At 41.6% G+C, this 71,509-nt stretch overlaps 2 protein-coding genes, 1 non-coding gene and 1 pseudogene across 4 annotated transcripts; 2 read left to right on the top strand and 2 right to left on the bottom strand.

Annotated features, from left to right (window-relative positions):
• The first annotated feature begins 4,248 nt into the window (after positions 1–4,248).
• On the top strand, positions 4,249–16,344 carry EIF4G2 (eukaryotic translation initiation factor 4 gamma 2). Its single transcript, XM_068556100.1, has 22 exons — positions 4,249–4,786; positions 5,336–5,462; positions 5,800–5,865; positions 6,519–6,659; positions 7,220–7,322; positions 8,039–8,170; positions 8,260–8,326; positions 8,409–8,560; positions 9,293–9,403; positions 9,587–9,670; positions 9,760–9,858; positions 10,132–10,273; positions 10,363–10,523; positions 10,901–11,014; positions 11,620–11,745; positions 12,229–12,333; positions 12,422–12,637; positions 12,725–12,983; positions 13,315–13,519; positions 13,673–13,884; positions 13,972–14,093; positions 15,516–16,344. The coding sequence occupies exons 1-22, from the start codon at positions 4,249–4,251 to the stop codon at positions 15,579–15,581; spliced, it is 3,348 nt and encodes a 1,115-aa protein (XP_068412201.1). The 3' UTR covers positions 15,582–16,344.
• Positions 11,067–11,209, top strand: LOC137772748 (small nucleolar RNA SNORD97). Its single transcript, XR_011075552.1, has one exon. It is a non-coding gene; the product is annotated as a small nucleolar RNA SNORD97 (small nucleolar RNA).
• Positions 16,345–38,853: 22,509 nt separating the features above from the next.
• Positions 38,854–63,842, bottom strand: CTR9 (CTR9 homolog, Paf1/RNA polymerase II complex component). Of its 2 annotated transcripts, XM_068555273.1 has the most exons (25): positions 63,487–63,840; positions 61,838–61,936; positions 59,902–60,141; positions 59,271–59,388; positions 58,707–58,796; positions 57,192–57,340; positions 55,999–56,106; positions 53,229–53,336; positions 52,885–53,121; positions 52,568–52,657; positions 52,325–52,453; positions 52,031–52,214; positions 50,327–50,415; positions 49,630–49,815; positions 49,458–49,545; positions 49,167–49,315; positions 47,002–47,118; positions 46,714–46,859; positions 45,743–45,814; positions 44,697–44,832; positions 44,401–44,547; positions 43,617–43,774; positions 42,462–42,558; positions 42,123–42,235; positions 38,854–39,947 (listed from the first exon to the last, which is right to left on the bottom strand). In XM_068555273.1, exons 1-25 carry the CDS (start codon positions 63,529–63,531, stop codon positions 39,500–39,502), a joined length of 3,543 nt encoding a protein of 1,180 aa, XP_068411374.1. In that variant the 5' UTR covers positions 63,532–63,840; the 3' UTR covers positions 38,854–39,499. The 2 variants fall into 2 exon arrangements, with proteins under 2 accessions (XP_068411374.1, XP_068411373.1); XM_068555272.1 differs by having other exon boundaries at positions 52,325–52,657; positions 63,487–63,842.
• A 6,145-nt stretch (positions 63,843–69,987) lies between these two features.
• On the bottom strand, positions 69,988–70,311 carry LOC137772024 (large ribosomal subunit protein eL42-like; annotated as a pseudogene).
• Positions 70,312–71,509: the final 1,198 nt, after the last annotated feature.

The raw sequence follows: 71,509 nt of genomic DNA, 5'->3' as shown, positions 1-71,509 counted from the left end.
TGAATTTTTGGAGGCAGCAATACCAGCCTAACTGGCACTGTGAGAGACCTCTGGGTGTCTGGGAGTGGTGAAAAACAAGGCCAATAGAAGAGGTAGGGTAGGGCCAGCAGATGAAGGGTCTGAAAGCCAGGCAAAGGCATATGAAGTGGGATCCCTGGGTTCTAATGCCTGTTTCCCTACTTGGGCAAAGTCTTTTACTGTTTCCAGAGTCCAGTTTTCTTTTCCTAGGTTTTTTTTCAGCTGTAAATGTTATCATTTCTATAATACCCTGAACTGCTACAGTGTTTCTCAAAACTTGACTGCACATTAGAGTTACTTGGAGAGCTTTAAAAGCTGTTGATGCTGGATCCGACTCTGAGAGATTCGGATTTACCTGGTCTTGGATGCAGCCAAGACATGGAGAGTTTTAAAAGGTTCCCCCAGGTGATTCTACTGTGCAGCTGAGGTTGAGATCAAACTGATGTAGAAAATAGTGAAGCACTAAGATTCTTTTAAGCATGGTAGTAATATGCTGGGGGAAAAAAGTGTTTTAAGGAAGACTAATATGAGTATACAGCATAGAGGGAAAAGACTACACGAGAACAACCAGAATTTTTCAATAATTCAGGAGGAACAATTACTAAGGCCTACATTAGCATGCAAGCAATGACACTGTAGGAAAGCAGATGTATGTAGGAAGAAGATGATTTAGAGGGAAGTAGCACTGGGACTCAATAATAAATTGAATGTTATACCTGATCAAAGGGAAAGAGAAAATGTAGAGTCAAGTTTCTAGTATAGAAGAATAGTGGAATCCTTGGCAAAACTAAAATAGTTGTGAAGCAGTTGGATAATCAATATTATTGACAATAAAGTAACTGACATTAAGTAATTACTACATCAGGGACTATGCTATGGGCTTTACATATATTATCTCATTTAATCTTTACCACAACTCTGTAAATACAGTTATTCCCATTTTATAGATTCAGAAACTAAGAAGAGAGAGCAGTTAAACTTGCCCAAAGTCACACAGTAAGTGGTAGAGAAGATATTTGAACTAGCTGGTCTGCTCCTTTTCCTTGTAACAGGAAGATGATCAGTTAATGCTGAGTCTGTTGAATTTGAATAAATAACAAAAAAAAGAAAAATGGCTATAGAGGCCACACAGGAACATAAATGAGTGAATCAAGTCAGATTTCACTATGGTGGAATGAAGAGAAAACATCTAGATGAGGCAGTCACTACTCAGCTATACTTGAATGTTGCCCTTTTGGAATTTCAGGCCCAGTATTGCCACATTTTAAGATTTTTCATGAAAAGATGGAAATCTAGATTTGTATGTAAAATCTCCTAAAATTTCAATGTCAACTAATTCAAATGTTTAAAACTACTGTATGGCCTAGACTTAATATGGCTGCAAGTTTGCATCTCTGATAAATAGGCTGTTAGAAACTCAGAATTGAAGATAGTAAGAGATCTGGGCTGGAGATGTATGACTGGGGAATCCTTAAGCACAGAGAAGATAATAACCAGCATTTGACATTAATTAAAATAATGCAAATATCTATAAGTTAACAAGTCAGTCAGTACTCTTAAGAGCTTCGCAATCCTTAGAAAACTGACATAAAATGTAAGTGTTAAAATGAGCAGATTGAAGTGGGTGTATTTAAAATTCAATTTTCTATAAACTAAAAGCTGAATTCCAGACGACTTGAATTTTCATACATCCATGATGTGATGGAAATATTTCAAAATGTGAATATCTGTGCCGCCCACTGATTGAAAGGTAATTGAAAGATTGTGTTTTATCCGTATTTCTACTTTATTGCTCTTAGCCCAGTTTCTCACATACACTCATACCTGCAAAGTCCATAGCAGAGGAGTTCACAATTAGCAAAAATTAAATAAAACCTCTTTTATTTTTAGTTATTGAGCTTCAAGTTCCTCAATTAAAAGACCATCCAGGTTTTAGGATTCAGTAAATACTCTTTGAAGTCTAACCTAGAATAGTTTTTGAATACTATTCTTTCTATCAGATTAATGTATTATCAATCATGAAGAATGTAAGCCAGTTATGTAAAAATATCACATATATATGAAAGCTTTTTTGCAAACTGTAATGTCCTACAGAAATTATTTTAAAATATTATCCTGGTGTTATTTTTGAAGCTAAAAGTGTCCTGAAATTACAAAGTTGAACTGCTTGTATTTGAAACACAATTTTTACCTTTCCTAAAAATAGGTTCCTTTTTAAAAAAAATTTTTTTTACATGTAACTAACTCCAAAGGTGAGAATATCTTTTCCAGTTGTTAAAGTTCAAGTGAAATTGACTTGATAGCAATAATTCTGGAACAATATAATAATGAGGGGGAATGATCAGCCTAATATACGGCAAAGAGCTAAAGATGCTGGAATTGTGTTAGAAACCTTCAGGGCCCACCACACCCTTCCACAATCAGGTGTAAATGTCCTAGGAAAAACTGGCACCTCGGTTGAAAATCGTATTGAGGACTAGGTACTTTCAACCCCAAAACTGTTGACATGTCAGACAGGTTTGAATCCTTGGAAATCCTGCCCTTTGTTGGACACTTTCTTTAAACGTCATCCACGTTAAAACACACACACACACACACACACACACACACAGTTTCTTCCTTTAGATTACACATTATATCAAGAACTATATTCAAGATGAAGATGGAGACATTTCTGTTGTTTATATGGAAGTATGACTCCATTTTTGTATAGCTAAAATGTCGCATACGATGGAACACTTCATTTTACTGCAACTCCCTTAAAATATTAGCCGAGAAGTATAAATAGTTCAACCTGAGGGCTTTGAAAAGCCTAATCCTATTTGTTAGGATGGACCTTCTGTAAAATGGAAATATACGGCTGTCAGTCTTCAATGTGCTTAAAAAACAAACAAATCAGGAGCTGGCAATTAAAATCCTCCAGACTCCCGCCCTCCGCAAACACTTATTCCAAAGAATTCTTGTATATTCTAGGTCTTCCTCCGTGACCGCTGGCAGGACATAACTTCGGGGAAAGCTGCTTCTCTAGTGAGGTACAAAGACAATAAACCCCTTCCTTTCATCCCTTTCTCATTCACTCAGCAGGGGGTGGAATAAATAGGGAACTGAATGAAGCTCTTTTAACGCTTGGAGATGCATCGTCTTTTCTCAACTACTCTCCCGGCTCCCCGACCTAAAGGCTGCCGAAGCCGAGCACCTGGAGACCAACGATTCCCGGCGCAGCGCCGCGGGGGCGCCAGGCCTTAGCCCTACAGGCCCGTCCGAGGGAGGCCCAGCCTGCGAGGGGCAATCTCGGCTCCTCGAGGGCGCTAGGAAAAGCAGAGCTCGCACACGCCAAGGACAGGGTCGGGTGGAAGGGCGAGCTTCCTTCCCACATTCCCGGTGAGAAAACGAGGTAGAGGGGCTGGGGCCTGTATATCTCGAGCATGGGATACGGACTCCAGGAACAAAGAGACAGGAGGAAGACAAGGCAGCCACACCAACGCATACTCAGAGGGCTCTAGGACTTTACGCAAATGGGCCGCAACCCGACGGTGCTCAGTTCCCCTTACGCCACTGGCTTGCCCTCAGAGCCTTCGCGAATATGGCTTTGCGCACTGCGGAGGGGCTGCGCCGCAACCGAGCTTGGCCCTGTGGCTCCTCCCCGCCGCCCTGCGCTGATTGGCGGCAGACAGCAGCCGGGCCGCTGATTGGGTGGCAAAGGAGCCATTCGGGGCGGCTCTGGTGGGTTCGGCTGCTCTAGAGTGATAAGTTCGGCTTCAGACACGCCTCAGCGCCAGCAGCGAGTTGGAGCTCTATGGAGGTGGCGGCGAGTACCGGGTGGTGGCTGCAGCAGCGACTCTTTTGAGCTGAGAGTTTCAAGCCAGTCCCGACTCCTTCCTCCCCCTTCCCTCCCCCTTTTTTGTTTTCCGTTCCCCTCCCCCTCCCTTCCCCGTCCCCGACGACCGGATCCTGAGGAGGCAGCTGCAGTGGCAGCTGCTGAGTTCTCGGTGAAGGTGAGTGGAGCCACTGCCGCCGCCGCCGCCGCCGCCGCCGCCGAGTGAAGCGCTCTAAAATGGCCGCCGCCCCTGCCCGCTTCTTCTCGAGCGGTACAAAATGGCGGCCGCAGGCGGAGCCGGGCGGGGCGACCCCTTTCTAGCGTTTCCTTCGCGCTTCGGGCACCTGAAAATTCTTCCCCTTTGTTCTCCCTTCCCGTTGCTGACGGAGTAGAAGGAACGTGGCGGCCCCCGGATGTCTTTGTGGCTGTCGGCGGCCGTCCCCCGCGGAGCCGGAGCCCGGGCGCGGGTGTGCTCCGATGGGGAGAGCGTGGCGGGGCGGTGCGAGCCGGGGGGAGGGACGCGGACCGGCGGGGAGGGCCCGGCCGTTGGCGCGGGACCAGCCGAGGCGGAGGAGTCCCGGAGCCCAGCCTCCCGGCGGGGAGGTGTATGGGACCAGGGGCCGGCGGGGAGCGGCCGGGCTGCCCTTGGTGGAGGAGCGAAGGGCCTGCCGGGCGAGCCCCGTCTGCGACGGGAGAGGGGAGGGAAGCGAGGGTTTTTGAGCTTTTGTCGGGGGGGGGGGGGTAGGGAGCAGCGAGGCGGCTGTCAGTCCCTTGGGGATTTATGGGTGGGAGGGGGCCGCTGGAGGCGGCGGGTGGGAAGGAGGCCGCCTTCCTGCCTGAGAACAAAGAGCCGGGAGCCGGGCCGCGGGGGCGGCCTCCACTCCTCCCCGAGGCTTTCCCGCGGCGGCTTCGCGAGAGGCTGTCGGAAGCACTTCCCTAACTCGGGCTTGGGTGGGAGGACTCCACTGCTCTTTTGTTCCCAGGAAAGGAAAAAATGGGGCGGAGGTTCCTGCTGCCATGTTGTGGCCCCGGTCTTCCGATGGGCCCTGTGCACCCAGTTAAGAGTGAACAGTGGGGAAAGCTGTCTTTAGTTACCCTTTATTCAGTAGTTCGTTGTTGAGGCAGTAAAAACTTACAACTGTTTTCCCAGGACGTGTCCGTCTTGTTAAGAGTTAGATTGTCTATTACTGATCTCAGTGCTCAGTTGTAAAGGAGGTAGAATGTGGCTTTCTTAAGGATTCGTTCTTAGCAATTGAGAGGTTCTTACATTTCTATGTAGGCACTTCCTTGCGTCCTTGAACACGAGAATTTCCAGGTGGTAAACAAAATTTTATTGTCCATTTGTGTTTCGAGTATATTCTATTTTAGTCTTATGAGATCTGCGCTGCAGTGTAAGGTCAATCAACTGCAGTGTCAGGCTCTGAAATAAATTGTAATTGAAGCAAGTTTACAGATTTGTATGATAGCGGTGTCTAATTTTGGTACTCTTTCTCATTCTAGGTTTTTCATTTCTCCCATCCCCTTCCCTCCCCACCCCATCCATTAATATTATTCTTTTGAAGATTCTTCGTTGTCAAGCCGCCAAAGTGGAGAGTGCGATTGCAGAAGGGGGTGCTTCTCGTTTCAGGTATGTGTAGATTTATTTTGGCAATTATTGTGACAAGACTAATCACAAAACCAAGGAATAACCACACCAAGTAATTCTGATTTAATTGTGCTGCAGGTTTAATTTATAATGTGCCGAGTACATTTTTTTAAAGCCCTAAAATTGTCATTGTTTTCTATTTGCTATCTGAAGAATAAATGTAATTAATTACTTGGGTTTCCATTGGGCCTAAGTTCAGTCTTCATCTGTGGTGTACTTACTGAAATGCAGAATAATTAAAGAGATCCTTTATCTATTTTGAGTGAAATATACTTGGGGTATACTTTTTTTTTTTTAAAAAAGTTTTTCTGTTAAATAGTGCTTCTTCGGGCGGAGGAGGAAGTAGGGGTGCACCTCAGCACTATCCCAAGACTGCTGGCAACAGGTATAGTAAACGTGTGAAAAGAATGACTTCTGTAAATAATAGATTTAGGTTAATGGTCTTTCTAGTGCATTACAGCATAGTTAATAAGGCATCAGGAATCCTATCTTAATGGGTATGATTTCTGTTACATATCCTAAATTTAGAATATCAGTTCGTAATTTTTTAGCCAAACCATCTAATACGAGTTGACGTTCTCAACTGCTATTTTATCCTGTTACACTTTGGATTGTTTTCACTGATGTCGTTTCTGAAGCCAGCCATTATTGTCCGTACTAAATTGTGGTAGTAAATCTGTATGCGTATAACATGGTCATGAGACATTAGAAGATGTTGGTTCTTGTGTGGCTCCTGGACCAGCAACACTGGCATCACCTGGGAGCTTAGAAATGCAGATTATCGGGCCTTACCCCAGACCCACTAAAGCAGAAACTGGGATGGGCCTAGGAATCTTTTAACAAGCCCTTCAGGTGATTCTGATGTACAATATTGTTTGAGAACCACTGATTGTGAGTTGCTTAGTTGTAAGGGAAGTTGAGAAAAAACTAAACTGTTTTTTCTGTTTAGAAGGATTTCTGATCTGTATGACATTTGATATGTGACTGGATGCTATGTTTCAAGTTGTCTTAATCTTTATTTTCTTAATTTTTTACTAGCGAGTTCCTGGGGAAAACCCCAGGGCAAAACGCTCAGAAATGGATTCCTGCACGAAGCACTAGACGAGATGACAACTCCGCAGCAAACAACTCCGCAAATGAAAAAGAACGACATGATGCAATCTTCAGGAAAGTAAGAGGGTAAGTTTATCGGGGCTGTTTTGTCCTTTAAATAAAAGGAGAGAAGAAATGGATTAACTGTGTTTCTTTTGTGTGTATGCTATATTACTTAGAAGGCAATGTTCATGCCCTAAGTGTATTTTAATGAATGCCAGCGTTGACAGTTTTAAGCTGAAAATTGGCACATCAGTGTTTTGGGGCTCAGAGTTAGTTGCTTTCAGTCATTGGGTTAAAATGCACAAGCTCATTGTGCTGACATTTCCTGTGCCTGCTGTGTACCCAGTGATGCACAGAACATAACGGTTTTAGCTCCTGGATGTAGCCTTGATATTAAGGAGGCTCTTGATCTAGGTTTTGAGGATGTGAGTTTCTTGTCCAACAGCTGGGGACCCCCCAATTAGGTAGATATATTTTAAATAACAGGTTTATTTCAATTTTGGTTAGATGGGTTAAGAAGAATACGTCTTGATATTAAAGGGGAAAGTGATGGGGGAAAAAATGAACATAATTTAAAGGTGATTTTTCAACTAAATAATTCTTTGTGTGTTGGCTGATACCTAGTCTGAATCCTCTTTTCCTAGCATACTAAATAAGCTTACTCCTGAGAAGTTTGACAAGCTATGCCTTGAGCTCCTCAATGTGGGTGTAGAGTCTAAACTCATCCTTAAAGGGGTCATACTGCTGGTAAGTTAAATGTTGGCTTAACCGAAAGGGAGAGGAAAAGATTTAACCCAGGTTGGGGTGTGTGTGTGTGTGTGTGTGGTGTTGTTGTTTTTTACATTTGCATTATTGCTTAAAACTGAGGTGTGAGTTACACATTAGATGTATGTATCTCTGAACACTGGTGGTTTTTTTTTTTTTTTTTAGAAAATCACTAACTTCTAATGGTATCAGACTTAAGAGGTCATTTTAAATTGTATGTGTTGTGTTGCACGGTTAATTGGGCTATTAGGCTATTAAGGGGGTTTTTGCTTTGTTTTTCCTTATGTGAAGAACGCCATATTTTGGTTTTGGAAATGAATTTTATGATAGTTGATGTGATTCCAGCATCTGTTTATAGTTTTTCCAAGATAATTTCAACTCCTGAGGGGGGAGGGTTTTGCTAGTATGAGATCTGTGTAATTAGACTTCTTTGGTACACTGCAATAGCTAACAAAATTTAAGTGCTTATATTTTTCCAGGTTGTGTGCTAAAGCACCTTACATGCCTCACCTGATTTAGTGTACACAATAAGCCTTACAAAAGAGATGTTCTTATTCCCAGGTTACGGATGAGGCATAGAGAATTCGTCAGAAATTTGTGAGATTCAAGATCCTTAAGACTACAAGGAAGTATTAAGTTATAAAGAAAGGTTTTTTCAAAAGTTGTCATATTTAGTTTTAAAAAGTCATTTATTTTAGATTGTGGACAAAGCCCTAGAAGAGCCAAAGTATAGCTCACTGTATGCTCAGCTATGTCTGCGATTGGCAGAAGATGCACCAAACTTTGATGGCCCAGCAGCAGAGGGTCAGCCAGGACAGAAGCAAAGCACAGTAAGTGGTAGTGTTTGCTTGCTTATTTAAAGTTGATTTGAAAGGTTTCATTAGCAAGCTCTGACAAAAGTGTCTTTTGTTTCCAATAGACATTCAGACGCCTCCTAATTTCCAAATTACAAGATGAATTTGAAAACCGAACCAGAAATGTTGATGGTGAGAAGTTTTTTGGTACTATGTAGTACTGTATATGTTCAACTTAATTCTGAATGTTGATTTTATTCTTAACTTATTTCAGTCTATGATAAGCGTGAAAATCCCCTCCTCCCCGAGGAGGAGGAACAGAGAGCCATTGCCAAGATCAAGATGTTGGGGAACATCAAATTCATTGGAGAACTTGGAAAGCTTGATCTTATTCATGAATCTATCCTTCATAAGTGCATCAAAACAGTAAGTATGAGTGAGAATGTAAGCTTACGTTAGTCACTGGGTACATCATTATTTGGGGGAAATGGGTCAATTATAATTGTATAACTTTGCCATGTGAGAGTGTTGGTAGGCTAGTTAAATATTTTAGATTGCCAGCAAAATTGTTATTTAAATGTTGTAAATATGGAAATAGCAGCATGTTTTGCAAGGTAGGGGTAGAACTGATTGTCTACCTATGTGTAAGTTGCTCAGTTTGGAGGGATGTCTTCAACAGAAACCAGATAAAGAGTTCTATACTAGACACTGTAGGAACTGGTAGGAGCTATGAGTCAATGCAGACTTAAGGGGAAGTGCTACATCTAAACCAAGAAGGATTTATTTTTATTTTTAAAATTATTTATTTATTTTTGGCTGTGTCGGGTCTTTGTTGCTCTGTGCGGGCTTTCTCTAGTTGCGGTGAGCAGGGGCTACTCTTCATTGAGGTGCGCAGGCTTTTCATCGCAGTGGCTTCTCTTGTTGCAGAGTACAGGCTCTAGGCACTTGGGCTTCAGTAGTTGTGGCTTTTGGGCTCTAGAGCGCAGGCTCAGTAGTTGTGGCGCACGGGCCTAGTTGCTCCGCGGCATGTGGGATCTTCCCAGACCAGGGCTCGAACCCGTGTCCCCTGCATTGGCAGGCGGATTCTTAACCACTGCGCCACCAAGGAAGCCCCCCAAGAAGGATTTATAAACATGTGACATTTATTTCTTTTGGCAGCTTTTGGAAAAAAAGAAGAGAGTCCAACTCAAAGATATGGGAGAGGATTTGGAGTGCCTCTGTCAGATAATGAGGACAGTGGGACCTAGGTTAGACCATGAACGAGCCAAGGTATGTGTGTTGCTGACAGAAACAGTGTAAGCTTGTCTTGATTTTTATTCAAATCAAACAACCTATTTTTGTGATATAGAGGATTGCTGTTAGTCATTAACCTCGATAATACTTAGAAGCGTTAAATAGTATACATTTGCCTTTAGCGTTTTCTTCTGAAAGTGTATTTTTTTTTTCTTTCAGTCCTTAATGGATCAGTACTTTGCCCGAATGTGCTCCTTGATGTTAAGTAAGGAATTGCCAGCGAGGATTCGTTTCCTGCTGCAGGTAAAACTGGTTTCTTTAGGTGTGTTGGTATGCTGTCTTTCTGTTTAGGGATATTAAAATAATACTTATTAAAACTTTTTATATTAAAGGATACCGTAGAGTTGAGAGAACACCATTGGGTTCCTCGCAAGGCTTTTCTTGACAATGGACCAAAGACGATCAATCAAATCCGTCAAGATGCAGTAAAAGTAAGTTTTTGCTTTGTTTTTAATCAAGTGGGTTTTAAGTTTATAATAGCACAAAGACCTTCTTAAACTTTCTGAGACTGTCTCATCTTACCAGTAGAGCTTAATGTTTATGCTGTCTTGTATGCCCTTTTGAGAGAAGTTGTTTATAGAAATTATATAAATAGCACTCTTAATAGTCCAGGGAAGTATTTCTAGTTTTCCCAATATGAGAAGTTCAGTTTTATGTAAAACAGTGTTCAGAAATAAGTGTTTATTCACTTTATATTTCTGAAGGATCTAGGAGTGTTTATTCCTGCTCCTATGGCTCAAGGGATGAGAAGTGATTTCTTTCTGGAGGGACCGTTCATGCCACCCAGGATGAAAATGGATCGGGACCCACTTGGAGGACTTGCTGATATGTTTGGACAAATGCCAGGTGATTTTGAACAAAATAGTGGTTTGGTTACATTAAAAACTGAGTTTAACACTTTAATAGTAAAGAGTTCTTCATGTCTGCATTTTAAGGTAGCGGAATTGGTACTGGTCCGGGAGTTATCCAGGATAGATTTTCACCCACCATGGGGCGTCATCGTTCAAATCAACTCTTCAATGGCCATGGGGGACACATCATGCCTCCCACACAGTCGCAGTTTGGGGAGATGGGAGGCAAGTTTATGAAAAGCCAGGTAAGAAAACATTTAAGGATGTTTAGGCAACAGGTATTAAATCGTGGAATGTATATGAATAGATTTGCTTTTTTAAAAGGACAGATATTTCAGGTTTAGAAAACCTAAAAATGTGTTTTTCTAAACCAAATTTATATGTGTGACAGTTATTTCAAAGTGGGTAAAATGCTTATCCTTAAGATTAGTAAAGTATTAGTAAAGTCACATCGCTTCATGTAAGTTAGGTTAGATATTTATTCTTCCTATTTCACCTTTTACTTTCTCTGGGCAAATTCAGTTAAGCTTTCCTATGGCTTGGCCTCATCCCTTTGGTACTTGATTACCATAATTTGTGGACCCCTTTTTATCTAGACTTTCTTTCTCTCTTTCTGAAATAGGGGCTAAGCCAGCTCTACCATAACCAGAGTCAGGGACTCTTATCCCAGCTGCAAGGACAGTCGAAGGATATGCCACCTCGGTTTTCTAAGAAAGGACAGCTTAATGCAGATGAGGTACATTTGCCTATGTTACTTATATACCATAGTTTGTCAATTCAGAAATCTATTGCCCGATGATTATAAAAAGACGCGTTATTAAGAGGACTTAATGCTGGAATTCTTTACCTTCTTTCTCTCTTTTCTTTACTGCTTTTTCTTTCTTTGGATGTCCAGCGTCCTATGAGTGAAGATTATGAGATATGAGGGCAAATCTCTTAAAAGTCTTCAGTTAGAGCAAGGAAAATGGTTGATGAGATTTTTATTGTGACTTCCTTGCAAATAGAAGAATGACTTAGAATAAAGTAAAATGTTTTCTAAACTCTAATTAAATCTTCTGGTTTTTAATATTTTAGTGATGCTAATCCTTGGAGAATTCTGGTATAAGACTTATAACAGTATTTTATTTTTGTGCTCATCAGATCTTTAGTTTTCTTGCCAGAAATTAAACCTAATAACGTGGAGTAACCTGTTTAGCTATTTAAGATACTTAAGTTTCTGCCATAGATTCTGTCATGCTTGTGTATGCTGAATTAACTTTAGGATGTTGGAGTGTTGTATTTAATATGTTAGCTAACTGCTTGTTAACTTGGGTATCTGTTCTGATTTGTTTGCAATTCTAGATTAGCCTGAGGCCTGCTCAGTCTTTCCTAATGAATAAAAATCAAGTGCCAAAGCTTCAGCCCCAGATAACTATGATTCCTCCTAGTGCACAACCACCACGCACTCAAACACCACCTCTGGGACAGGTATGGACTGTATGTAGCATGACAGTGTTTGCTGTCATTCCAGTATTTTCTGAAGATGTCTGAAGGCTGCTTTTTTAAATGATTCTTTTTAATTAATTAATTATTTATTTATTTATTTTTGGCCGTGTTGTGTCTTCGTTTCTGTGTGAGGGCTTTCTCTAGTTGCGGCGAGCGGGGGCCACTCTTCATCGCGGTGCACGGGCCTCTCACTGTCACAGCCTCTCTTGTCGCGGAGCACAAGCTCTAGACGCGCAGGTTCAGTAGTTGTGGCTCACGGGCCCAGTTGCTCCGCGGCACGTGGGATCCTCCCAGACCAGGGCTCGAACCCGTGTCCCCTGCATTGGCAGGCAGATTCTCAACCACTGCACCACCAGGGAAGCCCTGAAGGCTGCTTTTTAATGTCTTCTCTCTAACTTCATAAGCTCCTTTTTAATAATAAAAAAAATATTAAACATTCATATCTACCATTTTGCTGTTTTTTAGACACCTCAGCTTGGTCTCAAAACTAATCCACCACTTATTCAGGAAAAGCCTGCCAAGACCAGTAAAAAGCCACCGCCATCAAAGGAAGAACTGCTTAAATTAACCGTAAGTCTCAAATAATCCCATAGTCTGGTTCATGGAGTGTATTTGAGATAGGAAAACTCTAAAGATATTTGGACTTTGTTCTTTTCAGGAAACTGTTGTAACCGAATATCTGAATAGTGGAAATGCAAATGAAGCTGTCAATGGTGTAAGAGAGATGAGGGCTCCTAAACACTTTCTCCCCGAGATGTTAAGCAAAGTAATCATCCTGTCACTAGACAGAAGTGATGAAGATAAAGAAAAAGCAAGTTCTTTGATCAGTTTACTCAAACAGGAAGGGATAGCCACAAGTGACAACTTCATGCAGGTAGAATACTTTCCGGATTCCATAAGAACTCTTGCCTTTCAAATTTGGAAACTAATAAAATTGACTGTGTTATATATTCCTTCTAAGGCTTTCCTGAATGTATTGGACCAGTGCCCCAAACTGGAGGTTGACATCCCCTTGGTGAAATCATATTTAGCACAGTTTGCAGCTCGTGCTATCATTTCGGAGCTGGTGAGCATTTCAGAACTAGCTCAACCACTGGAAAGTGGCACCCATTTTCCTCTCTTCTTACTTTGTCTTCAGCAATTAGCTAAATTACAAGATCGAGAATGGTTAACAGAGCTTTTCCAACAAAGCAAGGTCAATATGCAGAAAATGCTCCCAGGTAAGAGAATGCTGGGGATTTTTTTGTTTATTTTTAATTCTAAATCTGGGCATTCCTTAGTACCTTGAGTGAATTTATATAGGTCAGTGTGATTATCCTGTCCAGATAACAATAAGCATTCCCACAGACAGACTTCATCTTTATAAAAAGAAGAGGTTATTATGATTTAACTGTTCTCATTTGGTCCAAATACTGAGTTTCCTTTGCTAGGTTAGTTCCTTATTATTTTACACGAATCTTGTGCATTTGGAAGATCATTTGTAGAGCAGTTTTCTAGACCAACATAGGTAAAATGAACTACCTGATGATGGGAATGGCTTTGTCTCTTCAGAAATTGATCAGAATAAGGACCGCATGTTGGAGATCTTGGAAGGAAAGGGACTGAGTTTCTTATTCCCACTCCTCAAATTGGAGAAGGAACTGTTAAAGCAAATAAAGTTGGATCCATCTCCTCAAACCATATATAAGTGGATTAAAGATAACATCTCTCCCAAACTTCATGTAGATAAAGGATTTGTGAACATCTTAATGACGAGGTAAGATAACAGAGTTGTGGTTTTCTACATGTAGTAGAGAGTTAACCTGTGTTTTGTTTCCTAGAAAATCTACAAGGCAAGGGACTAAGAATTGTCTGTTTCTTGAGCTAGAAAATTCACTTTGAGGTTCTAACAAGACCTCTTTCTGTGCAGCTTCTTACAGTACATTTCTAGTGAAGTAAACCCACCCAGTGATGAAACAGATTCTTCCTCTGCTCCTTCCAAAGAACAGTTAGAGCAGGAAAAACAACTGCTTCTTTCCTTCAAGCCAGTAATGCAGAAATTCCTTCATGATCACGTTGATCTACAAGTCAGTGCCCTCTATGCTCTTCAGGTGCACTGCTACAATAGCAACTTCCCGAAAGGTGAGAGGACCAACATCAGAAGAATGATGAGTGAGGGGCAATTCTTAAACAGCACACTAAATAATGGGGTTACATTTTGTCTTTTAGGCATGTTACTCCGCTTTTTTGTTCACTTCTATGACATGGAGATTATTGAAGAAGAAGCTTTCTTGGCTTGGAAAGAAGATATAACCCAAGAGTTTCCAGGGAAAGGCAAGGCTTTGTTCCAGGTAAATCTTGAGAGAAATTCGGTGTGCTTTTTCCAGTTTACTTGGTATTGCTTTATAATGAGCCTTTTAAAGTTATAATGAGCCTTTTAAATACAAGCAAAATCACCCTGGTAATTTGTACATACATGTCATTCTTCACTATTAAAAGCTGTGGTAAAGTAGGCAGTTAGCAAAATGAAGTAAAGCTATGAAATAAAAGGCTTCAATCCTAGTAGTGTCTAAGCTGTTAGGTTAGAGGTGGCTAAAACATTTTTTAGAAGTAAAGCTACTTACAAAGATAGGGTGATTGTACACGATTGGATTGAGACATTTTTTTTAAATGTCAGTAAAGAGATTGTTTCTGATTTCTCATACCATGATTTTTTATCTTATTTAGTGGGAGTAGAATTCTAGCCATGGGGAAGAATTTGTATGTCAGGGGATTCCACAGCGTACGTTAATCACCTGGAAAGTAATTTAAAAGGAAGTTCCAGGTCTGATCCTAGACATTTTCATTTAGTAGGCCTGTGTGTGTTATACAACCCAGGTGATTCTCATACTACTTTTCCAGGGGCCAGGCTTTGAGAAATGATGGTCTATAGTATCTTTATTCCTAAGGTTCAGGAACTAGCTTCATGAGGATTACCCTCACAGCATTTTTCCGTAGTCTTGTCCTTGGGGAATCTGATCCTACAGTTCCGGTGTGGGGCTGGAGATCTACTTTTTCAGAATCTTCTTTGTTGTCCTGTGTGCCTTTCCACGCCGCCCCGGCCACATTGCTAATGTATTTAAGTTTGGGAGGAGCCACTGTCCCATATTAAAACAGTCCTGAAGGGTAATGGGAGTGGTGTCAAAGAATGACACCCAAGTTGATGGTTCCTAAACAGCTTGTAATCCCAAATCCAAATAATAAGCCATTTTTTAAAAATATCTTTATTGGAGTATAATTGCTTTACAGTGTTGTGTTAGTTTCTGCTGTATAACAAAGTGAATCAGCTATATGTATACGTATATCCCCATATCCCCTCCCTCTTGTGTCTCCCTCCCACCCTCCCTATCCCACCCCTCCAGGTGGTCACAAAGCACCAAGCTGATCTCCCTGTGCTATGCGGCTGCTTCCCACTCACTAGCTATCTATTTTACGTTTGGTAGTGTATATATGTCAGTGCTACTCTCTCACTTCATCCCAGCTTACCCTTCCCCCTCCCCGTGTCCTCAAGTCCATTCTCTACGTCTGCGTCTTTATTCCTGTCCTTAAGCCATTCTTTAAAATAACTTACAGCTAATACATAAATGTGGGTTCTGAAGACTGTTGGCAATTACAAAATGTGTGGTACTATCTAAAACTTTTGTCCTTAGGTAGGTTGTTTGATCTGGAATAAAAAATTCTGCTATTCTGTCTTCTGTAAGTACTACTTATTTCGTTAAATTACAAATTTACAGGTGAATCAGTGGCTAACCTGGCTAGAAACTGCTGAAGAAGAAGAATCAGAGGAAGAAGCTGACTAAAAGAACCAGCCAAAGCCTTAAATTGTGCAAAACATACTGTTGCTATGATGTAACTGCATTTGACCTAACCACTGCGAAAATTCATTCCGCTGTAATGTTTTCACAATATTTAAAGCAGAAGCGCGTCAGTTAGGATTTCCTTCTGCATAAGGTTTTTTTGTAGTGTAATGTCTTAATCATAGTCTACCATCAAATATTTTAGGAGTATCTTTAATGTTTAGATAGTATATTAGCAGCATGCAATAATTACATCATAAGTTCTCAAGCAGAGGCAGTCTATTGCAAGGACCTTCTTTGCTGCCAGTTATCATAGGCTGTTTTAAGTTAGAAAACTGAATAGCAACACTGAATACTGTAGAAATGCACTTTGCTCAGTAATACTTGAGTTGTTGCAATATTTGATTATCCATTTGGTTGTTACAGAAAAATTCTTAACTGTAATTGATGGTTGTTGCCGTAATAGTATATTGCCTGTATTTCTACCTCTAGTAATGGGCTTTATGTGCTAGATTTTAATATCCTTGAGCCTGGGCAAGTGCACAAGTCTTTTTAAAAGAAACATGGTTTACTTGCACAAAACTGATCAGTTTTGAGAGATCGTAAATGCCCTTGAAGTGGTCTTTGTGGGTGTGAAACAAATGGTGAGAATTTGAATTGGTCCCTCTTATTATAGTATTGAAATTAAGTCTACTTAATTTATCAAGTCATGTTCATGCCCTGATTTTATATACTTGTATCTATCAATAAACATTGTGATACTTGATACAGTTGTGTGACTTTAAGTAGCACCTACAAATTTATGAAGAATTGATAGGTTTTGTTTTGAGATAGGTCTGTCTTAGGAACTTTTAATTCATAATCAGAAATTCACAATTTTCTGATTAGACAGAAAATTCAAGGTGGTTATTCCTCTTTAGGTCATGTTACTGGAAGTAACCAATATACAATACCTGTAATCAGGGGCAGTGCTGAGAATTACAAGTCTTATGAATTCAGAGGGACGTTGCTAATGCATAACAACAAACTTCGTGACATTTATCTTTTCGTCACCATACTGAACTATGTGGTGAACTGAGAGATTTATCACCCTCATGGTCAAAACAACTGTAACAATCCTATCATCATTCTCAGTAATTGTAATTGTTCCTGTTTCAAGGAAGGTTCCCCCTTGAAACCCCAGAGTAGCCCAGTAAAACTGGCTCCTTAATCCAACTGAAGCCCTGCATGGAGGTTTAAAATATATTTTCAGAAACCACTTAATAAGCATTTGCTCAAATCCCCAACCCCTTGTTATGTGACAATCCTAGGCAGGCTTTGGCTTGGGGTAGGGGCTCTTGAAAGTGTTGCTGGAGTCCTGGTTGCTTGTCTTAGCTTCTAAGAGCAACCTGTACTTGGTTTGGGGGGAGCCTCTAGGCAGACAGTAATACACCATACTGCTAAATCTGATAGAATCTTTGTCTTCAGTGTTGCACCTGCTTATTCTCTGAGAGGGGTGGTGGGTAAAACCAGTATTAATTTGTGTCCTCTTGGCGTCAGAAGCTAGCTCTCCCTGTGCCCTAGCAGACCTCTTCATTGAAGTTCTAACAGATTCAGAGCTTTTGGTGGATATTGTAAATACCATGAAATTAAAGCTAAAAGTGGAGACTTGTGTAAATTAAATTGACTTCAGATGATAGAATATCAAGAAGCTGACTTTACTAGGCTGTAGAAATAAACGGCACTCCTGGCGCTCTGCCCAACCCTCCCCAAGGGGGAAACTGATTTTTAACCCAGCAAATGTAGCCTCTTTTGTTAGAGAGGTGGGCCTTGGCTTCAGTTTACAGCCAGAATTCTCGCAATTCAGCTAGAGAATTGGGCCAAAGGATGTCCCAGAGTTCGACGTGGTGTGGGGCGGCTTGTCAGAAGTCAGACCTGTGTCCCCCCAACCAGTGCTTCAAGAACAACTCAGATGCCCCTTAAAGAGCAACATCTCCCCACTCGCATCTTGTTCAAAAAACACTGAACAGGGTGTTTTACAACCTACCATACTATGGAAAGACAATATTTGGATGTACTGGGCATGTGCCTTGCATGAAGGACATAATGCTTTTAGTATCAGCACACTAAGTCTACAGTGTCGTATCTTAAAGATAAGATTCCACATCTTCGGGCTTCCTTGGTGGCGCAGTGGTTGAGAATCTGCCTGCTAATGGAGGGGACACAGGTTCAAGCCCTGGTCTGGGAAGATCCCACATGCCACGGAGCAACTAAACCTGTGTGCCACAACTGAGCCTTGCGCGTCTGAAGCCTGTGCTCCGCAACAAGAGAGGCTATGATAGAGGCCCGCGCACCGCAATGAAGAGTGGCCCCTGCTTGCCGCAACTAGAGAAAGCCCTCGCACAGAAACGAAGACCCAACACAGCCAAAAATAATTAATTAAAAAAAAAAATTCCACATCTTCCCCCAAAATTGGCTTTCCTTTAAATAGAGCAAAACAGGTTGCCTTCATTTTGCCAACTCTTCCCCACCCCCCCCAAACAGGCTGCACTTTACTCCTACACCAAAACTTAAGATCAGTAACTCCAGTGCTGCCTGTTACCCAGTAGGTTTTGATCATCTTCCAGGCAGCATTTGACAGTAAATCACTCCTTGAGACTTCACTTCTTTTCAGGACACCTCAGTTTTCCTTCTTCCTCACTCTGCCTTCTTAAGTCTCTAATGGCAAATGCTTGATGTCAAACCAAATGTCCAGTTATCAAATCTTGTTAATTCTTCCTTCAAAACATTAGAAATTGGACAACTCACCTCTTCAACTGTGGCTCTTCGTTTCTCGCCTAGATACCACACCACCCTTAACTGGATTCTCTGCTTTACCCTTGCTTTCCTTTTAGTCTCCAACACAGCAGCCAGAGGAACAGGAATCCTTCAAAACAAAACTCGCTTAGCACAAAATCCGCCAAAACGACTTTCAACCTAGATTTTTAAGTGGAAATACTTAAAATTGATCTACACAGCCCTAGGTCTGATCTAGTCTCCCCTCCTCCCTGCCTCTACCTGCACCCTGTTTCTCGGGTCGTTTCCTGCCACTGGCTCTTGCTCATTCTGTTCCCACCACCCTGGCCTCCTTTGAGGTTCCTGTGACATGCCAAGCACTGGAGGTTTTCTGTTCCTGCTGCCCTTTGGAAAACTGGATGACTGGCTCTCTTCCCCTGTCAAGTCTTGGCTCAAATACCACTTTTATTAGTAAGGGCCACACCTGTCTACCATATTGTAAATGTAATGCTGAGCACATCCTTCATCTCTTTCCTGCTGTAGGTATCTCCACGTCTACCACTGTTACGTGACATGCTGCATATTTGCAGTTGACTCCCTCTAGAATGTGAGGAGCATGACATTTTTGACTGTCTTCGTTCACTGCTGGATCCCCAGAACTTGGTGCCTAGCATGCATAAGCACTCAAGTAGCTCCACTTAACCACCTGTGTGCTGATGACATCTGTATCTTGAGTTCACACCTCTTTCCAAAACGTCAAACTTGTGCATCCCACCAGCTTCTGGACATTTTATCTTGAGTGTACCACAAGCACTTCAAACTCAACATGTCCATCGCTGAACTCTCCCTCAAACCAACATTTCCTCTTCTGGCTCAGAATGATACCCCATCCAAGCCAAAAACCCAAGTCATTCTTTACCCCCTTTTTAGCCAATCACCATGTGTTATCCATCTTACTTCCATTATAGCTCTTGAAGCCGTTTACTTCCTATTTCTTCACTGCAGTGCTGTAAAACCACCCACATCAGACTCCAGAGCGTTCCCTGCCAGTATCTGAACGAATTGCCCAGTGACACCAGGTCCTCAGAGGCCTGGGTAGAAGCCCACAGTTGACAGCTTGAATCATGTGTCCACGCCTTGCTGCCTTGGTTTCCTTTAGTGGATCAAGCATCTGGGTTTTGGGCCCCCTCTTGTGTCAAGCAGGCCCTGACCCCAGCTATATAGTGTAGGGGGGAAAAAAAGAACTTTGGGAGGGATTTGGGTGGACAGCTAGGGAAAAATCCATCATTGTCCACTGTGAGTCCACTCTGTACCCCGCTTCCCCACCTAGCACTTACTACATTGCACTGTGACCAACTGCTTAATGCTTGTCTTTCCACTTTCTACACTCCCCCAAGAGGAGGGTGGGGACTGTCTCATTCATTGCTCTATTCCCAGTGCCTAGCACAGTGCTGGGCACATTTTAGGGATCAGTAAATAGGTATTGAATGCGACATGAATCTAGGTTTTTAGAAACCCAAATTTTATGCAGTTGGGGGTGGGGGAGAAGTTGCGGCTCTTGAAAGAAGATAAAATTGTGTTCCGGGCCCAGAGGAGTCCTATGTAAGAAAATAGCCTTGAAACATAAGCTTCGTTGACTTCATGGTAACTCTGAGTGAGAGACTAGAGTCTATACGCTACATTATAATAATTTTCATACCTATCTGTACCCACTAGACAGAAACTAAAAACGGTATTTATCAAAAAATCCTTGTTGAAGGGACTTGACTTTTTCTCATTAGTGGCTGCCCAGCCTTACCATTTCCCAATGCTTCCAGTCCAATTACAAAGCACCCAGTTCCCCACATTACATTCATTTATTCATCTGTACATGCAAAAGTGAGTTCCTCATCTGTGCCAGGCTGGCGCTAGGGGCTGGGACACAGCATGAGTTAAGATGCCATCTCTCCCCACAGGGAGCCCACTGTCCAGAGGGGGAGCAGACAGGAGCAGACCCCTGTGGCCATAGGGCAGGCAGTGGACACACTGAGATGGGAGAAAGGGGCCACCTGAGGGGAGAGGAGGAAACATCCTGGAGAAGCTGAGACTTCAAGGAAGAGTTGCTTTCCCAGCAAACGTTTGAGTTGAGGGAGGGCTTTCCAGGCACAGGCGGGGAACCCACCTCCGCCTTTCTCCTGGCTCCGCAGAGCTCCCATCTCCCTTCCACTCTACACCAGGACAGAGTCCACTTCCAAATGAGGGGGCATCTTTCATCTTCTGCTGGAGAATAGCAGCTGTGCAGTGGGGCCAGGAGGACAGGGAATCACGAAGCTGTTCCCCACTTACCTCAGGAGATTCTGAGACTTCCAAGGAGCATCCTCCAAGGACAGCCAGGGCTCTCGCCAAGGGAACTTCTCAGCGCAGAGCAGAGAGGAGCAGAAGCAGGACACTGAAGTCACACAGGCTGTCCAGACCCACAGGCTGTCCTCCGAGCCTACATCACCTGGAGTTAGTCCAGGAGGATGGGATAGAGCAAGGCCACCCATCAGGATGCTGTCTCTATAGCGCCCTCTGCTGGGCTCCCAGGAGAAAGACCCCCTTGGCAGGCTATTGTACCCTTGTTCCACAGGAAAGGCCAAGACCTATTGGGCATGCTCATCAATGGGAGAAGAGGCAGTGAGAATTTTGGCCTCAACGATGCAACGCTGTGACTGATAAGCAGCGAATCCTTGAGGGCTGTTCAGGTCTGCCTGGGACGTACAGAGTCACAGACCAGAGCGTGCATCCCAGCTCCCCCATTAATTAGTTCCATGAGCTTAGGTCAATCACTTTACCTCTTTGGGCTTCATTTGCCTTATCTGTGAAATAATCCTTGGTTTGTCCACCTCCTAGGGTTGTTGTGAGGAGACAGATAGGTAATGAAAAACAGCGTTGGACAGGTGTGGGATTGCTCTCCAAATCCATTCATCTCATAAATACTTATTGAGTCCAAGCTATGTGGCAGGCACTATTCCAGTGCTGGGGATATAACAGTGAATGAGACAAAGTCTTCTTATGGAGCAAACATTCCAGGTGATTGGAGAGAAAGAGAACAAACACATATATAATGTCAGTAGTAAAAAATGCTCTACATAGAGAAATAAACAGAACAAGAGTGATGTAAATGCTACTTGAAATAGGGTATTATGAGGAAGTGACCTCTGAGCAAAGATCTAAATAAAGCGAGGGAGTGAACTATGCAGATATCTGCAGGAAGAGGGGGAGCAAAACCAATGGCCCTGAGATGGGAACACAGGTAGAGTGCCTGAGGGTCAATGCAGGGGTCAGTGTGACTGAATAGAGTAGGGGCCTGAGGCTGGAGAGGGGCAGGGGCGACACGTGGAACTAGTAGGACATGGTAATAACTTCGGTATTTTTTCTAAGTGGAATGGACTGTCTTTGGAGGATTACTATTATTATTTATTAATGATATTAGTAATGCATTAATACTATCCAGTGCTATGCTATGGCTTATTATTATGATTATTCTAGCTAACATTTCTTGGGCATTTAGTATATGCCAGGCTGGATTAGGTACATTAATCATTTCATTTCATCTTCCCAACCTCCTTGAGGCAGGTACTTTACCATCTCTATTTCATTGATGAGGAAATTGAGGCTCAGAGAAGTTAAGCACCTCACCCAAGATCTTTCATTTATTCAGCCAGTGGTTAGGAGCACATTTCTTCATGCTCTTTCGAAAGTTTTAAGTCACAGCATCGTGATTCGGACCCTGCGCTGCATCTCGAGAGCCAGCCCTCACCACCACGTGCACAACTGCATGTTGAGGGGACAGAGAGGGGGAAAGAAAGGAAGAGACCTGTCCCAGCGACAGTGAGCCCCTCCTTCCTGGGGGTGCGCAGAGCTAGTGAGTATGTGAGGGTCACAGGACCTGAAGTGAGGAGCAATCAGCCTCCAAATCCCCCTGTAATAGGTTCAGTTGTGTCCCCCTCAAAAGATATGCTGACTTCCTAACTCTCGGTAGCTGCCAATGTGACCTTATTTGGAAATCAGATCTTTGCAGATGTCATCAAGCTGTGCCAGAAAGCACAATTTAACACGGATTTAATCATTATTCCTGGGGACACTATCACACAATCTAAAGAGTTAGCAAAAGTTGTAAACAAGCCATTTTAAGGATCACTTGAAAACTGTATGCTGGGGACTTCCCAGTCCAGTGGTTAAGACTCCGTGCTTCCACTGCAAGGGGCACAGGTTCGATCCCTTGTCAGGGAACTGAGATCCCACAATCCATATGTTAAATGGAGATGGAAAATACCCCACCTACTGGACAAATGGAAAGGCCAAATGTCCTAATGTGATGCAGTTGGGCACTTGTAACTCGGGTGCCAGGAGCAACGTTGCTCCTGTAGTTCTTATGTGCCGCCCCCAAAAGGACCTGTGTGTTAGCAGAGCTGTCAGAGCCGCTACCCCCTCAGCCCCACTCCCTGCAGCCTGAACTGGTTACACATCTTCCCACTGGGCCTCCCTCCCTCCTCAGGCCAGCAGAAGGCTAAGTGCCCCCTGTCAGCCACCCTGGACCCCCCGCCCCCGAACGTCTCCATACACCTGCTAATCTATGCCAACTCCCCGCCCCTGCTCTCTCAAGCCCTTCCTCCATACCCTCTGGGTCCCACAGTCCATCACCAGCAAATGTCCCTGTATCCCCAATCTCTCTCTGAACATTCCTGCCACCTTGTTCTGAAGGAAACACAGCTGTCCCCTGATGCCATCACTTCCCCTGCTGTCCTTCCTTTCATGCCAGTGGCCTCGGGTGGCCAGTGTCCACCTTGCTTCCCACCAACGCTTTCCAGCCACGTCTGCCCTCCTTTCTTCCGAACACCCAGATCCTTTGAAGTTTGTGCCACCAGACGTCACTACCTCCCCGGTATGTTGACTTCCCTGTTCTTCAAAATAACCATCTCACATCTTCTCCTCCTTCCCTAAGCCTTCTCTGACTCTCCCCTCCCTGTCTCTCCACACCCTAGCCCTAGCTGGTGAAATTGCCTTGCCAGGCTTTTCAGCCCCAATGAAAAAAAACTGTGGGTGTTCCCCCAGCAAGGGCACATTTGTAATGATATACAACCTTGCTACTCCAAGTATAGTCTTTGGACTAGTATCACCTGGGAACTTGTTAGAATTGCAGAATAATTGGTCTCACTCCAGACCTACTGGATCAGAATTCCATTAAAGTTTGACGAGCCTTGATACACAACCTAATACAGCCCCCCTTGCTGACCACCAAGGATTGTACTGTGTCCCCAGCTGTGGTGGCCTGGGACTCAGCTTCTACTTCATTGAGAAGCAATTCTATTCCCCCATCTCTTCCTACCATTGAAACTACCGACTTGCCAACAATTGTCCCCACGTGACTCTCCTCCTTTTACTATGGATCAAAGGTCCTAGCTCTTTCCGGGACTTCCCTGGTGGCGCAATGTTTAAGAATCCGCCTTCCAATGCAGGGGGCCTGGGTTTGATCCCTGGTTAAGGAACTAGATCCCACATGCATGCCATAACTAAGAGTTTGCATGCCATAACTGAGGAGCCCACGAACCTCAACTAAGGAGCCCGCCTGCTACAACTAAGACCCAGCGCAACCAAAATAAATAATAAATAAAATAAAATAATAGTTAAAAAAAAAAATGGTCCCAGCTCTTTCCAAAAGCCAAACCCTCTCTCCATTCTCAGACCCCACCCCCTGGGGCTAAATAACTATAGGGCACTTGCTGTCCGCACCACAGGGAATAGAGGGCCACTGGCCATAGCACAACCGTCCCTGGGATTACGCTGTCAGCTCATATGACAACTGAGAGCTTCAAAGCTGCTTTGAATAGGGGTTTTGCACAAGATCAGCTGTTTGCAATGTGAGATTGCAGCATGAAGAGTCCCTGAGTCTTCTTGGAATCAGAAGAGTGGAAATCTGACTTCTGCAATTTCTGTGAACCGTGAAAAAGAGGGATGCTCGTGGCTCCAATGCCAGAAAGTTCAGACTAGACCGCTAAGAGGGTTGCAGGTGCTGAAGCAAGGTTTGAACATCCATTAAGCCAGCCCCAGCATTTGTCCCTCCTTCAACTGCTCACAGCCAAGGAGTATGGTGGTGCTGCCTTTTCCCACCTCCTTGGCCCAAGAGTGCTCCTTTGCAGTGCTTCGCTGCCACTGAAGGCTGGGAGCAGCAGGAGGAGAGAGAAGCGAGGAACGTGTCTGCAGGCAGGCACGGCGCGTACATGCAGGTCAGGACAACCTGGCAGCGGGCTGTGGCAGGAAATGAAGTCTCCACTTCTTTCCAGTCAAGGAAATTGGAGCACTGGCTCCCACTGGAGAAATCAAAGCCGCATTGTTTCAAAGAACAAAACAGTCCCGGAGCGAACAAAGGTTTTGGCATTGAGCTCTCTCGGGAGAAGATGCTGTCAAAGACACTCCACCCCACTTAGAGGAATCCAGTCTGTCTGGGACTAAAAACCAACCCACAGTTTCATTTATTAGGCTCATGCTCAGAGGGGTCATCTTTCGGTAGTTTGACTAATATTTGGTGCCTTCGCAATTGTCAAAATGAGACCAAAATCTGGTGAGCCGTATTAAAGGTTTCTAAGAAACTGCAACGTTACAATTTACAACCATGTGGAGAGTCTGGCAGTGCACTTGCTGATGGCTGCCATGTCTGGGAAGGGGCATCTGGGCTCGGACCAAATGGCTGCCATTGACGGTCCAAGTGTAAACATGGCTCCAACAAAACAAATTTGCCAAAATCCATTGTAGGAGAGGAGGATGGAGGCACCAGATACCTCAGAGCAGAGAGTCCAATCTTTTCCTGCAACCTCCACTTTTAGATAAGAAATGTGATTTTAAGAACAAAATATAAATGAGCACCTACTTCTTGTTGTCTTATGCTGGGCCCTTGGAAAAGAGATGAAAAAGATATAATCCTCGTCCTTGAGTTCACTGTCTGGTGGGGACATAGGAATAGATCATTTCAATCAATAGTCTGGGGTCATTCGGGGCAGAGCTGAGGAGCCTGACACGCCTCACTTTCTACACGAACACGCGACAATAACCAGCGTTCGAATTATGACCCTGAATCATCAAAAGAGGGTTAATACCTCACTCAAAAGTATCATATGTGGGAATGCAGAGGGCAGCAACAGAGAAAGGGCATACAGGAAGCCTGTGGTAGGGGTATAGGTCTTGTATTGTTTTCATATTTTATTACATCACATATTCTTCTGTGTTCATGATAAAAGTAATGAATGAAGCTGAGTCTTTGACAATACTGAATCTTCTGATTGAACCGTACCTTCCTTTCCCCAAATCCCAGATGTCCAGCACAGGATACAATAAATTTTCCTTACTGTTAAGTCGGTTTGAAACAGTGTTTTCTGTGACTTGTCACTAAAAGCATCCTAATTGCAATAGGACACAGCATTCTCCTAACCTATCTGGCTATGGAATTTATTTTTCAAAGAATATCTTTTGGGACTGATGTTTCATGGAAAACATTCTGGGGAACACACTGGATTAGAGTTCTACTTAGGAGATAGAATTGACAAGAAGGAGAATTCACAAATTTAGTGACCTCTGGATAAGAGGCTTGAAAATCCAGCCCTGATGTCTTTTACCTAAAATTGTCCTCTTTGCTACTTAGCTGTGGACTACATAAAAAGAAGAAATACAGATTTGCCCCAGGAGTGTTGCCACAGGCAATCTAGAATTGATCAGCTATGTCAAGGGAGATGAATAAAAAGTTAAGATATTTTCCAAAACTCAATATTTTCAAAATGAAAAATGTTACAAAAACATTTTTTTTGCTGTAGTAAGCAGAATAAATAAGCAAAAAGAGCAAATACATATATTTTGTAAGCAAAAAATATAATCTGTACTGATGAAAAAATAAGTTTCCAGTCACTTGACACAGAAAGACCTCAAGTTACTAATGCAGTTGACATAGACAAGACAGTCTGTTTAAAATTCTCTGCAATGACCCTGGAACATATAACTTAGAAGGATCTCAATCTTATTCTATAGGTAGGGATACTGAGGCTGAAAAGTGAAGCATTTTGTCACACCAGTGGGGGTGACAGTCAGGCTAGAGGCCAGGGCAGCCTTCCTATTGCCGGCGCTTGGTGCAAAGTACGACTCTGAGGACAGGCTGCAATCTGTTGATCTACTCCACCCAAATCAGTGGGCGCACTGAGATCTAGATGAACTGGATTAGCCTGTAACATAAACCCTTTCCTGTGCTCCTGATGTTATACGGCGAGCATCACAACTGACCTGCACCGCTCTAACTTACCCAAATGACCAGAGCATCAAAACTACCTTTAGGAAAAGGTTGTGCTGCCCTACACTCCAAATTCTAGTTTTAGGAGTTGACTCTCATCTCTTTTAAATGGTCTTTCTTGCCTCTATTTTCTACTTACTCTTCCAGGGAAGAAATTATTCATTAGTGAAATCAAAACAAGGGATACTCAAAAATATTCTTCTCAACAGGAACTAGGAAGAAGCAAGCACTTTTAAAAGGATGACCTATGAAAGGGTAACTGACCCAGCCCCACTTGGTCTGAACAAGGATCCGTAAGTTTGACGAATACTGTCAGACATTCGAAACTAATTTGATCATAGGGAGGACGTCACTGGGAACTGATCACAGGCACATCCCTGAATCCGCCTTCATAATCCTCCCAACAATCCTACGAGTTAGGTATAGTCTTCTGCTATATTAGAAGAGTTGCCCGATTAGGAAACTTCATGTTATAAACATAATAACTCCAATGGAGGAAGTGAGTTTCAAGTCAGAATAACAAAGTGGTTTTTCTTGCCACAATTTAAGCAAAATTTATTTTAAAGCTTAATAGCTAGAATTATGGTTGTGAAACTTGGTCTGGTTCTGAATTAACATCAAAGCCAGAGCAAATAGCATTCTCTAATTGGGACAGATCCAACTGAGGCTTTCAAAACATACAGGGTAGGAGAAATGACTCCTGTCAGAAAGTGGCCTAACTAGGTAAGTAGCTTGCCTCAGGTCCCACGGCTTGTGAGCGGCGAAAGGCGAGATTCTAGGACTCCTGGACTCCAGTATCTCTGCTCTTCACCAGCTATTCCCTGCTGCCTTCTGCTAACAGCAAGGCCACTAAGAAATGGAAGGCGAAGGTTCCAGTTCAAGGAGGGGACACAGAAGGATCCTGAATTCACCTCCTCCCACGCACATGCTGAATCTACAGCTACATAGGGAACAACTTTCTCTGAAAAAAAACCCCTAAAAACTAGCAGAACAACTCCTTCCTACTGGGCACATGAGAAAAAAACCACATTAAAGTGGGTAGGAAAGGCTGAAACACCATTTTGTTATGAAGCCCCCAACCCACAATGGGCACAATGGGAAGGGACCCCAAACCCAGAGCTTCTCCCTGAAGAGCAGACAGCTTGAGTCCCACGTTGTGCACTCCACCTTTCAAGACCTGCTCCTGAGACGAGCCCCCGAAACACCTAGTTTTGAAAACCACCAGTTCATGCTCCAAAGACCCGTGGGGCCCTGGCAAACCGAGAAACGTCTCCAAGAGAGCTCCCACGGACTCGCGCACCCAGGACCCAGGGCAGGGCAGCCTTTGCAAAATGCCCAGCCTTGAGGTGAAAGAGGTTCATCTGCTAATTTTAAAGCATCGGACTGAGGGGCCCTGGCCTGCTGGCCTGGACGGAGGCCTGTGGTTTCCTTCTGTGCTCCTTCTGCCTTGCTAAAGCCAGCAGGCACTATCTTTTTCTTTCTTTTTAAAAAAATTTTTATCTCTTTTATCTTTAAAAAAAAATCTTTCTTTTTAAAAAATTAAAAAAATATTTTCAGTGGGCACCATCCTTGCACCTGCCTCCCACCTGGCTCCAGCTGGGCGCCATCTTTCCTCCCCCGCTGCCTTCCAGAGCTGGGATCTCCTGGAGGGGAGCTGCTACACTCGCCCGGTGCCCCGGGTTTTACATCTGGTGACCCAGTTTTTACAGCTGTAGCCCAGGGGACGCCCCTCCATTTCCTGGCTCTGGAGGCCAGGGGGGCCTTGAGTTCCCTGGGCCCACGGGATTGTAACAATCAGAAAAACAGTTGTTCGCAGACATCTACCCCCAGGCAGCACAGACAGCAGATTGAAACTTACCCTGTCTTTCTGTTGAAAGAGGCCTATTTGCTTGTCCAGCAGCTGTGGCCTGAGGGGCAGGCACACTTCAAGGGCCGGCTCAGGGAACAGAGGCCGGTGGACGCCATCTTTGGTTTTCCCTCTGCCTTGGCCCAGCTTACCTGAATCTGAAATACCTCCCACCCTCACGGCCAACAGACCCAGGAATTCAGCCTTTATGTGAAAGAGGCCTATTAGCATATCATCATTGCTGCTGCCTGAGAGTCTGGCTTCCAATCAGCCTTAATCTAGGTGCTGATTGAGATCCTCTCCTCTGGGACACTGACGGGGGTCAGCACACCCTCAACTACTAGGAGCTATTAAAAATAAAATAGGCTGCTTGGACAAGCACAAAAGTTTGAGAGACAACCAAGAGCTAGGGCAGGGTTGAGCAATAAAGTTTACCTGTCACCATACATCGTTACAAAAAAATTTTTTTTCTTGTGATGAGAACTTTTAAGATCTCCTCTTTCAGCAGCTTTCAAATATGCATTACAGTATTAACTATAGTCACCATGCTGTACATTACATCCCATGTCTTATTGATTTTATAACTGCAAGTTTGTACCTTTTGACCCCCTTTACCCTTTCACGCATACTCCACCACCCCCTGCCTCTGACAACCACTATCTGTTCTCTGTGTCTATGAGCTTAGGTTTGTTTGGCTTTGTTTTTTAGATTCTACATATAAATGATCATATGGTATTTTTCTCTGACTTATTTCACTTAGCATAATGCCATCAAGGTCCATCCAAGTCATTACAAACAGCAAGATTTTCTTCTTTTTTATGGCTGAGTAGTATTCCAGTGTGTGTGTGTGTGTGTGTGTGTGTGTGTGTGTGTGTGTGTATAATCACATCTTCTTTATCCATTCACCTATTGATGAACACTTAGGTTGTTTTCATATTTTGGCTATTGTAAATAATGCTGCATATTTACAATACAGGACATTTACAATATACAACATAGGGGGGACACATATCTTTTTGAATTAGTGTTTTCGTTTTCTTCTGATAAATACCCAGAAGTGGAATTCCTGGATCATATGGAAGTTCTATTTTTAATTATTTGAGGAACGTCCATACTGTTTCCATTTTTGTAAATAAGATGACAGACGTTAATTAGATTAATGTGGCGATCATTTTGCAATATATACAAATGTCAAATCATTGTGTTGTACACCTGAAACTAGTATCATGTTATATATCAATTACACCTCCAAAAAAAACAACAACAAAAAAAGGAAGGCCGATTCTGACACGCAGGCTCCAGGTAATGGAAATGCTCTGAGTCCCCGAGGACAGCGTCAGCACAGCAAAGGCAACAGGTCAGTCAAGTGTCCTTTGTCAGAAGGGCCTTTCCCATCCTCAGAGGCATTCCCTGCTCCTCGGTCCTTTCTGTCATATCCAGGATCCAAAATGTGGCCAGAAGGAGCTGCATCTGAAGAAACTGCAGTGTGGCTTCTGACGTCAGCAAAGCGGCTGGCAGAGAATATTCCTGTTCTGCTGATCTGAGGGCTCGCCTGGGAGAAATCTCCATATTAAGATGGAACTGATTTAAAAGTGCAAATGAGGATGTGTACTCAAAAGCACCAGTGTAGCAAAAAACCTGAAGTGGGCAGTGAAACATTAGAGAAATCACTATCCTCATTAGGTTAAATCCCTCCATAAATAGCTCTCCAAGGGACCTTCTACCAATGGACTTGGGTTTAGTTATTGCTTGAAGTGAGTCATCATCTGGGAAATGATTACTAATGTGGTTCGATTTGTCATTTGGGGATTAACTAAGTCACCCCAAGTTACATGTGACATATTGGAAAAAGCAGGGAGAGAGGAGACAAAAGACCTGGATTCTAGTTTGAACCTCACCCTTACTAGATTCTGAATCTCACGCTCTTTCACTTTTCCCGGGGGGATATCTGCCTTGTCTTCCTTAGTTATTCTAGTTCCTGGAGATGCACATACAGCTCTCCCCTCTGAGAACACCCTCCTTTAACTCTCCACTTGGTGGGTCCTTTGGGTCCCCTCAAGTCTCCCATCCTTCAGGAAACCTTGCCTTGACTTTGTTCTCCCTTCGCTCCCACAACCTGTGCAAATATCACTACATTTGAGGACAGGAAAGACATTTCGCCTCTGTGTTCTCAACGTCTAATATAATGCATTTCATACTTGTTGACTAAACTAATTGCAGTTCTTTTACAAACAGTACAGTGCTACATAAAATAATTATCCTTAAGTTGTTAATCACAAAGTTATTAAAAATAAAAATACATACTAGTGCCTTAGTTTTCTTGCATCTTTAAACATTATTTTTTTCTTTTTAATTGAAGTATAGTTGATTTACAATACTGTGTTAGTTTCAGGTGTACAGCAAAGTGATTCAGTTACGTATCTATGTGTATATATATATGTATTCTTTTCCACTATAGGTTATTACAAGATATTGAATATAGTTCCCCATGCTATACAGTAAATCCTGGTTATTTATTTTATACATAGTAGTGTGTATCTGTTAATCCCATCCTCTTAATTAATCCCTCCCTGCCTTTCCCCTTTGGTAACCATAAGTTTGTTTTCTATGTCTGTGAGTCTGTTTCTGTTTTTTAAATAAATTCATTTGTATTATTTTCTAGATTCCACACATAAGTGGTATCATATGATATTTGTCTTTCTCTGTCTGACTTACTTCACTTAGTATGATAATCTCTAGGTCTATCAATGTTGCTGTAAATGGCAATATTTCATTCTTTTTTATGGCTGACTAGTATTCTGTGGAATATACGTACCACATCTTCTTTATCCATTCATCTGTTTATGGACACTCAGGTTGCTTCCATGTCTTGGCTATTGTAAATAGTTTCTTGCATCCTTAAAAACACTCCACAAATCTACAAAGAATTACAAAACTTGAGAGGGACCTTCAAGATGGTGGAGGAGTGAGACGTGGAGATCACCTTCCTCCCCACAAATACATCAGAAATACATCTACATGTGGAACAGCTCCTACAGAATACCTACTGAATGCTGGCAGGAGACCTCAGACCTCCCAAAAGGCAAGAAACTCCCCATGTACCTGAGTAGGGCAAAAGAAAAAAGAAAAAACAGAGACAAAAGCATAGGGATGGGACCTGCACCTCTGGGAGGGAGCTGTGAAGGAGGAAAACTTTCCACACACTAGGAAGGCCCTTCACTGGCAGAGACGGTGGGTGGCAGAGGCGAAGCTTCAGAGCCACGGAGGAGAGCACAGCAACAGGGGTGCGGAGGGCAAAGTGGAGAGATTCCCACACAGAGGATCGGTGCTGACCAGCACTCACCAGCCCGAGAGGCTTGTCTGCTCACCCGCGGGGACGGGCGGGGGCTGGGAGCTGAGGCTCGGGCTTTGGAGGTCAGACCCCAGGGAGAGGACTGGGGTTGGCTGCGTGAACACAGCCTGAAGGGGGCTAGTGCGCCACAGCTAGCCGGGCGGGAGTCCGGGAAAAAGTCTGGAGCTGCCGAAGAGACAAGAGACAATTGTTTCAGGATGCACGAGGAGAGTGGGTTCAGAGCACCGCCTAAACGAGCTCCAGAGACGGGTGCGAGCCGCGGCTATCAGCGCGGACCCCAGAGACAGGCATGAGACGCTAAGGCTGCTGCTGTCACCACCAAGAAGGCTGTGTGCAAGCACAGGTCACTATCCACACCGCCCCTCCCGGGAGCCTGTGCAGCCCACCACTGCCAGGGTCCTGTGATCCAGGGACAACTTCCCCGGGAGAACGCACGGCGTGCCTCAGGCTGGTGCAACGTCAAGCCGGCCTCTGCCGCCGCAGGCTTGCCCCGCATCCGTACCCCTCCCTCCCCCCCACCTGAGTGAGCCAGAGCCCCCAAATCAGCTGCTCCTTTAATCCCATCCTGTCTGAGCGAAGAACAGACGACCTCAGGCGACCTACACGCAGAAGCGGGTCCAAATCCAAAGCTGAACCCCGGGAGCTGTGCGAACAAGAAGAGAAAGGGAAATTCCTCCCAGCAGCTTCAGGAGCAGTGAATTAAATCTCCACAGTCAACTTGATGTGCCTGCACCTGTGGAATACCTGAAGAGACAACGAATCATCCCAAATTGAGGAGGTGGACTTTGGGAGCAACTGTAGACTTGAGGTTTGCATTCTGCATCTAATTTGTTTTTGGTTTTATGTTTATCTTAGTTTAGTATTTAGAGTTTATTATCATTGATAGATTTGTTTATTGATTTGGTTGCTCTTTTCCTTTTTTTATATATAGATATATATATATATTTCCTTTTTCTCTTTTTGTGTTTATGTGTTTGCTTCTTTGTGTGATTTTGTCTGTATAGCTTTGCTTTTACCATTTGTCCTAGGGTTCTGTCTTTTCTTTTTTTTTTTTGTATACTTTTTAGCACTTGTTATCATAGGTGGATTTGTTTTTTGGTTTGGTTGTTCTCTTCTTTCTCTCTTTTATTTTTATTACTTTTTAATTTTTTTAAATTTTTAATAATTAAAAAATATTTTTATTTTAATAACTTTATTTATTTTTTCTTCTCCCTCCCTCCCTCCCTCTCTCTCTCTCTCACTCTTCCTTTCTTTTTTTCTCCCTTTTCTTCTGAGCTGTGTGGCTAACAGGGTCTTGGTGCTCCAGCCGGGTGTCAGGCATGTGCCTCTTAGGTGGGAGAGCCGAGTTCAGGACATTGGTCCACCAGAGACCTCCCGGCTCCATGTAATGTCAAACGGTGAAAGCTCTCCCAGAGATCTACATCTCAACACTAAGACCCAGCTCCACTCAATGAACAGCAAGCTACAGTGCTGGACACCCTATGCCAAACAACTAGCAAGACAGAAACACAACCCCACCCATCAGCAGAGGCTGCCTAAAATCATAATAAGGTCACAGACACCCCAAAACACACCACTGGATGCAGTCCTGCCCACCAGAAAGACAAGATCCAGCCTCATCCACCAGAACACAGGCACCAGTCCCCTCCACCAGGAAGCCTACACAACCCACTGAACTAACCTTAGCCTTTGGGGGCAGACACCAAAAACAATGGGAACTATGAACCTGCAGCCTGTAAAAAGGAGACCCCAAATGCAGTATGTTAAGCAAAATGAGAAGACAGAGAAACACAGGGCAGATGAAGGAGCAAGATAAAAAAAACCCACCAGACCAAACAAATGAAGAGGAAATAGGCAGTCTACCTGAAAAAGAATTCAGAGTAATGATAGTAAAGATGATCTAAAATCTTGGAGATAGAATGGAGAAAATACAAGAAACGTTTAACAAGGACCTAGAAGAGCTGAAGAGCAAACAAACAATGATGAACAACACAATAAATGAAATCAAAAATTCTCTAGAAGGAATCAAAAGCAGAATAACTGAGGCAGAAGAACGGATAAGTGACCTGGAAGATAAAATAGTGGAAATAACTACTGCAGAGCAGAATAAAGAAAAAAGAATGAAAAGAACTGAGGACAGTCTCAGAGACTTCTGGGACAACAATAAATTCACCACCATTCTAATTATAGGGGTCCCAGAAGAAGAAGAGAAAAAGAAAGGGACTGAAAAAATATTTGAAGAGATTATAGTCGAAAACTTCCCTAATATGGGGAAGGAAATAGTCAATCAAGTCCAGGAAGCACAAAGAGGCCCATACAGGATGAACCCAAGGAGAAACATGCCAAGACACATATTAATCAAACTATCAAAAATTAAATACAAAGAAAAATTATTAAAAGCAACAAGGGAAAAACAACAAATAACATACAAGGGAATCCCCATAAGGTTAACAGCTGATCTTTCAGCAGAAACTCTGCAAGCCAGAAGGGAGCGGCAGGACATATTTAAAGTGATGAAAGGGAAAAACATACAACCAAGGATACGCTACCCACAAAGGATCTCATTCAGATTCGACGGAGAAATTAAAACCTTTACAGACAAGCAAAAGCTAAGAGAATTCAGCACCACCAAACCAGCTCTATAACAAATGCTAAATTTCTCTAGGCAGGAAACACAAGAGAAGGAAAAGACCTACAATAACAAACCCAAAACAATTAAGAAAATGGTAATAGGAACATACATATCAATAACTACCTTAAATGTAAATGGATTAAATGCTCCAACCAAAAGACATAGACTGGCTGAATGGATACAAAAACAAGACCTGTATATATGCTGTCTACAAGAGGCCCACTTCAAATCTAGGAACACATACAGACTGAGAGTGGGGGGATGGAGAAAGATATTCCATGCAAATGGAAATCAAAAGAAAGCTGGAGTAGCAATTCTCATATCAGACAAAATAGACTTTAAAATAAAGACTATTACAAGAGACAAAGAAGGACACTACATAATGATCAAGGGATCAATCCAGGAAGAAGATATAACAATTGTAAATATTTATGCACCCAACATAGGAGCACCTCAATACATAAGGCAAATGCTAACAGCCATAAAAAGGGAAATTGACAATAACACAATAATAGTAGGGGACTTTAACACCCCACTTTCACCAATGGACAGATCATCCAAAATGCAAATAAATAAGGAAACACAAGCTTTAAATGATACATTAAACAAGATGGACTTAATTGATATTTATAGGACATTCCATCCAAAAACAACAGAATACACTTTCTTCTCAAGTGCACATGGAACATGCTCCAGGATAGATCATATCTTGGGTCACAAATCAAGCCTTGGTAAATTTAAGAAAATTGAAATCATATCAAGTATCTTTTCCAACCACAATGCTATGAGACTAAATATCAATCACAGGAAAAAATATTACAGACACATGGAGGGTAAACAATTCACTACTAAATAAGAGATCACTGAAGAAATCAAGGAGGAAATCAAAAAAATACCTAGACACAAATGACAACGAAAACAGGATGATCCAAAACCTATGGGATGCAGCAAAAGCAGTTCTAAGAGGAAAGTTTATAGCAATACAATCCTACCTCAAGAAACAAGAAACATCTCAAATAAACAACCTAACCTTACACCTAAAGGAACTAGAGAAAAGAGAACAAAAAACCCCCAAAATTAGCAGAAGGAAAGAAATCATAAAGATCAGATCAGAAATAAATGAAAAAGAAATGAAGGAAACAATAGCAAAGATCAATAAAACTAAAAGCTGGCTGAGAAGATAAACAAAATTGATAAACCACTAGCCAGACTCATCAAGAAAAAAAGGGAGAAGACTCAAATCAATAAAATCAGAAATGAAAAAGGAGAAGTAACAACTGACACTGCAGAAATACAAAGGATCATGAGAGATTACTACAAGCAACTATATGCCAATGAAATGGACAACCTGGAAGAAATGGACAAATTCTTAGAAAAGCACAACCTTCTGAGACTGAACCAGGAAGAAATAGAAAATATAAACAGACCAATCATAAGCACTGAAATTGAGGCTGTGATTAAAAATCGTATAACAAACAAAAGCCCAGGACCAGATGGCTTCACAAGCGAATTCTATCAAACATTTAGAGAAGAGCTAACACCTATCCTTCTCAAACTCTTCCAAAATATAGCAGAGGGAGGAACACTCCCAAACTCATTCTACGAGGCCACCATCACCCTGATACCAAAACCAGACAAGATGTCACAAAAAAAGAAAATTACAGACCAATATCACTGATGAACATAGATGCAAAAATCCTCAACAAAATACTAGCAAACAGAATCCAGCAGCACATTAAAAGGACGATACACTATGATCAAGTGGGGTTTATCCCAGGAACGCAAGGATTCTTCAATATACGCAAATCAATCAATGTGATAAACCATATTAACAAACTGAAGGGGAAAAACCATATGATCATCTCAATGGATACAGAAAAAGCTTTTGACAAAATTCAACACCCATTTATGATAAAAACCCTCCAGAAAGTAGGCATAGAGGGAACTTTCCTCAACATAATAAAGGCCATATATGACAAACCCACAGCCAACATCGTTCTCAATGGTGGAAAACTGAAACCATTTCCTCTAAGATGAGAAACAAGACAAGGTTGTCCACTCTCACCATTATTATTCAACATAGTTTTGGAAGTTTTAGCCGCAGCAATCAGAGAAGAAAAAGAAATAAAAGGAATCCAAATCGGAAAAGAAGAAGTAAAGCTGTCACTGTTTGCAGGTGACATGATATTATACAGAGAGAATCCTAAAGATGCTACCAGAAAACTACTGGAGCTAATCATTGAATTTGGTAGAGTAGCAGGATACAAAAGTAATGCACAGAAATCTCTTGCATTCCTATACACTAATGATGAAAAATCTGAAAGAGAAATTAAGGAAACACTCCCGTTTACCACTGCAACAAAAAGAATAAAATACCTAGCAATAAACCTACCAAAGGAGACAAAAGACCTGTATGCAGAAAACTATAAGACACTGATGAAAGAAATTAAAGATGATACCAGCAGATGGAGAGTTGTACCATGTTCTTCGTTTGGAAGAATCAATATTGTGAAAATGACTATACTACCCAAAGCAATCTACAGATTCAATGCAATCCCTATCAAATTACCAATGGCATTTTTTACAGAACTAGAACAAAAAGTCTTAAAACTTGTATGGAGATACAAAAGACCCCGAATAGCCAAAGCGGTTTTGAGGGAAAAAAACGGAGCTGAAGGAATCAGACTCCCTGACTTCAGACTATACTACAAAGCTACAGTAATCAAGACAGTATGGTACTGGCACAAAAACAGAAATATAGATCAATGGAACAGGATAGAAAGCCCAGAGATAAACCCATGCACATATGGTCACCTTATCTTTGATAAAGGAGGCAAGAATATACAATGGAGAAAAGATAGCCTCTTCAATAAGTGGTGCTGGGAAAACTGGACAGGTACATGTAAAATAATGAAATTAGAACACTCCCTAACACCATACACAAAAATAAACTCAAAATGGATTAAAGACCTAAATGTAAGGCTGGACACTATAAAACTCTTAGAGGAAAACATAGGCAGAACACTCTATGACATAAATCACAGCAAGATCCTTTTTGACCCACCTCCTAGAGAAATGGAAACAAAAATAAACAAATGGGACCTAATGAAACTTAAAAGCTTTTGTACAGCAAAGGAAAACATAAACAAGACGAAAAGACAACCCTCAGGATGGGAGAAAATATTTGCAAATGAAGCAACTGACGAAGGATTAATCTCCAAAATTTACAAGTAGCTCATGCAGCTCAACATCAAAAAAAGAAAAACCCAATCCAAAAATGGGCAGAAGACCTAAGTAGACATTTCTCCAAAGAAGATATACAGATTGCCAACAAACACATGAAAGGATGCTCAACATCACAAATCATTAGAGAAATGCAAATCAAAACTACAATGAGGTATCACCTCACACCCGTCAGAATGGCCATCATCAAAAAATATACAAACAACAAATGCTGGAGAGGGTGTGGAGAAAAGGGAACCCTCTTGCACTGTTGGTGGGAATGTAAATTGATACAGCCACTATGGAGAACAGTATGGAGGTTCCTTAAAAAACTAAAAATAGAACTACCATACGACCCAGCAATCCCACTACTGGGCATATACCCTGAGAAAACTATAATTCAAAAAGAGTCATGTACCACAATGTTCATTGCAGCTCTATTTACAATAGCCAGGACATGGAAGCCACCTAAGTGTCCATCGACAGACGAATGGATAAAGATGTGGCACATATATACAATGGAATATTACTCAGCCATAGAAAGAAACAAAATTGAGTTATTTGTAGTGAGGTGGATGGACCTAGAGTGTGTCATACAGAGTGAAGTAAGTCAGAAAGAGAAAAGCAAATACTGTATGCTAACACATGTATATGGAATCTAAAGAAGAGAAAAGAAAAAAAGGTTCTGAAGAACCTAGGGGCAGGACAGGAATAAAGACACAGACGTAGAGAATGGACTTGAGGACACGGGGAGGGGGATGGGTAAGCTGGGACGAAGTGAGAGAGTGGCATGGACATATATACACTACCAAATGTAAAACAGATAGCTAGTGGGAAGCAGCTGCATAGCACAGGGAGAGCAGCTCGGTGCTTTGTGACCACCTAGAGGGGTGGGATAGGGAGGGTGGGAGGGAGACGTAAGAGGGAGGGGATATGGGGATATATGTATACATATAACTGATTCACTTTGTTATAAAGCAGAAACACAACATTGTAAAGCAATTATAATCCAATAAAGATGTTAAAAAAAAACCAAAGAATTACAAAACTTTTGAGTAAACAAGCTCCAGCTTAGCTCAGGTTCTTCCAAATATTTGCATATTTCTATAGATGCTAAATTTTCATATACAAATGTACTGAGCAAAAAAAAAAATAACACAAAGTTACACAATAAAGTTGGTAAAAGAATTTTATTATGTGGCTTAGGTAGGTCTTTGCATACTACTAACAGAAAAGCATTTTTCCACATCTTATTCAACCTAACAAATGATATATTTGTCGTTTTATCTACATGGCTGCAGTATTACACTATTGAAGAAAACCTTCCTTTCATTTGTACTTCGGTGCAATTATACAGTAGATACCTCTTCCTCCAGAAAATAAAAATATTCTTGATCTAAACTTGAAATGGAACAAAGACATTAATAGCAAGTTCCTCGCACCACTTGGTAAAAGATTGCAATAAAAGTCCTAATAATATGTTGCTTAACATACAAAGAAAATGAGACATCTGCCACAGTTTCAGTCAAACCTCGGGAGGAATGGTTCAGCATGTGGGTTTATCTTCCTGGGGTTTTCACATATGATAGGTGGAATTGTACCATAATAAAGAATAGTCACCTTTTGCTCAAGAGACTCAAATATTGGACTCTCGCAAGGGAAACACCTTTTGGGACATAGTAACGTACAAATGGATAGGAGAAAAAAATTGCCTTAGGAAAAATCCACCACTGTTTGACCAAACACCTGAAATGTTTTTATCACAGCTTTCATATATTAAAAAAGTTTCCTGCGGAGATGAAGCTTATTCATGAAATAAAGCCTAGTCGCTATCATCCGAACCACGTTCTGAGCCCTGATCCGAGGCCTCGTTGTTGGATCCCTCGGGTTCGGATTCATTGCCGGAGCCTCTGCCGGAGCCTCTGCCGGACCCCTCGTTGTCAGATGCTCTCTCGGAGTAGCGGTCCGACTCGGCGCTGGGGGACGCGGGCCGAGAGTCCATCTCAGAGCCCCCCGAGCGGCTCCGCCCGGACTGCAGGGATTCGTTGTCAGACTGTTCGGAGCCCGAGGGCCTGCGCTTTCTGGCCGGCTGGTCACTGTCTGAATCCTCATCCGAGTGCTGCCTCCGGGGCCGCCGGGGGCTGCCGGCCTCGCTGCCGGCCTCGCTGCCGGACTTGTTCTGGTTCTCGTCGGAGTCACTCTCCTCCGAGGAGGCGCCCGTCTTCCGCCGCTGGCCCTCGTCGGAGTCGCTGTCGCTGTTGCGGGGATGTCTGGCAAAGACAAACGCTCGTTAGACCAGGGTTCTGGCCGAGGGAGCCTTGACAAACCGGGGGTGCGCTTGAAAAAAGAAGGGCATTTAATGTCTTGACCGGATCGCTGTTGACACAGGTGTTCGTTTTGTGATATTCCTTTGGTGTGCTTTTTTGTAAATGTGATAGGGTTATTAATAAAGAGAGGATTAAAAAGTTAAAAAGAATAAGGCACTTTAGCTCTGAGACAGAACATAGACAGTGACGGGTGACCTCACTGGTCATCCCAGGCACCCTTCATCAGAATGAAGTATTTCTCAATTTCGTATGTAAAATTATGAAAAGGAAGGGATACATTTATTTATCTTTATAAACCAATACACAGCGGCAGAGGTGCAACCCGGGACCTCACTGGGCTGCAGAGACTCTGAAGAATGCACTCTGTCCCAAGGCTGGCTGGGAGGGAAGCTCCTCTGTGCCACTGCCATCTGTGCTAGAAGATCGCTGAGGAGCGAAGTCACCCTTTCTGTCCCAGGATCTGCTTCTGCTCCGGTGCCCTCCGCCACGACTAGACCTACTCAACATAGGAAGCTAGGGCTAAATAAAAGGGTTCTGCAGCTTGTTTTTGTACTTTTGCCAAAGTTCCCCCTCTACTTATCAGATGTTAAGGGCAGCGGACCTGTGCTAATGCTTGGGGGTGCGGTGGCACCCAGGGAATCTTGGCTTCTTGGAGGAAAGGACATTCCCTTCACCACTGTCACAGCTGCTCCCCCACCAGGGCTGTGGAGAGGAGGACATGCTTCTCCTCGGGCATATTCCTTGGTTTTGGTTTCCATGACAGACATTCCAAGAAAGGAATATTGAATCCTACAGGGTCAGTCTAAGAAGGGTGAGGGAGGTGAAACATACTACTCTCCCTAGAAATGAAAACATCCCTGCAGACCGAAGAAAGGCTCTTTGTGCTTACATCTGAAAGAAAAAACCTAGACACCCATCACATAACTCATTCTGTATACACGCTAAGGGCCAGTGGGCCCCTGGGATCTAATTCACTCCATTCCATCTGGCCAAATAAGCAAACACTTCATGAAGGTCTAACCATCACGTCTCTAATCAATGGACCAGTGTAACACTGTGGGCAAGGGTGAAACAGTATTTTAGGGAAAAGCAATCCAAATCTGTGTCAACCAGCATCTTCAGAGAAAAAGGGAACTGCAGATCTTTACAGATGCTTTACCCTACCAGACCAGCCCTGCACCAGGACCCTTAGCCCCTTCGACATGCTAACCTCTCACCCCTGCCTCACCTCTAACCAACCAGGGCTCTCTCTTCTTTCTATTTTTTAAAAATTCTTATTATTTTTATTTTTTATTGAAGTACAGTTGATTAGGACTCTCTATTCTTCTTCTAAGACTTAAACAGCCTTTCTTCCACAAAAAAAACCTCAGTAATTCCCCCCACTACCTCAACTCCAGATTACATGTGGTCACTGAAGAGCAATAAATGCAAAATATAAGTGATAACCCTTTTCCCACTATAATGTAGTTTTGGTTTGTCATTCTCCACTGTCTCTAAAGCACAAATTCCTTGGGGGCAGGGTCAATGTCTTTATCCTCTGCATCCCCAGCACTCAGCTTGCTATCTCATAGCATGGATGTTCAAATGTCTGTTGAATGAATGAATGAAATGATGGCCACCCGAAGAACCCAGCATAGTATGGTATTAAGACTCTTAGTCTAGGAATTCAAATGCAGAGCTTGACGGGCAAGTTCAGCACAAGTAAAACAGAATATTGTTTCACCAAGCAGTCTGTGAGCTAGAGGAGTCTACGATAAGCCCTCCATAGAGCAGGCAGTCCTGAGTCATCCCTGCCTGACAAGGGAGGAAATGGTCAAGAAAGTCCCTTTCTCCCTGTGACCAAGATCAGGCTACTCTTAATACTTTAAGCCAGTCAATGGCAGTGTAGCAAAACGACAGAAAATTTCAGCTAACATCCACGAAGAAATGAGATTTCAGAATAGGTTTCCTTCTTTAAGGGACAAACATTTAGTAGGACAAAATGACAAGACTGGAATGAGATGTGTGCTCAGGCTTCTTCCCGCTCTAAGATTCTAAGAAGCTGCAGAGATGACATTTTGGCACAGTGACCACTCTTGGTTATCCTTCACTAGGAGAACATAAGTGAAAAATTCCTACCCTTCATCAGCAATTTTCAGTTTATCTTCATCAGATGAATCGTCACTTGATGATATTATGGCTTTGGATTTTATTTTCCCCTTCATTGAAGGAGGCAGACGTTCCAGCTTGGGCTGAAGAAAGAAGATCAAACGTAATAGATTAGTCAAGACTCTTTACGTTAGGATGTCTTGTTAAATTGGGTTTGCACTGCAGTGATACTGACACAATCAAACAGCAACCGACAAACTTCAAAAACAAGTGTCTGTGCTTGAAGACACTGCAGGGGAAGAATGTATTCTAGCGTACCGCAGCCTTCTATGCCTACTGGGGATGAAAACCATAGTGCTAGACACTTACAGCCTTCTTCTTCTCTGCTCTTGGTAGACGGCGCTTTTTCGGTTTGGGGCCATTTTCTGTTTCATCGTCATCAGATCCTTCATCTCCCTTCGGAGGCCTAAAGTAGTGAACACCAAGAGAAAGTTTGTCAAGATTCACTCATGCCTATAAAACCCAAGACTTCTGTGCCATTCAAATAGTATTAGTCATTTTGAACACCCTTCTCTACAGGTGCTGGCCTTGACCAGACTGTACACCCTTCAAGGGCAGAGACCACAACTTACTCTTGCTGCAAGTGGCTCGGGAGTCTGCAAAAACTGTATTTATGCCATGTCTGCTGACTAACTGAGTCACTGTTAAGCCCTCTTATTAATCTAAGATGAGCTTGAATCTTGCCCTTGGTGAGTGATAGAAGATGTGAGAAAAGACCCAGGCTCCAGACTCAACCTCCTTCCCCTCCTCTTTCTTCCCTTCCAACTACTCATCCCAGGCCTGCTAATATCCAGCCACAGCTTCAGTTCTACAGGTCTGAATGAATTCCACAAGCAGAGTCAGACATGGATTGGAAAGAACAGGTCTAGCTAAGACTGGAGGTTCCCGGACACGGAAGCACCATGAGAGGAACAGACAGCTTAGGGGCACTTCCAGGTGAGAGGGGGGCAGGGCACCACTTATCCTAACAGTGGATGGCACTAGGAGGATTAAAAGGCCCTTCTTTCACATAAATTCACATTTCATACATCCTGTAAAACCAGGAGGTGGGCCATTGCTGTTTTACAGAGAGGAAACTGAGGCTCAGTGGCTTTTCTAAGATTTCAAAGATGGACAGTCAGTGTGGACGCACTAAGGTTTCTCATCCTAAACTGCATAGATTTTCCAATAAATATTGCAATTTTCAGTCATAAGAAAGGCAATTACGACTGACTCGGACCTCTCAGAAGGAAAGCTGTGGACATGTATGGAGACTCCAAGCACGCCGGGAATTTGGTAGTGGGGCCCATTTTAGGATTAAAGTAGGAAGTGGGGGAACGAAAGGCTTCCCTGTCTGGGGGGATCAAGTGATAAAAACGTGTTCACAGATTCTAAACCTAAGATTCAGAAGGTGAAAGGTCTTTTGCCACTTTCACGAGGCGATTTAAAACCCAGGTGATTTAAAAGGTTATTCCATGACACTACCTTCTCCTCTTCTTCTTCTTTCTCTCGCCACCCTCCTCCTCCTCGCCTTCTTGCTCACTACCACTGCCCTTCCTTCTCTTCTTCTTTTTGGATATAGGCAGGTCTTCATCGGTGTCATCGTTGACAAACTCATCAAACTCTCCTCCCTTCTTGGACCGCTGAAACCCAAACAAGACCACAGTCATTGCTTTCCTGGCTGGTGGAACGTGGGTGGAATGCTGAGGTATGAAAGAGGCCACTTCCCATCAGTCCTCTAAGTCAGAGGTCTCCGACCCCCGGGCCATGGCCCGGTACTGGTCCGTGGCCTGTTAGGAACCGGGCCGCAGAGCAGGAGGTGAGCGGCGGGCGAGCGAGCAAAGCGTCATCTGCTGCTCCGCATCGCTCCCCATCGCTTGCGTTACCGCCTGAACCAACACCTCCCCCCCACCCCTCCCCACTGCCACCATGCGTGGAAAAACTGTCTTCCACGAAACCAGTCCCTGGTGCCAAAAAGGCTGGGGACTGCTGCTCTAAGTCACGTGGAAGAAGTGCATGGCGAGGCCCATACTTTAAAAACTTGTAATTGGGATGAATGCCTCAAATAGCAAAAATCATCAACTACAAAGTTGCTACAAGGTAAACTGTACTCAGCTAACAGTGAAATGCATTTCTAAATACTGGATACCATTTAAAGCAGTCTCTGTTGGAAAACTATCTTTTAGCAAAGGAGGAAGCCAAAGCTCAGGACTAAGTACTGAGTGAATTTAACCAATTAGCTTCGTTTCTAACTGGAGTCATATCTTACCCGTCCACCACTGCCACCTCTTTTCTTTTCTTTTGTTGCTTCAGTCTCTCCAGTAAACATAAGAATATTTTTGGTCTTCTCTACGTACTGGGCCCGCTGTTCCAAAAGTTTCTTTTGCTCTTCTTTTTCTCTGAGACGTTTCTCTTCCTATGAGGAAAAAGAGTAGGAGAAAACCTCATCAAAATGTTCTTAAGACAAAAAAATCATGGCTACCATCAGAAGAACTTCTCTTTTAACATACAAAGTGTATGTATGCACACCTTTAATTCTAGTATAACCGCAAACACAATACATACCTGTTCTTTGAGAAGTTTCTGCCTTAACAGTTCTTTCTCTTGCTCTTGTTTGGCCCGCAATTCCCTTTCTTCTTCGTCCTGTTTGCGTGCCCTGGCCACGTGGTACTGGGCCTGGCTCAGTAAGTCAGAGCATTGCCTAGAACATTCCAAAGTTAGAGAAATATGTATGTAGCTAGTATACTTTTCATTAAAAAACTCAGAGCATCTGTATTCCTTACACACATTTAAAAGTTTGAAGCAGGATCATTAGGTGATACCTATGGGAAGTCTTTTTTTTTTTTTAATTCTTCAGCCCTTTTCTTTTTTTTAATTTTTATTTTATCTTATTTTTTTGGCTGCTTTGGGTCTTCGTTGCCGTGCGCAGGCTTTCTCTAGTTGTGGCGAGTGGGGGCTACTCTTCGTTGCGGTGCGCGGGTTTCTCATTGCAGTGGCTTCTCTTGTTGTGGAACATGGGCTCTAGGCGCGTGGGCTTCAGTAGCTGTGGCACGTGGGCTCGGTAGTTGTGGCTCACGGGCTCAGTTGTTGTGGCACATGGGCTTAGTTGCTCCGCGGCATGTGGGATCTTCCCAGACCAGGGATTGAACCCGTGTCCCCTGCACTGGCAGGCGGATTCTTAACTGCTGCACCACCAGGGAAGCCCCAGGAAGTCTTAATTAGGAAAATTAACTTAGTTTCTCATAAGCCAATACTGTCAACTATGTTAAGTTTGCAAATTATAACCATCCTCCCAAAGCACAGCTAAAAAGATTCCCGACACTATCTTTACATGTGACAGATTCAGGAATCGTGTCTTGATTCTGACTACATAGCTGACATTAGTGAAATAGGAAAGTATTTTCCCATACAACTTAAGTACTTGAACTTTGCCATATTCCCTGAAAGGGCCCTTAGGAAAAAGCCTTGGTCCAGGTTGGAGTGTCCCAGAGGGGAGTGTGAAAGACTGACCTCTGGAAGGTCAGAAGCCCGTTCACTACTGTGTCACTCTCCCAGTCCACACTGCTATCACTGCCTCACCCAGAGTCACCTTCCATAAATAGTAACATTACCTGGCTTCTGTAGCAGCGAGGGCCAAATCAAATCTCATTTTATCTCCAACCTTACTCAAGTAACTGAAATATCTAAATAGAATGAGAAAATAAAATACTTTACTTAAAAAAAAATTAATGAAACAGACCCTTTAGAGTTTTAATCTGTTCTAAAAAAAACAGTCTGAGAGGAGGCTTACATACTGACTGAAACTTAATGAATACTTAAATGAATGTATTCATGAAGGGCTGTTATCTCAATAGGAAAAATATATATACAACTCACTCTCATCAATATACCACTCAATATTAGTAAGTTCATGATGATAAAGTTATAGTTAACGGTATCAGTAAATTCACAAACAACCAAAAATCAATTCCAGCAACGAATATTTACTAAACACCAAATTTACTAAATATGTCAGCATGGAGGTTAGGAGGCTTAAGCCGTGAAAGCACTTACAATCTACTAGGCAAGGCAAGGAATACTTAAACGAGAATTCAAATAAGGCTGGACAAAACCTGAAGAGATGGCAGGTTTTAATTTTACCGTACACTGAACTACCAAATAAGTACTGTAAGGTTACGTAAATTTTGAGCTGAGCTGAATAAATTTATTCAATATTTAAGAGAAAAGGTCTTAATCTCAGCTTAAGTAAAACTAATATCGCATAAAAAGACACTAGTATAACAAGTAAAACCAGCATAAGTGGAGTCTAAACATTTCTAGTGTGTAAAATTCTGGGTCATATTATTGTCAGGTCAATGAAAAATCTAGGGCAAGCTTGCAAAGCCAGCCAGCCAGTTCTAGGGGACGGACTACAGGATCCAATTCTAGCAGGATCCTGGCTACGGTTGGGTGCCACCTGGCGGAAGCTGTCTGCTTTGGCTTAAAAATCACTGGAATGATTCTAATAGAGAATGATCCTCTTTTGAGCCATGTGGGTTTAAAGAAACAAAGCATTTCAGAGGTTGTTCCTACAAAATCTTACCTGTGTGCAAGCTCCAGTTCTTTCACAGCATTGAGTACTTCCTTCAGATTACTCTTTTCATCTTTCAGGACAGAGGTAGCTAATCTTTGCAGGACCAAGGCCACATTAAACATAAGAACTGTATCACTGGGTGCCACGTGTCTAGCCTATAAACAAAAACAAAGCAAATCTTTCATATGGTATAATGACATGAAAAGGACTTTAGTCAAATAGAGTGTTAGGTGTGTAAGTATGCGTAAAACAGGATAAAAAATACAATGCAGCATAGGACTGAGTTCTCTTTTTTACCTTCAGCAGAGTCTGTTTGCATTCCTGTAACTTGCCACACTTGAAGAGGGCCCGGGCCAAATAGAGCACAACTTCAGTGTTCTGGTGCTTATAGAACTTTCTGAGGCAGTTTTCATACTACAATAAAATAAAAAGTTAATTAAAACACAACAAGGATTAAATGATATTGTCATTTTGTGACAAAATTTCAAGCGATTTTAAAGCTATGTGAAAAGGTATTTTGTCCTTTGCATGGTTAATTTCAAAGACTAATTTGAGAACGATTTTTTACACTCACCAGCATACATTTTTCACAACATAAAAACCTGGCAAGAAAAATTACATACTAGAAATAGTTCTTCCATTTGAAATTTCGACCAACACTGAAAGGTTAAACAGATTGGAAGGTCTTTTTTGTATCTTCAGCAATACTATCTAGAACAGGCTCACTGACAACTTATTAGAAGTCATACACCTGGCTCCTAAGGTGCTCTACCACCTTTCTTTAGGACTGGTGGAACCTACTGGCAACGAGAATGATAAGTCTCACTGTTCTGACTGTTAATTTCTTAGTAAAACCAATATAGCAATACTGGTATTAATTTTGCTGTGAACATATCACTTTCTGACCATGGAACATATCTTGTCATAGGTAAGTTCTTTTTTGTGGAAGATGGTTAGATGGTTTTTCCCTGAATATCTCTAGAAATTAATTTGCAGATCAAGAAGGCCCACCTCCAAAAACACAACCTCTGAGACTACCATATGCAATCTGGGTTCTGTAGGTCCCTGTGACCAGGACCTTTCCAATATTCTTAATACAATAATAATACCCATCCTTTTTAGAAAAATGGTTAACCACTTCCCAGAGCCTATCTTCTTTTTTTTTTAAAATAAATTTATTTATTTATTTATTCTTGGCTGCGTTGGGTTTTCCTTGCTGCACGTGGGCTTTCTCTAGTTGTAGCAAGAGGGGGCTACTCTTGGTTGCAGTGCGCGGGCTTCTCGTCGCCGTGGCTTCTCTTGTTGCGGAGCGTGGGCTCTAGGCGCGCAGGCTTCAGCAGTTGTGGCTCGTGGGCTCTAGGGTGCAGGCTCAGTAGTTGTGGCGCACAGGCTTAGTTGCTCCGCGGCGTGTGGGTCTTCCCAGACCAGGGCTTGAACCAGTGTTCCCTGCATTGGCAGGTGGATTCTTAACCACTGCGCCACCAGGGAAGCCCAGAGCCTGTCTTCTAACTTTGGTCAGAAACCTGTTTTTTCTGACCGTAATAATTCCCCCATAAGAGCATTTTTACTTTTTACTATGCTAAAGATGCTACGCATGACTCTTTTACTTCAAGTTCAAGTAATCAACAAATATGAAAAGCATAATAAAATTCTATAGCCATGGGCTTTCCTGGTGGTGCAGTGGTTAAGAATCCACCTGCCAATGCAGGGGACACGGGTTCGAGCCCTGATCCGGGAAGATTCCACATGCCGTGGAGCAACTGAGCCTGTGCGCCACAACTACTGAGCCCACATGCCACAGCTACTGAAGCCCACGTGCCTAGAGCCTGTGCTCTGCAACAAGAGAAGCCACTGCAACGAGAAGCCCGCACACCGCAATGAAGAGTAGCCCCCGCTAGCCACAACTAGAGAAAGCCTGCGCACAGCAACAAAGACCCAATGCAGCCAAAAATAAATAAATGAAAAAAAAAAATTCTATAGCCATGAAAACTTATCCCCATGGAGTTTCATTTTAAATGTCATTTAACCTTCCTGAAACTCAGTTCTCTCATCTGAGAAGTAAGAGGGTAAAACAAGCAAACGGATATTAAATCCCACTAACTTCTGGGTACTTACTGCTATGCGAGGCAAACTAGTGCCGAGTATGGTGCCAAGTATTTTTCATTCTGGATGCTCACAAAATTCTATGAGATTAAGGTACAATTATTTCTGTTTTATAGATATGAAAACTGGCTCAGAGAAGATGTCCTTTGTCCAAGACATGCAATTAAAGGTGGAACCAGGACTCACATCTCTGTCTGGACACCAAAGACTGGCCTTAACCATATACAATTATAAGCCTCTGAATAGACACAGTATCGCAAGAGATAGCACCCAGCTCCAAGGCAGGACCAGAATGGTTAAGGAAACCAGTGCTCAACAATGAACACAAAATAAAAATATCTTGAAAAATAAGACATTACCATCTGAACGGCGCTGATATATTGCTTTTGTTCCACGTAGATATGTGCTAGGTTCAACCACACATCACTGATATCTGCCGTTGCTTCTCTTACTTGGGCAAATACATCACGAGCTTCACGGAAATATCCTTTGTGGGCCAAAACAGCTCCTAAAGTTATAAAAAGGTTCACAGAATTAGAATTTTCTAATTGTATCCAGAAAAACAACTAGAGAGAAATTCTGATCTACAAACATCCCTCCAAAAGCATTCATTTCACAAATTATTATGGATATCCAAACTGTATAATTACCTATGCCATTAGCAGCATACAGATTCTTTGCATCATTTCTGAGTACTTGTTTGTAGATGGCCAGAGCACGATCCTGATGACGCTTTTCCTATAAAAAGATACAAACATAAAAAAATTCAAACAATAATCAAATAAGTATCAATTTTGTTTTAAAGAGATGAAAAGAGATTACCTTTTCTCTATCTCGGGTGGGCTGATGCAAAGTTTGGAGCCAGACGTTGCCAAGGGCCAGCATAGAATAAGTGTCACTCTGAGTAGCTGGTTGTTTTAATATCCTCTCGAATTTCTTCTGGCCTGGACCCCATTCTTGTTTTGCCAAATGAAGATTACCAATCAAAGACCAAGCATCCGGATGGTCCTAAAAACACACATATAAAAAGAAGCAAAATCTGTAATTTGGATTCAGAGAGATCAATCATCTTTCCACAACAGCTGATTACTGGAGAGGTTTACAAGCTACATTTACAACAGTGTTTTTCAAACTGAGAGTTGAGATGGATCAGTGACTTGTAACATCAATTTAGTGTTTAGTTATCACCACAAGAAATGCAACAGAATGGAATAAAGTAAAAATGTCAATGTACTGCCTATGGAAAGAGCACAAAATGATTTGTAAAACTTTGATTTCAGTTGTCTGTATACACACGTGTGTATGTACTAGGCTGTGGTGTGAAATCTATTTCTTACCGTGGGCCACAATCCAAACGTTTAGATGACTTCTATACCCTTTAGTATCTTTAACAAGTAAATGAAAAAAACAGGGAGATGCCAAGTCTAGAAATATGATAGCCATTAAAAGGAAAAACTGATTTACTGGGGGGAAATGGTGAAATAATTATTTTTCAAAGCTAAGAGTTAATATTACCAACCTGATTAATCTGAAGAGCTTCCTTAAACCAATCTGAAGCCTCATAAAAATTTCCTTTATCTCTAGCCATGGCTCCTAGGCGCAGATAGCCTGAAAATATACAAGTTTTCATGTTTAAAATATTAGCTATAAAGTAGAATCATAATTTTAAAGTCATACTTTTGAAACAATTGTTTTTCATTAATACATTAATACAATGAACAGAAAAGTCCCACAGGTGAAAATATATCAAGCATCAATATAACTAATTAATAACCTAATAAGTTCAAGAGCAACTCTGCCACCATCAAGTCTTCCTGTTTGAAATCTCAGATTATCTCTTCCACTCCATTCCCCAGGCTAGCACCCTGGACCAAGTCATCATCTCAAGTTATTTTAAAAGCTTAGCGTTGGGCTTCCCTGGTGGCGCGGTGGTTGAGAATCTGCCTGCCAATGCGGGGGACGCGAGTTCGAGCCCTGGTCTGGGAAGATCCCACACGCTGCGGAGCAAATGGGCCCGTGAGCCACAATTGCTGAGCCTGCGCGTCTGGAGCCTGTGCTCCACAACAAGAGAGGCTGCGATAGTGAGAGGCCCGCGCACCGCGATGAAGAGTGGCCCCCACTTGCCGCAACTAGAGAAAGCCCTCGCACAGAAACGAAGACCCAACACAGCCATAAATAAAAATAAATAAATAAATTAATTAATTAAAAAAAAAAAAAGCTTAGCGTTGTTCTGTTTCCAATTTCTCTCTGATGCACAGCACTGTGCTTGGCATATGGCACTACAGTGAAAGCACAGACTACTAGGGATTACTAGTTAGAAAACCTGGGCTCTTACTGTGGCTCTTCCACTTAAATAAAAAAAGTGCCACACAAATGTTGTTATTTTCTCCACAAAATGTCACTCTCTCCAGGAATCAACAATGGCTTACTACTGCCTATCAACTCAGTTCAAATTTAGCCTGACATTCAACTAAAATCTTATTCATTTTAAATCACTTTTGCATCCATAACAGTACAACAGGGGCCAAATTGCTAGCCCCTAATTTGACCAGAGTCAAAACATCATAGCTTTAGGTTCTTTTAAGGGAAGTACAGCATATAAAATATTTTTAGTTAAAACTTACCGAATTTCACATTGTCTAGGTTGTAAAAACTCAAGGTAGGACATTTTTAGTAATAATTATTTCCAGGAAAAGCACTGTTCTTTCTCACTATTATAAACATTGCAAAATGTTTATATGAAATCAAAGCAGGACCCATCATAATGATAAACCCATCACCAAATATGCCAAGGAGTTATTAAAAGCCTAATAAAGGTAGGTGACCCACTGAAGATGGCCTAGTCTATAAAATATGGTCCGACTGGTTTTTAGTTGTTTCTTTTTGTTTCTAGCATAAATTTAACTGAAGCTGCATCTTTTTTTTTTTTTAAGGCCACAAATTTGCCTTGAAGAAAAGGGGGCATATAACCTTCAAAACTGTTTAACTTTTTTTTTTTTGGTCGCACCGCAGCTGCACTGCGGGGCTTACAGGATCTTAGTTCCCTGACCAGGGATCGAATCCAGGCTGCCTGCAGTGGAAGCATGGAGTTCTAACCACTGGACCACAAGGGAATTCCCTAAAACTGTTTACTACTGGTTCTAAGAAAGATTTTTTTCAGGCTAAATTTTTTGCTGCTGTTGTGGACATTTTAATACACACACAAAAAGTTTAAAATTCCTACAGTCAACATAATTAGGATGTTCCCGTAAGATGTTTTTATATAGTTTTTCTGCTTCATGGAATTCACACATCGCCTCATACAGCCTGGCTAAATTGTATGACGTTGTAACAGAAATGGCATTGTAATAATGTTCATCATGCTCAGCTTCTGCCTTTGCACGATCCAATGATGCCAAAAAGTATTTCTAGGAGAAAGAAAAGAAAATTACATTGTTAAAAGACTTGGTTGATATATAGGAAAACGTGTGCATTGAACTTGATAGCATAAAAGAAGGGACTATTTCTACGTTCCTACCTTTGCCTCTCCCAGATTTCCAAGTCTGAAATGGAGGGCACCCACGTTATTCAGAATCTCTGGGGGGACATCAGCCTGCACTTTCTCCTGAAGGATCCGTGTCGCTGTTCCGTAGGCTGACAGGGCACCCTGTATTTTCATGGTGGACAGAATAAAGTGTAAGTGAAAATGAGAGGAAGAGAAACACTGCATCAGGCTTACCAAAAACACATCAGGTAGGAGACGGAAAACATGGCTAAATACCTGTATATCGGTCTGTTCTAAGATTTGTGCCAACTCAATCCAAGCTTCAACGTCATCAGGATACTGTTCTGTGACCTTCTTCAAATGGCCCTGGGATGAAAGAGATCATTAAGCTAAAGCATTCCAACTACAGGGTATGACAGTGAAATGTGGTGGCTACTCTACCCTGTTTGATAAGTCAAATGTTAGTTCAACTACAACAAACTCAGCTAACAAAACTGCGTCCATCATATTTCTACTAGCAATAACAAGAAATGAGGAATGCGCATCTAGAGATAGCTAACAGAAAATAAAATTTTTAGATTTTTAAAACATACCTTGGCGATATCTCGTTTTTCTTGGTCTTCTGAGGCGGCATATAGAGAGCCAAGAATTTTCATAGTTTCATAATTATTAGGATAAGCTTTCAAAACTTTCTCAAAGCACTGAGATGCATTCTCTTTGTCACCTCGATAAATGTACATTTGTCCCAAACCAAAAAAAGGCAGCACAAAAGAGGATGAGGCAAACTGTGTGGCCTGATAGTAGTACTGGAAAGCTTGGTCATAATCTTCCTAAAAAATGAAATAAAACAAGGCCAACAATATGTATAAAAGTTTTAAAATGATTTGGAAAACCATTAAAGAATTAGATATTTAGAGAGGGTGTAAAGTTAACTTACCTGGACGTGGAATGATCTAGCCAACTGATAGCAACTTTCTGCTTGCATGGCCTCCACTTCTGTATTATGGAATGCATGGAGAGCCAAGTGCTGGACTTTACTGTAATCCTGAACAAGGAAGATCCAAAACTCAATTGAGTGAACCCAAACAACTCTACCAGTCTCAGTCATAAGACTTCCCAAAATTTCACTTTTAAAATTTGTTCATTGAATGAACAATAACAGCACTGCATCCAGAATTACAATTCATTTTCCTCATTCCCCTTGCTGATAAATTCAGGGAAGATGGGAACTAACAGTTGTACAGTACTTAACATTTCCCCACTACATCTATTACTTCATTTAATCCCCACAACAATCCTGAGGCATTAGTCCCTATTTTTGTGATGAGAAAACCCAAGAGAGGTTAAGTCCTTTATTAACAGTAATGGGAGCAGTTACAATTTATTGAGAACTATTATATCCAAAGCCCTCTGCTAGGTATAATACTTATATTAGTTCTAAGCTTAATCAACCTCCCTGCAAAGTGTGTCATTATTACCATTTTATTGATGGGAAAATAGACACTTAAAGAAGTAAAGTTTGTTATCTAAGGTGAAAAGCTAGAATCTCAATTTAGTGGGTTTTTTTTTTCTGACTCCAAGGCTATGTTCTATCACATGAGGGTAGCAAGTGCCAGCACTTGAACTTGTACTCAGCTCTATTTGAATGCATGGGTCATGACCTTTCTATTAGACCTCACTTTCCTTTGGATTAATCTCCCAAGTGTCTCAAAGTCAGAGTTCATACATCAGGGGTGGAAACAACTTTCCAGTTTTAATAGGAATGTGTTTTATTCATTTGACTAGAAATCTGGTCTGAAGTAGAGTTTTTGTTTGGTCAATGACCAGTTCTGACATTTTTTTTTTTTTTTACATTAGAAATAATAATGGGATTGCAGCTTTTATCAGGAACTGAGTGTTTCACATTAGATAAGTATTTAATATGCATACTACATTTAATCCTAACTACCACCCCTCACATCCTATACAGTAGGTATTATTACTGTTTTACAAGTGAGGCAATTAAAGTTTAGGGAAATTATTAGTTTATTTGCCCAAAGCCACAGAACTATATACAATGGTGATGCCAGAATTTGAACCAAGTGATTCAAACTCCACACTTTTAATTACATGACACAGCCTTTTGGCTTAATTTATATACTGTTCACTGGAATGAGTGTATGGAAATACCCTGCCTACCTTCTAGGGCTGTTGTAATGACAAACTGAGAAAACATATGTAAACATGCTCTGTAAACCTTAAAGACATATATTCAGTGCAAGATGACCTCACGACACCTGGCACAGTGCTGATCACAGATCAGGTGTTCAGTAACACTCAAATATACTGGCTTGATTTACATATTTCACCTATGTAATCTTTAAGGTTCTGAATATACTGATTGTTCTCAGTAGAAGCAAGTCTTTATCTTCAGCAGTGGAAGGGTGACTAGCATTGAAAATTAAAAACTGAGTTATTCTCATTTGGTTCAAGGAAGCTGTCCCAACAGCTGTGAGCACTGACTACTAGATATGCACTCAAATATTTAGAATCATCCGTCCTCTGTTTTTGTGCTGTTGTTGTTTTTCCAGTAAAAACCAAACTAACTTGTGTAACTGTTTTATCTTAAACAGTAACACTTCATTTACATATGAGATACATTTCCATCCTCTCCCTAAGTAGTTGCCTTTTAGTACTAAAACAGTTATAGCATAAAGCTTAATTAATAATTCATTATGAAAGGGGAGTATGCTTCTACAGCCAGAGAGAGTAAAGCATCACGGCGAATAGCTGTGTGACCTCAGGCTATTAACTCTTGCTTCCATTACATCCACAAAATGAGGAAAATATTACCTACCTCATAGGATTATTTTGAATGTCATATAAATTCACAGCATGCATTTTTAACAGCACTTGGCATTTTGCAAGCATACGATGCATATTAATAGCAACAATAACAGCAACACAGCATCTATTACTAATAAGGATTGATGCAGTTTTGTGAACTTTTACCTAAACTGCTATTTAATTAAAGTTCTTGGTATAATTTAGCACCTGGTTTCAAAATGACTGATTAAACTCATGCTTACTAACTATATAAAAACTTTTTTAGTATTTGAGAAACCTAGAATGCCACTGCTTCTACAGAGTTAGTGGCAACTTAAAAAATGACATCATGATCAACGTGTGAAAATAAACAAGCAAAAATTTCACCATATGCTACACTCTTACTAAACTACTAAGACTATATCATAGATCTGTGCCTGTCTTCTCTCAGCTACCTAGTGACCTTCTTCTAAAAACATAGTTCAAGAGCTTTTTCATTCTTGGTGATGAAAACTCTCCTTAATCACTTCCTCTTTCATTTCTTTACCACAGCAGGGCAGAGACCTTTATTTTTACATTTACATTTGTTCCCATGTCTGTGTTTTCTATGAAACAACTCCTTGAGTGCAGAAACCATGTCTTACTGAACTCCACATCCCTGTCGCAATGTTGGGTACAGTATACAGGGTCAATAATTATTAAATGAATGAATGAATGAATGAATGAACAAACATACCCAGATACTAATTAGTATCCCCAGATACTAATACAAACTCTAACTTGAAAAAAAACTCTTGATTCAAATTTCTTTCCAAGTTAAAAAGATAAAGTATCACCTGCAGTACAGAAAAACAAAAATCAGGATTTAAAATTAAACAACTTTAACAAATGATTTCTCCTACCTTTTTGAAGAAAAAGTGATTTGCCAAGTGGTTCAATACCATAGGGTTGCTAGGATCAATAGTATAGGCTCTGGAAAGAAGTTGGACACCATTTTTGATGGAATCAGCCTAAAAGAAAAACAATGATGGCAGGGTTGAGTGAAATATTACTTAAATAGCACTTTTTCAAAGTTTCCTTTATAGTTGAAGAAATAAGATTATAAGATTATTTGTTCAGATAGCAAAATATAGCTCTTGTTTTAGTTAACTTTCACCAGGGATAAAAAATTTCAAACAGTGATGGTGAGAATGAAAATTGGCATAGCCACTGTGGGAAACAGTACAAAGGTTTCTCAAAAAACTAAAAACAGAACTACCATATGACCCAGCAATTCCACTCCTGGGTATATATCTGAAAAAAACAAAAACACTAATTCGAAATGATACATGCACCCCAAAGTTCATAGCAAGATATGGATACTGCCAAGATAATGGAAACAACCTAAGTATCCATTAATAGATGAATGGATAAAGAAGACATGGTATATATATATAATGGAATACTACTCAGCCATAAAAAAGAATGAAATTTTGCCATTTGCAGCAACATGGATGGACCTGGAAGGCATTAGCCTAACTGAAGTAAGTCAGAGGAAGATATATAATGTATGATATCACTTATATGTGGAATCTAAAAAATACAACAAACTAGTGAATATAACAAAAAAGAAGCAGTCTCACAGATATAGAGAACAAACTAGTGGTTACCAGTGAGGAGAAGGGGGAAGGGGAAACAGAGGGGTGGGAAAGTGGGAGGTACAAACTATTGGGTGTAAGATAGGCTCAAGGATGTACTGTACACCATGGGGAATATAGGTAAGATTTTGTAATAACTGCAAATGGAAAGTCATCTTTAAAAATTAAAGAAAAAATAATAAAAATAAATTCAAATAGTGAGGTAAACTTTTAGAATTTAGCTTTCTTAACAAACTTAACTGCAGAAACACTGGGCATTTTCTGCCCTTTGAAACTGGGTGCATGTAGTAAATATTGATATCACTGTCCTAAATAATTTACTGCTAAGGCAAATAATAGAAAAGACTCCAAAAGATTGCATTTTTTAACAGCTCTGTTGAGATATAATTCAATATATAATTCAATACTATTCACCTGACAAATCAGTCAGGAACTAGACAGTTTTTTCACCCACATACCTCTTTATTGTTGAGTTCTAGAACAGCCAGTCCCACCAATGCTCCCACACACTTGGAATTGAGTTCCAGGGCTCTGCTGAATGCCAGACGAGCCTTCTCCAATTTGTTAAGTTTCACAAAGCAATGGCCCATTCCTAAACGAACTTCCGCTACAAAAATAAAATCAAGTCATTCAGTCTGTCAAACTAGGGCATTTTTAGGATTCAAATTTTTTTATTTTTAATTTTATTTATTTATTTGTTTTTGGCTGTGTTGGGTCCTCGTTTCTGTGCGAGGGCTTTCTCTAGTTGCAGCGAGCGGGGGCCACTCTTCATCGCGGTGCACGGGCCTCTCACTGTCGCGGCCTCTCTTGTTGCGGAGCACAGGCTCCAGACGCGCAGGCTCAGTAGTTGTGGCTCACGGGCCTAGTTGCTCCGTGGCATGTGGGATCTTCCCAGACCAGGGCTCGAACCCGTGTGCCCTGCACTGGCAGGCAGACTCTCAACCACTGCGCCACCAGGGAAGCCCCAAAATTTTTTAAATGCTTAAACAGTCTCTATTTATGAGTTGCAAAATCGCAGAATTAACCTCAGTACAACTACACTATAAAATCTTCGGGTGTATCACAAACTTGGTTTCACTGGAGGTCAGAGCATACCACTCTCCCCTCACACTTCCCAACCCTTACCCCCTCATCAGGGATACCTTTCTCACCACAGAACAGAACACCTATAAGAGTGGTATTTTTCTTGTCTTCCAACGCTCCTGGCTACACTGTACCTTCAATATCTAGTTTTTAAAGAGCAATTTTTAAACAGAGAACAAAAAGCTTCATTAAGGCCTTAAATATAGTGACTGACTACGTGCACATCTGCAGAGCTATGCTTATAAATGCTTCCCAATTTCAAAGCCATGCCAAAACACAACCATGTTTCTAAGGATAACCTCTCCACTGCTCACTGGATCCTACCCCTTCTCATCTAAAGACACTGCTCCCGCAACCCTGCCCTATTTTTCCCACATCATCAAATTTTCCCTCTCAACTAGATCATTCTCATCCATATACATTCTCGCATCTTAAAAAAAATCCCCTCTTGATTCCATTTCCCTTTCCAGTTGTCAATTCATTCCTACTCTTCCCTAGATAGTAAAACTCCTTGAGAGATCTACATTTGCTGCCTCCCAATTCCTTTCCTTCCCTTTTCTCTCTTGACTCCACCCCAGTGAGTATCTCACCTCTACCATTCCAGTAAAACTGCTTTATCAAGGTCACTAATGATTTGTATGCTGCCAAATCCAATGATCAACTTTCATTCCCTATTTTACTCGGCCTAACAACAGAATTTGACACTGACACCCTCTCCTTCTGGAAACATTTTACATTTGACTTCAAAATTTGCTAAATGAATGAGATTTTGGAAAGAAAATTGGATAGGGCAAAAAGATTATATTATGATCTACTATGCAGCTTTTGAATCAAATATCAATATTTTAAGTTGGATCATACACAGCCTAGACTTACAGTTTTTCTCTTACCTGGACATCCCGGGTTAGTTCGCAAGGCTTTCTTATAGTAAGCGAGAGCTCCTCTGTAATCTTTCTTGTTGAATGAAATGCAAGCTTTACCTGTAATGATTTTTAAAAATAAACATGCACTTATTAAAGAACACAAGTCTCATATGCTCTCTACTAACTCACCTAAATCAAATATATTTCTCAGTAAGAAATACTTGAAAATAGTAAAAATGATTTCATATTTAAACTTGTTTTCCACGAGGGTATATTAATCTATGCCTATAAATAGAACAGTACTATATTATGTTAAATGTTATAAAATAATTAAAGTAGCTTAGAGTTGTCCAAATAGATTGTTTATTGATGCTTCAGAAGTGGATAACAAATTATGCTTAACTGGTATATATCTTATTTCTGTAATTTCAACAGAAACAATGATCTATTGTAATAGTTTTATTTTTAATAAGGTAAAGCTCTTCTACTTTGCTGCCCAGCCCAGTTACTAAGGAGTCATCGGCAAAGAAATACATTCTAGGCACAGCTGAAAAATATAGATTCCTAAGATGGTTGCCGAAAATGACTTACCAAGAAGGGCTGGAATATTATTTGGAGACTGGTTGAGTACGAAATGAAATTGTGCATCAGCCTGATCCATTTTGTCACCTTCAAGTAGGCAGAAGCAGGCTCTTCCCAACAAATGGTTCTGAAAAAGTAATGCATCATCTTAGACTTGACTTTATCCAGGACTAACCACAATTTAACACAAATGTTTAACATGAAAATGAAAACCATATAGGAAGGAAGCGGAGCATCACACAAATTCCTCTATCAGTGTAATGTGTTTAAACTACCAGTAAGCAATTCTTAATTGCAAATTGAGGAACTATCCTGAAATGCAAGTTGTCTGTGCCAGGAACGATGACAAAAAGAAAAGTTCAAACTCCCTAAAATATGCTTGAAGTTCACCTGAGGATGTTGGAATTACCAACTCAACATGTGGATAAGTTTCACATGCTAAATTTGCCCATATTACTTCAACAGTACAAGGACCAAAGAAATTTCTATTTTATTAAGAAACTCTTCTTTTTGACTATTCTTATCAACTATGTTATTTTAAGAAAAACTGAAAGAAAACCTGTTGCCTATTATACACATTTTACTTTCATGTGGTACTTTTTTCCCTTTCATAAATTCAAAGATATCTGACTTAATTTACCTGATCATACATAATAATTTTATCTGCCATCGTATACAATAGGGTGGCCTGTGTAATAAGATCTTTCTTGTTGTCCTTATTCTTCTCCTTCCGAGCCTGTTGTACATAATAGGCTGCCAATGTATCCAAGCAAGTCATCTGGTCTTTTTCATGGTCTCTGTAGTCCAAATTGCCATCTATACGCGCTGCTTCCAACAACTTTACAAACTCTTCTGTTTTTCCTTGCTTGTAGTATTCCAGCTGTAAGGTAAAGAATCAAACTAGAATTACTGGAGGATATGTCAATACACAAAGTTGTACACAAATGTTTATAGCAGCTTTATGTGTAATAGCCCCAAACTGGAAACAACTAAATTGTTGATCAAAAGGTGAATGGACAAACTGTGGTCTATCTGTATAATGGCTACTGCTCGGCAGTAAAAAGGAACTATTGGATACATGCTACAACATGGATAAATCTCAAACTAATCTTTAGTGACAAAAAGCAGATCAGGGGTTGCCTGGGCACTGTGGAGGGGCAAGGGAGAGGTGGGAGGAAAGTTTTAGGGGTGATGGATATATTCGTTATCTTGATTGTGGTGATGATTTCACAGGTGTACATATATGCTAAAAATTCTCAAATGGTACGTGTGAAATATGTGCAGTTTACTATAGATGAATTATACCTACTAAAGCTGTTTAAAAAATTATAATCACTACAAATGCTTCCATCTTCTTACCTAGCAATAGTTGATTTCAAACTAAATCAGAGCCCAAGAGAGAAAGCAATAGTGAGAGGGTATAAAGAATTCCAAAAAGAAAACTTGGGTTCTAGTTACAGATCCATCAAAAATTGTCTATGACTTTGGGTCTGCTGAATAACTTCCCTGGGCATCTGTTTCATTTGTTAATAATAAAAGGAATATCCACCATTTATTAACCCCTTACTGTGGGCCACAAACAATGCCAGGAGCTTCATATACATTATCTCTAATCTGTACAACCACCCTTAAAGTGAGTGCTAACAACCCCCTATTTTAGATGAGGAAATAGGCTCAGAAGGTAGGTCATTTGTCTACTTAGTAGCCGAGTTGGAATTTGAACAAAGGACTCTCTAATCCCAAAGCCTACATTCTTTCTTGTGTAACAACCTACAGCCCACAATGCTTCATGAATTTATTTTACTACAGGTGCCATGCTAACCCTCCAAGCCTTCAATTTTCATGTAAGTGCCGTTAAAGGAGGCATCTGTACTAAAAAATACTAAGTTCCCTTCCGGTTTTAAAAAATATGTGACAAGCATTAATGTCTTGTTCTCCAAAGACTAGGAAAACTTAGCACTTTAAGTCAGGAGGGCACTGCTTGTCACTGAAAGTACCTCTCTGTAAATCCATACCCAAGAAACTTTTTAAGAGTTAGGCTTGAGCACTGGACACAAGCCCGATTCCAGATCCACTTCTCTGACCCTTCAAGGTCAGAGGCCTCCTGTGTATCTTTACATGAAAGGGACCTGTGACAAACTTGCTTAGGAATAATGATCAAAGTATTTACTATATTTTATTCATAATCATTTACTATAATGTTCCCACAAAAAAGAAACATCATTATGCAGCTGGTGCTGGGGAGGGCAGAGGGTGTTAGATTGTTTAAATTGTGGCACCTCATTTTTTCTCAGTTTATCTACAAACCATAAGCCAGTCTTCACTGAGTAATCATTAAATAATCAAATGCTCAATATAGAGTACTCTTTAACTTAAATGAATTCTGCTTTTACCAACATATACTAATTTACCAGAGGCCAACACATCACTTAGTAAACTGGTCTTTAATACAATTAACTTCCATATACATGGTGCTATCTATCATTCACCCAAGCTGGCTATTACTGTATCTGAAAACAGAACCACGTATTTTTTCCAGTCAACATATAAAAAATATTTGTTACATGAATACTCACCGCCAAAGCAATCCATATGTGCAGTTGTGTGTGTTCCTGTTTCAGAATACTGATAACTTCATCTCCCTCCGGTAACTGATCGAAGTCAAGTTCAATGACCTAAAATACAAAATGTAGGTTTTAACTCTTATTTTTCTTTTTTAAATTCACATTTCTTCTTTGACTGCTGCTTTCCTAAAGATACATCAGTATGGTTATACATAGGATTTGTGTTCACTTTCAATAGGGCTGAACAAGCATACATTAAGAAACGTTTAAGGAGCATATGACAAATACGTTATATGGTAATATTAAAGCATAGCAAACAAACCCTGCTAGTTGTCCTCATGTCACTAGAACTATAAAATGCTACGGAAGCTTTGCTTACTGAAAAAACTAAAAGGAAACCCTGTGTAACGTATAACGCAGGTAAAGTACAGATAAGCACCCCAGAGACTCATGCCACAGACTCTGAGACTCGGTCTGACAACTTTTTTGTTTTAATTTATTTTTATTTTTGGCTGCATTGGGTCTTTGTTGCTGCACGCGGTCTTTCTCTAGCCGTGGGGAGCAGGGTCTACTCTTCATTGCGGTGTGCATGAGCTTCTCCTTGTGGTGGCTTCTCTTATGCCTAGAGCACAGGCTCTAGGCATGCGGGCTTCAGCAGCTGTGGCTCGCAGTCTCTAGAGCACAGGCTCAGTAGTTGTGGCGCACAGGCTTAGTTGCTCCGCGGCATGTGGGATCTTCCCGGACCAGGGATCGAACCCATGTCGCCTGCATTGGCAGAAGGATTCTTAACCACTGGGCCACTAGGGAAGTCTCGGTCTGACAACTTGAGAAGCACAGTCCTAGAGGCAATGCAAAGTTGAGTGCCACCGTACACACTAATCATGGAGGCATCATTTGTATCACACACACTCCTGAATGTGGCACAAAAATAACAGTAGGAAAATGTTCTGTAATTAGATAGTGGTGATGGTTACACTACTAAAAACCACTGGATTTTACGGTAAGTGAAACATATCTCAATATTGTACCTCAATCAAAAGTAAGAGTGTGAGATATCCAATAAGACAACATCAATTCTGAGGGCTTTACTCAGACAAGCCATAGGCCACCCATAAAAGAGGCGACAGGAAGGGAGACGGGGTTAATTCTATCAGCACACTGCAGCGGCTATTATCCTGGGGTCTCTATTTCGTTGATGGAGCCTTGTGTGGCAGATGTGGTGCACCATGACACTCGAGTTTCTAAGGGAGGAAGGGCGACATCCTATATATTCCCAGGGAGAGACACTTAGTTTGAGTAGCAGAGAGAACACAGTGACATCTGCACCCACCTCTGTGATCTATGAGGTGCCTTACATTTTATCAGGCACTGTCACACCCCTCTGCTCCTGAATTAGGAAAAGAGCAGAGTACTGTCAAATACGGACAGGTTGGTGGGGAACTTTCAAGAACTCCTTCTCGGGGTGGCTTCGAGGTTGCGGGGACCTGATGTTCCCAGCCTGGGAGGGCGCAGGGGCTGGGGAAAGACGTGATCGGAGCTTCGGCCGGGTAGTAGGATCTGGGGAGAGGGTGCTCTCGCTTCAGAAACGAAGTCGAGAGAAAGGGGGAGGGGGAGATCGTCCAAGTTCAAGGTCCCCACCCTCCCCCATTCTCGACACTTACCTCGTCAGTGTCCCGGAGGGGAATCTCAATGGATCCCCGCGACATGTCGAGATCAGAAGGCGAGCGGGCGCCCGGCCCCGCCGCTCCGCAGCTGGTGCTCCTGGCTTCTGGCTCGTCCAGAGGCTAGCGGTGGCTCGGGCTCCGGTCGTGACTGCCGCCCCGCGGCGCCGCCGAAGCTCGGGCTTCTCCTTCCCGTCAGCAGCTCAAACAACGAACAGCAGACGGCGACCGGCGACTTCCGGCAGCCCCGCCCCCTGCCCCGGAAACTTTCCCCGCGGGAGGGCCTGTCCGATGGTAGGGCTCCTCCTGTGGCTCAGGTTCCCCGACTTTAGGAGGAGCGCTTAGAGGCTTCCGTTTGGCCTGCCCACCTTTCCGAGGACCTGAAGCTACTGAACCTGAAGCCTCACTGGCGCCAGAATAAATACGCCGAGGGCGTATCCGCCCCGCCCTACGGTGGGCGGGGCGACGAATGAGGCGCGGATTCGGGGCCTGGCCACTGACTGACATGGGAATTCTGGCCAATTATAGCCATCCTTTCCTGATCCTTACTCTGCCCCCTGAACGCCGGACTTGGCCCCTGCCAGGTGGGCCTGGCCAGTCTCGTTTTACAATCTGTTGTAGATTGCCATGAATAATCCAATCATTAATTCCTTAACCCAATCATTTGGTTGCTCGTTTAGCAGCTGCTATTCGTTTGTCATACATGTGCTACATTTGTGACCAGTTTAAATATGAATGTTACAATGAATTCTGTAATCATTGTGGTAGTTCATGTATTTTGTGTGGGTTTTGTTTTGGGGTTTTTGTTTTTGTTTTTGGTTCTGTGAAGCATATGAGAATCTGCTAGATTTGTGATTTTAATAAAGTTGTTGAAGAATTGGATTAAATTTGTAATCAACGTTTTGATTAAATTATAGTATTTGACTAAATATATCTTAATTAGTGTTTTCATTAAATTATAGAATGTGATTAAATTAGATTGTAATCAGTGTTTTGATTGAACCAGAGAGGAATCTGATAAAATAGATCTGTAAACACCGTCAGTTTTACCAAGTACCTCTTATATGTATCGGCTTCATCTCCACCACCTCCATTCTAGCCCAAACCAATATCATCACTTTCCTGCCATAGTCTCCTGTTTTACCCAATACTTCATCCACTCTTGGTCCCAAACTCCAATCCAGTTTCAGCATGTTACACACCTATCTTTAAAAAAATACCAGTTTGATGTTTGTGTTTCCTCCCACCTCCCTCAAAACCTTTAAGTGGAAACTTTGTTAAATTTAAGTTTTGATTAGTTGTCCAATACAAACATAATACTAGCTATGTAGGTATGTAGGTAATTATAAATTTTCTAGTAGTCACGTTAGATAAAAAGAAGTAGATGAAACTAGTTTTAGTAAAATATTTTGTTTTACCCGATATATCCAAAATATAACTTCAACATGTAATAAATATGAAAATTGAGATAGCTTACATTTTGTTCATATTGTCTTGGAAATCCAGTTAGTACTTTACATTTATATACTTAATTCAGTTGCTTAATTTTAATTGGAACTACTGGACCTGTACTTAGATTTCATAAAATTTGCAGCTGAAAAAAAATAGATCCACCTACTTGAGTTTACCAAGCATACTCAAAAGTTTTCCAATAACTGAATCAATTATCAGGTTAAAATGAAAATTTTCAGTTAATTAAAAACAAACAAAATTTAAAAGTCAGTTCCTTAGTTGCATTAGCCATATTTCAAGTGTTCAATAACCACATGTGGTTAGTGTATACAGTATTGCACAGTATTTCCAGGAAATATCGTTTAATACATTTTAAGGTTTATAAAGTGAGCATTAAACAAGAGTGCACCTAGTGATGAGTGTTACTCTTCTTGCCCAAAACACCCCTGGCTTTAAAGACCCTAGCAACACATTTGAAATGGTGTTTCAGTTACCGGCAATCAAAGGCATCCGAACTGATAGTGCAGTTGTTCTGCACTATCAGTTACTATGATTGAATAATATGAGAGCTCAGTTTAGACTGGGATTTGGAAGAAGTGACATTTAGGTTGCCACCAGGAAGACAAGTAAAATTTGGCTAAGTAAAGGCAATAGGGGAGTGTGTACCAGACAGAGGGGACAGCATGCTGGGGAAGAGCATCGTGAACCGGCAAGAAGGCCATATCACTGGAACGTAAAAATTGTTGGGGAGAGTAGCATGAGCTGAGTCTGAAGACATAAGAAGTAGTCAGATCATGCCCAGATTTATCCATGTAAAGCAAAACTGGTGCGTTGCCTTGCTTCCAATGTAAGTGTAGACGTCACAGTTAGGAAAAATAAAACATTTGCACTCTGAGATAAACCGAAAAAAAAAAAAAAAGTCAGTGTCACACTATAAGTCTCCAAAATGAATGAAACCTTCAGCGTTTCCCACATGTCACTGACTTCCTAAAAAAAACGATTCAATCACTGACTTTTGGGACTTCCTGGGGGCGCAGTGGTTAAGAATCCACCTGCCAATGCAGGGGACACAGGTTCGAGCTCTGGTCTGGGAAGATTCCACATGACTCGGAGCAACTAAGCCCGTGCGCCACAACTACTGAGCCTGCGTGCCACAACTACTGAAGCCCGCGCACCTAGAGCTCGTGCTCCGCAACAAGAGGAGCCACTACAATGAGAAGCTCGCCCACGGCATGGAAGAGTAGCCCCTGCTCGCTGCAACTAGAGAAAGTCCGTGTGCAACAACGAAGACCCAGCACGGCCAAAAATAAATAAATGAATAAATAAATAAATTTATTAAAATGAATCGTTGACTTTTGCAATGCTGACTTTGCAAGTCTAAAGATATGCAAAAATTTGGAGAAATATGGCAATCATATGAAAGAATTGCTCTTTTTCAGTCATGAATCAGCTAACTATAAACCTTATAACCTTGGGCGGGGGGAGGGGTGTCTGAGGAACCAGTCCTTCTAAAGCTTTAACTCACTTGTAAACTTTTGCAAGCAGTTTTTCTAAGGAAACTTTCTAATGCTTTGGTCTCTGAGACTTCTTTTGACATAAGGTATGTTAAGGAGTTCGGATTTTATCTTAGGTGCAATGTAACTGAAAAGTTTGAAGTGATGTATTGCAATATATGTATCAATGAATATGTGTGTACAAACTAGAGAATTGGTTTTGTGGTTTTAAAAGATTGTCCTGGTTACATTGTGGAGAATGGATTGGAGAGTATTTGAGAGGATGTGGGCAGAGTACTTAGGAAACTACTGAGTGACACATGATAAATAGCTAGGAATAGGTTTAAGGTGGTAGAAGTGGAGAGAGATATATATCTCCATTTCTCTCCACTTCCACTACCTGAAATATACATATATCCTGAAATATATATATGTATATATATATGTGTATATATGTATTTATATAGCGAATCACCAGGACTTGCTAAACTGGATACAAGGGTCATTGAAAAAGTAGTGTCAGGAAGGATGTTCAGGTTTCTGGCATGGACGACTGCGTGAATGAAGTGTCATTTTCCAAGATAGAAATGATTAGTGGAGGAGTACATTTGGGCAAGGGTAGATCACTGGTTTGGTTTCAGGTATGTTGCTTGCCCTGTCTCTGACATCTCTGAGACAGATATCAGACAGGCAGTTGAATATACAGCTTTGGAGCCTAGTAGACAGTTCCGGAGCTGGAGAAATAAGTCCGAAAGCTGCTAGTATATAGATGAAGTTTAAAATTATGGGGTAGGATTAGGTAAACTCAAGAAAGAATGTAGAATGACAAGAGAAGGGCCCAGGACAAAGCTCTGTGGAATTTTAGCATACAGCAGGCAGGTAGGGGAAGAGGTTCTGTAAGGAATCAAAAGACTAGAAGGAGAGAAAATCCTGTGGCAACAGTTGGGACTTAAACTGTAACTTGACACAGATAGCTACAGGCAGCTTTTTGTTTTTCCCTAACTGTAGCAGACATGGGTGAAATTAGATGTTTTTAAGCTGCAGATCTAGTTTTGGAGTGAGTACAGAGATTTTCCTTCAGCTGACATGATTGTGCAATGTCCGTTCACAAACGCCGTGCTCCATGTTGGGCCTGAGTGCACCAGATCAAGGTAAAGCAATTAGTGTACTTGGTCAGTGTGGGTTTTGTTGAGTACATATTCCAACTAGATTGCTAAGATTCTTCAGCTTTCTGTTGTTGATTCTGTGGTTGGTTGTAGTATTGGTAAATACATATATTTAGCCAGTCTGAAGAATGAGCTATTTTACATGTTGATCAAATATGCTAACTATTAAAATATTTGATCTTAACAAAGAATATTTGAGATCTTAAATTAGATATCTTTAAAATAGTGGGACACAAAGGGATATATTTTAAGTAGTTCGTATACATTATTAAGAAAGAATAGGAATTGTATTTGTTTGCTAGGGTTGCCACAAGAAAGTACCACAGACTGGGTGACTTAAACAACAGAAATTTATTTTGGTTAAAACTCCACACTTCCAAGGGAGGGGGCACGGGTTCGATCCCTGGTCGGGGGACTAGCATCCCACATGCCACCCGTCTCGGCCAAAAAAAAGAGAGAGAGAAGTTGCAACCACGGGTCTGTATATCAGGTACGTTGGGTGTTGGACATTTCCCACTTGGTCTGGGAATTCCCAAGACAAGAAATTAGCACAGGAATTATCCCTAAGTGTGTGGTATCTCTGGCATGTTTGGGCAAGTTACTTAATATTTTTGATTGATTGGTCCTTACTTCCCCTAGTGGGAATTAAATAATGGTAACTAAGAGGTATTGAATGTTTACTTGTGTCAGCACTTTACCTGCCAAAACTCATTTAATCTTCAGAACAGCCCTATGACATGGGTACAGTAATCTGCCAATGGTGCGAGGCCATGGGGGGTGGTCATATCTGTCTCCTGGGATCGGTGTGGAAATAAGATGAGGTGTAAAGTGTTAGGCCAATACTCATGTGACTTTACTTTGGAAACTGCAACCAACTCTCCATCCCTTGGAGTTTGCTCACTTCAGATAGGACACACACTCTCAAACTCTTGACTTCCTCTCTTTCTGGTTGTCCCCAAAGGTAGGAAGCACAAGATCCCTTCTTATTTTAAGGATTTTATTATTGATCCTTGTTGAAGGAAGGAAAGAAGATGGACTTTGAGGTGGCTTTGAAAGATGGGTAGGATTTGAGTAGGCAGAATGTGGGAAGCGTTTCAAGCAAAATCTTAATGGCAAGAATGACACTCTTTAAAGACCAGTGACAAGTGAATACATCCCAGCATTAAAACTTACCAATTCTTTGACATCCCTCATGTGTCTGTCGACAAATATTCAATTAGCAATCAAGTTAAGAAGAAGAAAGAGAACTTTATTTAAACCAAACTGGGGATTATAACCCACGAGACAGACTCTCAGAAGCTCTGAGAACTGTTCCACCTGTTAGAAGTCGAAGGCACAGTTATATAGCAATACGTTTTCGAGACAAATACATCAAAATGATACACTGTTATTTTACCTAAAGTTCACCAAAGGTACATAGTCCAGGTAAACATGTACAAATCGAGCGGTTAAGTCACTATGACCGCCTACAGAGTTGGGGAGAAATGTGAATCTTCTGAGAGGTTACGTTGCTAGCATCAGAAGAAAGAAAAAAAATTGATGTTTAGTGTCGAGTAGGCATTCCCATCTTTGAGGAGCTCTGGTTAACGTGTAATGCAGATGTGCACTGCACGTTAGGGAGGGAGGGAGGAGGCCCAAATGGACAGAAAGAATTTTATGTTTAAATGTTCTCATCCTGCCTTAAAATATACATTTTATTTTATCGTGTCCCATCTCCTCCAGGAAACCTTCCTTGTTAATATCATTCAAGAATCTGTCGCCTGTTTGTCTTATTGTCTCCAAAATTAGCTTGGCATTGAACTATATTCAGTTTGGAAGACAGTATATATCACAGTATACTTATTTATTTATTTTTTTTACATTTTTAAAAATTGAAGTATAGTTGATTTACAATGTTGTGCTAATTTCTGCTGTACACCTAGAGGGGTGGGATAGGGAGGGTGGGAGGGAGGTGCAAGAGGGAGGGGATATGGGGATATATGTATAGGTATAGCTGATTCACTTTATTATACAGAAGAAACTAACACACCATTGTAAAGCAATTATACTCCAATAAAGATGTAAAAAAAATTTCTTCTGTACAGCAAAGTGATTCAGTTATACATATATATACATTTTAAAAAATATTCTTTTCCATTATGGTTTATCATAGGATATTGAATATAGTTCCCTGTGCTGTACAGTAGGACCTTATTGTTTATCCATTCCATATATAATAGCTTACATCTGCTAACCTCAGCCTCCCACACTGTCCCTCCCCCGACCCCCTCCCTCTTGGCAACCACCAGTCTGTTCTCTATGTCCGTATATCACAGTATATTTAAAATACCTATTTTTAAAAAGTAAACAATCTCAAATTTTTATTGTCTTCATAATAAAACAAAATAAACTCAGAACTGGATCACTTGGCCCTTTCTTTTTTTATCTCCTCCCAGCACAAAGTGCTTATTACACCTCTTGATAGCCAGCATTCTCTTAGATCTGCAGTTGGGCTCAACGCATTCAAGCCTCAGCGCAATCGTCTTTGTAGTTTTAGCCTTTTTCTGGAAAATCGACTTAGTCTGGCCACCATAGCCACTCTGCTTCCTGTCATAATGCCGCTTTCCCTAGGCATACAGAGAATCCTTGCCCTTCTTATACTGTGTGACTTTGTGCAGTTGGTGCCTGCCACACTTCTTGCAGAAAGTCCGGCCGGTTTTAGAAACGTTCACCATATTTGCAAGACTGCTATCAGCACCGAAAGAAGCTAAAATACTTTTTTTTTTTAGATTTAAAAAAAAATATTTATTTTATTTATTATTATTTATTTTTGGCTGCGTTGGGACTTCGTTGCTGCGCGCGGGCTTTCTCTAGACGCGGCGAGCAGGGGCTACTCTTTGTTGCGGTGCGCGGGCTTCTCGTTGCGGTGGCTTCTCTTGTTGCAGAGCACGGGCTCTAGGTGCGCGGGCTTCAGTAGTTGTGGCACGAGGGCTCAGTAGTTGTGACTCGCGGGCTCTAGAGCGCAGGCTCGGTAGTTGTGGTGCACGGGCTTAGTTGCTCTGTGGCATGTGGGATCTTCCCGGACCAGGGCTTGAACCTGTGTCCTCTGCATTGGCAGGCGGATTCTTAACCACTGCACCACCAGGGAAGCCCTAAAAGACCTATTTTAAAAAAAATATTTTATTTATTTATTTGGTTGGTTGTGCTGGGTCTCAGTTGTGGCAGGCAGGCTCCTTAGTTGAGGCTCACCTGCTCCTTAGTTGTGGCATGCATGTGGGATCTAGTTCCCTGACCAAGGATCGAACCTGGGCCCCCTACATTGGGAGCTTGGAGTCTTAACCACTGCACCACCAGGGAAGTCCCTAAAATATGTGTTTCGAATGCAGTCTTTTCTCCCCTCTGACTTTCCTCAAGGTCAGAATATTTTTCGAATACTCCCCTCTCACAGTGTAAGGAGCCTAGAATTCTCAATACATAAATAGATTTTGAATTGCTTGATAAAAGCCACAGTTGGAAGCACAGCAAAGGATATTGATTCCAAAAGCAAACGTACACAAGGAATTTGCATACTATTGCTTTGTGTAGATGAAGCTTTCTGCTTGAGTGTTTAAATAAATATTTTGAAGATATTCTCAGAACTTTGAAAAGTGAAGATCGTTCTTCTCATTCATCCCTAAAAATCGTGAGAAGCATTTCAATTTCAAGGAAAGATGGAATATTTTGACTGAGTTATCTTAGATTTTGTATATTAAAAGATGTCTGTTTATAAAATGAGTTTAGAACAGTTTAAAAATACTTTTACCTGATTCTTTGTCCAGATTTATGTATGTGGTAAACATACCACTATATTCTGGGACTTGTTAGGGCAGAGAAAAAATTAATGTGCACTCCAGTGAGAATTCTTTTTACTTACCCTCAGGGTGACTTTCTGCC

The sequence above is a fragment of the Eschrichtius robustus genome, chromosome 11 (genome assembly GCF_028021215.1).
Source record: "Eschrichtius robustus isolate mEscRob2 chromosome 11, mEscRob2.pri, whole genome shotgun sequence".
Taxonomy (NCBI): domain Eukaryota; kingdom Metazoa; phylum Chordata; class Mammalia; order Artiodactyla; family Eschrichtiidae; genus Eschrichtius; species Eschrichtius robustus.
The sequence above is the reverse complement of the archived record's forward strand: the minus strand, read 5'-3'. Positions and strand labels throughout refer to the sequence as shown.

What these genes read in the sequence shown, in the direction of transcription:
- EIF4G2 (XM_068556100.1), top strand. Translation starts at nt 4,249, where the DNA reads ATGTCTTTGTGGCTGTCGGCGGCCGTCCCCCGCGGAGCCGGAGCCCGG. An exon ending in AAGAACTGCTTAAATTAACC is followed by an intron (nt 12,334 to 12,421) that starts GTAAGTCTCAAA and finishes TGTTCTTTTCAG; the next exon opens with GAAACTGTTGTAACCGAATA. An exon ending in GTGAACATCTTAATGACGAG is followed by an intron (nt 13,520 to 13,672) that starts GTAAGATAACAG and finishes CTTTCTGTGCAG; the next exon opens with CTTCTTACAGTACATTTCTA.
- CTR9 (XM_068555272.1), bottom strand. Translation starts at nt 63,531, where the DNA reads ATGTCGCGGGGATCCATTGAGATTCCCCTCCGGGACACTGACGAG. An exon ending in CTAGATCATTCCACGTCCAG is followed by an intron (nt 53,122 to 53,228) that starts GTAAGTTAACTT and finishes TTCATTTTTTAG; the next exon opens with GAAGATTATGACCAAGCTTT. An exon ending in AAAAACGAGATATCGCCAAG is followed by an intron (nt 52,658 to 52,884) that starts GTATGTTTTAAA and finishes CTTTCATCCCAG; the next exon opens with GGCCATTTGAAGAAGGTCAC.